General features: G+C 42.4%; 3 protein-coding genes and 2 non-coding genes across 8 annotated transcripts in view; 3 read left to right on the forward strand and 2 right to left on the reverse strand.

Annotated features, from left to right (window-relative positions):
* Window positions 1-1,080: 1,080 nt before the first annotated feature.
* angptl6 (angiopoietin like 6) lies at window positions 1,081-9,369 on the forward strand. Of its 4 annotated transcripts, XM_004918821.4 has the most exons (8): window positions 1,081-1,311; window positions 1,410-1,541; window positions 2,898-3,092; window positions 4,811-5,435; window positions 5,555-5,747; window positions 7,216-7,409; window positions 7,905-8,175; window positions 8,836-9,369. In XM_004918821.4, the coding sequence occupies exons 4-8, from the start codon at window positions 4,854-4,856 to the stop codon at window positions 9,021-9,023; spliced, it is 1,428 nt and encodes a 475-aa protein (XP_004918878.1). In that variant the 5' UTR covers window positions 1,081-1,311; window positions 1,410-1,541; window positions 2,898-3,092; window positions 4,811-4,853; the 3' UTR covers window positions 9,024-9,369. The 4 variants fall into 4 exon arrangements, with proteins under 4 accessions (XP_004918878.1, XP_004918879.1, XP_002934385.1 ...); XM_004918822.4 differs by lacking the exon at window positions 2,898-3,092; XM_002934339.5 differs by lacking the exon at window positions 1,410-1,541.
* An 82-nt stretch (window positions 9,370-9,451) lies between these two features.
* On the reverse strand, window positions 9,452-23,545 carry shfl (shiftless antiviral inhibitor of ribosomal frameshifting). The gene is given in 9 exon segments (NM_001097193.1): window positions 9,452-10,729; window positions 11,057-11,205; window positions 12,644-12,747; window positions 14,597-14,752; window positions 16,181-16,207; window positions 16,287-16,328; window positions 16,486-16,535; window positions 18,301-18,436; window positions 23,403-23,545. Coding segments are annotated over 9 exon segments (915 nt in total). The 5' UTR covers window positions 23,433-23,545; the 3' UTR covers window positions 9,452-10,508.
* Window positions 23,546-31,918: 8,373 nt separating this feature from the next.
* Window positions 31,919-31,991, forward strand: trnar-ccu. Its single transcript has one exon. It is a non-coding gene; the product is annotated as a tRNA-Arg (tRNA).
* Window positions 31,992-67,726: 35,735 nt separating this feature from the next.
* Window positions 67,727-67,799, forward strand: trnar-ccu. The gene has a single exon. It is a non-coding gene; the product is annotated as a tRNA-Arg (tRNA).
* A 3,939-nt stretch (window positions 67,800-71,738) lies between these two features.
* The window catches only part of rdh8 (retinol dehydrogenase 8), an 11,327-nt gene continuing 10,976 nt past the window's right edge, over window positions 71,739-72,089 (reverse strand). The window contains exon 6 of the mRNA XM_031899379.1: window positions 71,739-72,089. This exon is cut by the window's right edge and continues 449 nt beyond it. The gene's annotated coding sequence lies outside the window, so the exon portion shown is untranslated.

Raw genomic sequence — 72,089 nt, forward strand, 5'->3', positions numbered from 1 at the left:
GCATAGGGCAGACAGAGTATGGCACACACAGGCAGGGTAGGGCAGGCAGAGTATGGCACACACAGGCAGCATAGGGCAGGCAGAGTATGGCACACACAGGCACCATGAGGCAGGCAGAGTATGGCACACACAAGCAGCATAGGGCAGGCAGAGTATGGCACACACAGGCAGCATAGGGCAGGGAGAGTATTGCACACACAGGCAGCATAGGGCAGGCAGAGTATTGCACACACAGGCAGCATAGGGCAGGCAGAATTTGACACACACAGGTAGCATAGGGGAGGCAGAGTATGACACACAGGCAGCATAGGGCAGGCAGAGCATGGCACACACAGGCAGCATAGGGCAGGCAGCGTATGGCACACACAGGCAGCATAGGGCAGGCAGAGTATGGCACACACAGGCAGCATAGGGCAGGCAGTACACACAGTGACATAATGCTGGGTCTGAAGTGTGAACAATGCAGAGGGCCAGTAACTCTTAGTACTTATACCATTTAAATCTTACATAAAGGTAAGCAGTCACACCAACCAGAAAGGAGGGGGAAAGCCCTGATCTAGTTGGTTTGACACATCCGCTGCTGGATAGTATATAAGGAATGCACACACAATGCAGCTAATTGTATCACAATATGATCCACTAACAAAACAAACTGAAACAAAACATATTCGCAATATTGTATTCACTACCACTGCACACCCAGATAAAAAAGAGACACATTTTATGTGTTGTCAGGGTCAGACTGGGGTTTGAGAGGCCCACCAAGGCTGCTACCCCAGGGGACCCCCAAATCATTTTGTTCTTCAGATCTCCAGTTTCGTATTTCTAATTGCTATGGTCCCATTTGCCCAAGCAATCTGGCAGGCTGCCTTGAACATGAATAGGAGCTGAACTGAATAGAAAGACAAGCAAGACTAAATAATATTAGCACTGAAGAACCAGACTCAGTAAATATCCGGTTTCACTATAATGCTGATATAACCCTGACCCTGGCAACCACATAAAAAAATAAAATAGGAATAGAAAAAGTGACCAACTGCAAACTTCCACAAACATTCACTTCTCCGGTTAGCTTAACCCCAGTAACAAGACATGCAGTTCTGTGGGGACAGTGCGCTGGCGTGAGTGTGACACCCATACAAATTGGCACATTCCTGCATATTGGGGGGGTGTCAGGCTTAGAGATTACAGTTCATTATACAGCAGCCGCCAATCCTAAATAAACAGTCTCTCCCTCCCTCTCCGGCTCAGTCCCATCCCAGGGAGCATCCATGGAATAGATTCCTGCCTTTGCCTCTACACAGCGACCAGGTAAGGGATTTTCCTTTAACAGGAAAAAAACCTTTTAGAACTTTCTCTCTCTAAACTGAAAGATCTAAATTCAGTGTTTTCTTCTTTCCTATATCCAGCTCAGTTACCCAGTGCATATATAAAGTGAAATTATTCAACGAAGTAACATATTTACAGACTGTGCCTGGCCAAACTGTAAACCCAACTTGGATTCTGGAAATTGTAGTTCTACCAGAACTGGAGGGTCACAGGTTGGTTATCACTGAAGAATATTACATTTAAAACAATACCAAGTTGTGTCAGTTGAAGTTATAGCAATTATATTTTGATGCTGAGAGGTCCTTTTGATGTTGGGGGGGCTTTCTTCACCTCACCTATAACACCCCTATTGCCCTGCAGTAATGGATATACGTGATTCCAGGACTGCAGTGTCTGCTTTGGGTGACTGATGTATGGTTTCAGTTTTTATGTATCCAGGATTTGGGGTCCCCGGATTTTGCTGCAGGGACCAGTAGTCGTTGCAGTTCCTGATACCATCCATCCTCTACCTCTAAAGTACAGTTCATAAGGGATTTTGAGTTGTAAAGCAAATGGAGCTGAGGGGTCTAATAAAAACAACAAGAGTATGACAAAATGTATACACTATACACATAATTAGACACATGTACATCCTATTCTAACGCTAAGGGGATATGTACTCTTTGGGTTGGAGAAGAAAATGGCTACTGAGCAGTTAGGGGTTAATTTCTCAATTCACCCCTGTGCCTGCAGAGGTTCTTAACCTTGTGGTGTAAACAACTCCGACCCCTCTGGACCTGTGAGCAGGATGCAGCTCCTTTACCCGGGCCTGGCGACTGTCACGTTATCTTGTATCTGTCAGCCATGATGCCTTTCTGCACTTGCATTCCTTACTAATTTGCCCTGTAATGTGAGGGGTGCTGAGAATGTTGTTTGCAGAAGATCTAAAATAGCAGTTTGTATGTTGAGCCCTAGCAGTGATGTTGGAGTAGTACAGGTCCACATGTGCCTAGGGGCAGGGGTAGAGCTATACGAAAGGACTCTCCAAGCAGTTGGCTCTTGTATATGGTGCTCTTTGATGCCTTATTGTTAATAATAGGAGCAGGGGGCAAGAAGGTCCCAGTATGCACCCAGAATAACATTGATATTAGGTTTCCTCCTGTGGGTCCAAGCTCATGCCTGACATAAATAAGGTGGATTAACAGCTACATTAGCAAAACAGAAGTAACAATAACCCTAATTAATCTAGCCTCTCAATAGATTGGCTTTCACCCAGGCCATGGCCTTCAGCAGCCAAATAAATATAAGTTAGAGTTGGGGAGTCATAACTGGTAATTAACCTTGTTGGGTCTCATAAAGAAAACAAGCACAGTGTAAAAACATACCTCAGACATGATTGTTTTCAAATCCAGGAATTTAATAACGCACCCCTGGCCCTGTAGCACATATTTTCCACTGGTAGCATATACACAGATATTATAGCAGTTCCAAAAAGCAATGTAATATTTCTAACCACAAGCACCAGCCCTGACATTCTTGGATCCGACATATTTCCACTCTCCACAGCAAAATTCTCTTTCTGCTTTTAGATGTTCCTTGCTCTTCTGGGAAATAGTTGTAGGGGTTGAGACTGAAACTGTAGCAAGAACCTAAATGCAGCTACCGATTGGCTGTACTAAAATAAGCAAGAAAATACCCCAAACAGTGTAAAACCATTGTGGAACTTCTTGCTGGGAACAAGAGCAACAAGTTATAAGAAGAAGGAGAAGGAAGACCCTACCTAGGTACGTGCATATATCAAAAAGTCTTCACTGAGATAAGGATATAGGATTATTGTAGAGCAAACATTAAAAAAAATAGTGGGCTGAGCAGCCTGCTAAATACAGTTGATAGAGTCCAGCTGCCATGTTTAATCCATGGATCTACAGATACTGTCCCTCAGTTCAACTTTTTTCAGGTTCCCCGAAGGAAGCATCATCAGGTTTCTTGGCCCCACGCTCTCTCAAAACAATCCATTTTTGACTCAAGCTGAAAAACTATATGAAACATAAACACTGTTTACCATTATGTCCTACAAAGTGTATTAATCTACATCCTATCTGTTGGAATGAAGCCAATTCAAGTAATGAGCAGGGTTGCGGGAAGAATGTGTGCGAATGCACAGTGTCTTAGAGAGTCATAGATGAAAACAATAGTCACATGATGGTGGCGGTCTACCCAAGTGTTTACTTAGAACCCAAATATTTCAACGTAATGGTACTCCCAGGATTACCAGCATTATAGATTGTAAGCTCTTTTGGGCAGGGCCCTCTTCACCTCTTGTATCGGTTATTGATTGCTTTATATGTTACTCTGTATATCCAATGTATGTAACCCACTTATTGTACAGCGCTGCGGAATATGTTGGCGCTTTATAAATAAATGTTAATGTTAATGTTATAGTGAAAGGGTCTATTATACGTAATGACTTTATCATCAGTAGTGTGAGACCACATTACTATTACTTATATGGTATACACTAGTCCTTCATTTGTTGTATGATAAATTAAAATACCAATAGTATTTAGGTTTCCAGACAGTAGGACTGAGTGTATAGAAGAAGGTAGGGAAGGACTCTTATAGAGAGAGCACAAGTGAATGAGTTGTCATGTAAGTAGGGCCTGACCAAATATAGGTTTGCAAGGGGGATCATGAACCTTAAAACTACACTAATGTGTGGATTTGTATTAATGTTTGCACCAAATTCTTATATAAACCAATTTTACCCAAACCCAGCCTTCTGGACTCCAGATGTTTATTTCTCTTTTTAACTTCTACCATTTTCTACCTTCCTTCTATGAAACCCTATATATTAGTACTAAAAGCTGACTTGAGGTGATGGTGGAGCATTCCAAAGCACTCTGCTTATAATGAATCTTGGAGGCAAAGTCACCACCCCTCCTGTCATTTTGATTATTTGATGTAGATGGATTTCTGAGCTGATAGTCACCTACTGGCTGATCATTAATCAGGATACACTGTATAAGTTTGCTACTGGATAAGGATACTAAATCAAATGTTCCTCATATAAATAAATATATGGATATTAGATATAGATATACGGTAGGACAGTGAGTAGCATGTCTGCCTTGGATCCCTGGGGTCCTGAGTTTGATTCTGGCTTCTGTAATATCTGCACGTAGTTTGTATATTCTAATTGTGTCTGTTTGGATTTCCTTAAGGTACTCAGGTTTCTTCCCACACTCCAAAAACATACAGAAGGGTTAATTTACTCCTGATAAAACTGACCATAATATGTATGAACATAATAATATCTGTATGAATATGATGGGAACTGTAGATTGTAAGCTGGGCAGGGACTGGTGTGAATAAATATCTCTAAAACACTACAGAAATGTGTTGGAGCTATATACTGTAAATACCAGAAATATTGTACAGGTATGTATTGAAGAATTATCATGATCACATTCTTCTCATAATCCTCTGTTGTATTCATTTACAGTTGTCACATAAGATCTCCCTAGATTGTGTGCCCATCATAAAGAATGAACTTGTTTTGGCTCCTTATGCTGATGGTGGCACCTTTGCTTGGCCATTTTCAGCAAACCACCGATAATTCAGAAAGCAGTGAAGTACCCCAGTCTAGATGCACTTACACCTTTGTGGTACCGCAGCAGAAAATGAGTGGTGCTGTCTGCATCAGTACAGGAAGGGTTCCCATTTCACTGGGTGTAAACAAAAGCGAGGTGCAGGTATTAAGGGAAGAGCTTAGTCGCCAGCAGACTGAGATTGAAGAACTTAAAAAGCTAGCTGAAGTAGACCATGATGTGGTCATGGAAATGGAACAACTCCGCAAAGAAAACAGGAACATGGGTTCCAGGCTCAGCAACCTTCAAACTCAGCTCTTCCATGAGATTCTGCAGAAAAAAAATGAGTCAACAGAAGTCTCCAAGGGGGAGGAGAGAGAATTGAATACTACTTCTGAAGTGCTAAAGTTGGCAACCAAGTACAAAGAACTCCAGGAAAAATACAACTTCCTGTCATCCTTAATTAACAATCAGAGTGCAACCATAGCTCGTTTAGAAGAACTCTGCCAACAGAATAATCTTCAACAGCAAGCTGGCCAGGTGAGAGTACGTTAAGCCAGAACTTCTTAAAACATTATGTTCAATGAGTTTTCTCAAGTAAATCATACAACCTAACTTGACCTCTTGACTGTTATAATGACTTTTTTTTATTCTTAAAGAATCCTGCACAGTCAGTATTGACAAGTGGTTCCCCCAGTGGCTCAGACGCCAGACAGAAACATAGTGCTGGAATACAGGCAGATCAAATGGAAATCACTTTGGACAAGAAGAAAGTTTCTCCAGTCGCACAAGGCCCTGCTCAGACAACCAGTTTACCTTCTGTGGTAATAACAGAGGCCGCTGAGTCATTAGGTGCTTACACATAACCAAGTAATCTGTGGGTTATGGGGAATGTTGGGTGAAAGCAAGGCTGAAACTAGTTACAGGTATATGTTAGAGCTGAAAAGGGCACAATATATAAAAGTGAGGTTTCAGTATCAAATTCAAATGTTTTATATACATATTATAAAAAGGTTACACTGTATGTCCTGAAGTATGCGGACAATAAACTACCAACATGAAGTTGTTCCTGTATCTGCAGCTAAAACACCTTTACCTTCTACTATTCCACTAGATCAGGGGTCTCCACTACTACTTTCTACTAATCCACTAGATCAGTGGTCTCCACAACTACTTTCTACTATTTCACTACATCAGTGGTCTCCTCTACTACTTTCTACTATTCCACTAGATCAGTGGTCTCCACTACTACTTTCTACTAATCCACTAGATCAGTGGTCTCCTCTACTACTTTCTACTATTCCACTACATCAGTGGTCTCCAATACTACTTTCTACTATTCCACTAGATCAGTGGTCTCCAATACTACTTTCTACTATTCCACTAGATCAGTGGTCTCCACAACTACTTTCTACTATTTCACTTCATCAGTGCTCTCCACAACTACTTTCTACTATTCCACTAGATCAGTGGTCTCCAATACTACTTTCTACTATTCCACTAGATCAGTGCTCTCCACAACTACTTTCTACTATTCCACTAAATCAGTGTTCCCCAACCAGTGACTCTGGAGCAACATGTTGCTCACCAACCCCTTGAATGTTGCTCCCAGGGGCCCCAAAGTAGGTGCTTATTTTTGAATTCCTGGCTTGGAGGCAAGTTTGATTGCATAAAAACCAGTTGTACTGCCAAACAGAGCCTCCTGTAGGCTGCTAGTCCCCATAGGGGCTACCAAATAACCAACCACAGCCCTTATTTGTTACCACCAGGTACATTTTTAATGCTTGTGTTGCTCCCTGACTTTTAACATTTGAATGTGGCTTACAGAGGAAAAAAAAAGTTGGGGATCCCTGCACTAGATGATTTGCTTTATATGTAAGATCTGGCACTGATGTTGAGCCATCAGCCCCAGCTTCCAATTCATCCCACAGGTGTTTGGTTGGGTCCAGGTCAAGGCTTTCTGCAGGCCAATCAAATTCTTCCTCTCCAATCTCTGCAAACTAGTTGTGTAAGGACATTTTTTTTTTTTTTTTTTACACAGAGGCAGGAAAGGGACTTCCCAAAATGTTTGGAAGCACAGAATTGTCCATAAAGTCATTGTATAATGTAGTGGCATGATGGGTGTGGCTTAAATAGCCAATTCCAGTAATTACAAGTGGTGCCCATACATTTTTGCCCTATAGTATATGATGAATGTTCATTATCAAGAGCTAACTACAATACTTCATTCACTACTTTAATGGAGCAGAAGAGTTAAATATGTGAAAGTGAGAAGATCAAAGTAGTACATGTAATGTAGATGTGGCATCTTATTGGACAGGACCGTGGACCGACTGCCAGGATGCCCTGCGTGGAAATCAAAAGTCCAGCGGTATTTACTTGCTGAGGCCACATGGAGGGAACCAAGTGATGCAAGCATGGTGTGAGCAGGATCTCTCTGGTGGAGGGTGGACTGTCATCCAAAGGCGTCAAGATGGAACTACAAACTTTTTTACTAATTGGAATAGCTACAAGGTGAGTCCACCTTTTCTGGGTTACTAACTGTTAGGAAATTAACAGCACACCAAACCACCTCAGCCTTTCAAAAATAGGCAATTTGATATATATCAATAAATATTAATTCATGATTTAGACTACTGTAGGTTACTTATTTAGTTTTCTATTCGCCTGATTGGCCTAAAGAGATATGTAGGCAAAACATGTCAGTTTTGTGGTGAGCTAGAAAACCAATCATATATTACAAAAAAAAAAAACTGCCTATGAGGAATTCATTGTTTTCCTCCATTTAGATGAGTACGGTCTATCTACAATATTTATATAGAAGAACTGGTATAATCCATTGAATAGCTGTGGGTAAGTGTCTTATAGAGTAGTTTAAATGGCACCAAGGTTTAACATTGGCATTTCACAGCCCCCTTTGCACCTCGGTCACTCCATTGTACTAGTAGGAGAATTTGTCATAAAATTTTTGTCCCAGATTTCTTACCTTGTGCATCTCCCTCTTTGCAGCATGGATTTGGAAACCTTAATGGTGAATACTGGTTGGGTCTGGAAAATATTTACTGGTTGGCCAGCCAGGGAAGCTTCAAGCTCCTCATCATCATGGAAGACTGGCAGGGCCGTCATGCAAAAGCTGAATATGACTACTTTCGTCTGGAATCGGAGAGCGATTTCTATAGGTTGCGCCTTGGACATTACCGTGGCAACGCCGGGGACTCCCTCTCTTGGCACAGTGACAAACAGTTTAGCACCAATGACAAGGACAGGGACTCATACACAGGTGAGGTACAAGGCCACAGTTAGGGTTGGCAACTTTTTTGGAAGAAAAATACTTGCCCTCTAGTCTTCACCAAGGGTCATTTTTACCAATGAGGCAGATTCAATGCTGGCCAAGTGGCAACCCTATTCGTTATACAATGCATAGGCTGTGACCTTTGAAAGATAGGTGGTTATTCCTGCCAGTCATCCCCACTCTCAACTAGTAATATACTTCTACTAGGAGTTCTCTGATTTGTTGCAATGGGTTACCAGACCCGGAGCTAAGGATGTGTCGGTTATCTCATTTTTTGTTTATTTCTAACTTAGTAGAGATAAAAGGCATTCTAATCTCAAGTGTACTTGACTAGGGCCACCATCGGGGGGTGTCCAGTCAGGAGCCTATGGCAGAGCCATTGCAGAATATGGGCGAATCAGTTGTCCAGTTTCCTTTTTTTTTTTTTGCTAATTGGCCTGTTTTTATAGGGAACCCTATCTGTGTCAGGCATGTTATGTTGAACTATAACTTTCAGCATCTGAGGGATTCTGTAAATTGTAGTCCAACAAGTCCCTTTTTTTAATACCAACCTTGCCAATAAGTTTCCATGGGAATAAGTTATATTGATGACATTTCCCTGCAGTTATGATGCCCGCTAGAATTTCACTTCATCTTTTCTTTCTTAAGGTAACTGTGCCCATTTCCATAAGGGCGGCTGGTGGTACAACATGTGTGCCCACTCCAACCTCAATGGGATATGGTACCGGGGAGGCCATTACCGGAGCCGCTACCAAGATGGAGTGTATTGGGCTGAATTTCGCGGTGGTGCCTACTCTCTTAAGAAGGTGTCCATGATGATCAAACCAAATGTATAATGACTAGACTCACCCTGCACAGACATCAAGTAACCCTATGGCATGAAATAAGGCCTCAAAAAAGCGGATCTCTATTACCCCCAATGATATGGGATCACTTGACATCTCTGCTCTCTCACACACACACATACCCCCTTTAACATCTGTTTTCAATGGCTATTGATCTGATGCAAAAACCAGTGCAGGCTGCAGCAGTGTTAATTGGGCAAGTGCGATGTAGATACAGTATATGTGTGAGGTTTTAATAAGAGGGTGGGGGTAACCCTAGCACTGATCCATTGCTCAGGATCATCTTATAATGGTCATTGCCATGTATGTATAATAAAGAGTTTATATACACTGTAAATCCCATGTATCATCATTTTCCATATATGAATCTTTTATCTCTTTTCATGGTTTCAGATAAAGGTCAATCGAGTTTTCGAGTCTTATTTTTTTTTTTTTTTATTCTGAAAAATCTTTGCATTTCAGAAAAACACGTTAAGATAGCAAGAACAATTTTTTTTTTCAAATATATACATCTTCAAAAAAGAGAAACTGAAATGGAAAGTGACCCTTATAGGGGGCTTAAGTGCCAATGCTTTTTTTGCAGCAAAAGATGCAGACGCAAATCTGCTAAAAGCAATAAGTGCTACATTCATGTCTAACTCTGGCTTCTGCTACAGGCACCTAAATCAAGTGTCATTTTGAGAAGTAGGAGGAGTTTGACCAGAAGTGTAATAAGGAGGGGTTATATGGAACAATAGGAGGAGTTACATGGAGCAATAGGAAGAGTGATAGGGAGGAGTTATATGGAACAATAGGAGGAGTTAATTGGAGCAATAGGAGGAGTTATAGGGAGGGGTTATATGGAGCAATAGGAGGAGGTATAGGGAGGGGTTATATGGAGCAATAGGAGGAGTTATAGGGAGGAGTTATATGGAGCAATATGAGGAGTTATAGGGAAGGGTTATATGGAGCAATAGGAGGAGTTATAGGGAGGGGTTATAGATAGGAAATATCTGCAGCAACAAGGTCTATAGGGAAGGCTTACATGGAGAGCCAAGAGGACTTTGTGGAGCAGGATAAGGCTTTAAAGTAAAAGATTATATTGATAAATATATGGAGCAAATGAAGCTTTAAGACGAGTATGAAGTCCTGCTGGTGAAGGATATATGAAGTGTGAGTTGTATGGACCAGTTCTGGTTACTTGTGAAAAAGATTAAGGCACTATGGGAACGTAGTCCCTACACTTCTGCTGGCTAAGCCAATGTGACTCAGCTTTCGTCTGCACTAGGTACACTGATAAACTGAAATTACAGGAACTGAAATAGAAATGAGTATGTTCTAATCTGCAGCCAGGAGAGAGATAAGTATTAAACAGAAGCAAGCCAGTGGCCTACAGGTTATATGGAGAGGCTCTGACAGTGTTGGGCTTTGGTCTCGGTCTGGCCAAGCCACTCTCCACTTACGCTCGGCCAGCGGGTACCTAATAAACACGTGTCCTTAGCCATCACTGTCATCACTTCCCTCATCCTCTTCCTCCTCCTTGATATCGTCCAGTATGATGTCATCAATATCGTTTTCGGTCAGACTCCCTTGGCTCAGGCAGGTTGCTATGGTGGAGCCTGTACTGATGTGGGGCTCACTGGGGTGCAGCACTTTGGGGAGCTGGTTCATGATTCGGCTTTTTGGATGGGCGCACTGCAGGCCAGCAACGAAGGGTACTGCAAGGAGGGCATTAAAGAGATCAGAGTTGGCTATGGCTGTAAAGATTCACCAAATGAGTGGCCGATATGGCCATAAGCTAAAGTGGGCTGATCCAGTCATTCATTCCCAAGCCAATGGGATCCCAAATGGTCCTTTGGGGTAAAACTGCATCAACAGCCTGATGTGGTGAACCGTTGGCGGGCTTATGAGTTGGACCTATAAACACTGGCCATATTGGCATCTACTGTCAGACTGTGTATGGCCAGCTTAGAAGGACGTGCTTGGTAAATAGAGCCCACCCCTTGCAATATCTCTCCTTCCTCCCCCTGTGGAATCCTACTCACCTCTTCGGTTGTAACAATTTTCGGCTAAACAGCTGTGAGTATTGCGGGTTCGAGGGCCTTGGTTCCGGCGAGGTGGGAGGATACAGCTGGGCAGCACAGGGTTTCTACACACATAACACGGACTGCTGACTTCTATCTGCCCGAAACCCCTAGGGAAAAGACAGACAGAAATTAGAGAAGTAGCATAAGTCTGTATGGGAGGCACACCAACGTATCATAATGTCATCTATAGTATATATTCTATAATATATTCTTGTGCTGAGCCACAGAACATGCAAGGAAAACATAAGTGATTGACTCATGAAACTGATCAGGGAGGGAGCAGCCATCTTTGTACATAAGATTGGAAGCTCTTTCGAGCAGGACCCTTTTGGTCCTATTTATTATTCTGCAACCCTAGTTTGTTAATAACCCCTGTTTGTTAAAGGGGTGGTTCACCTTCACATCAGCTTTTAGTATGTTATAGAATTGCCTATTCTTAGCTACTTTTCAATTGGTCTTCCTGTTTTAGTTGTTATTGTTTTGTAATTATTTGCCTTCCTTTGCAGATTATTATTATTGATTATTATTATTTTGTATTAAGTATCTATCTATTTAGACCCTCCTCGGTTCACATTCCAATTTCTCTTTAAAACCACTGCCTGGTTGCTAGGTTAAATTGGACCCCAGCAATCAGATAGCTGCTGAAATGCCTTAGTATAAGTTGATCCCATCTAAGATATAATTACCCCTTATTGGGGCAGAACAGCCCTATTGGGTTTATTTCATGGTTAAATGATTCCCTTTTCTCTGTAATAATAAAACAGTACCTGTACTTGATCCCAACTAAGATATAATTACCCCTTATTGGGGGCAGAACAGCCCTATTGGGTTTATTTAATGGTTAAATGATTCCCTTTTTTCTGTAATAATAAAACAGTACCTGTACTTGATCCCAACTAAGATATAATTACCCCTTATTGGGGGCAGAACAGCCCTATTGGGTTTATTTAATGGTTAAATGATTCCCTTTTTTCTGTAATAATAAAACAGTACCTGTACTTGATCCCAACTAAGATATAATTACCCCTTATTGGGGGCAGAACAGCCCTATTGGGTTTATTTAATGGTTAAATGATTCCCTTTTTTCTGTAATAATAAAACAGTACCTGTACTTGATCCCAACTAAGATATAATTACCCCTTATTGGGGGCAGAACAGCCCTATTGGGTTTATTTAATGGTTAAATGATTCCCTTTTCTCTGTAATAATAAAACAGTACCTGTACTTGATCCCAACTAAGATATAATTACCCCTTATTGGGGGCAGAACAATCTTATTAGGTTTCATTAATGTTTAAATGATTTTTTAGGAGACTTAAGGTATGAAGATCCAAATTACGGAAAGACCCCTTATCAGGAATGCCCTTGGTCCCAAGCATTCAGGATAATGGGTCCAGTTGGGTCCAGTCCCTGTACCAGAAAGTGCCCTGTGTGCTGTTTCCCTAAAGAAGGATGAGGCTACAGAGATAAAAGCAAAGGGAGAGATGAAAGGGAAGAGGAGTGTAGGGCCCACGTAGGGTGCAATTAGGGAAAGGGGCCACTTTACCTAAACATGCGCCTGCAGACGGGGCAGTGGTACTCTGCGATCCCCCACATCTTGTTTTCGGGTACCGGGTCGAACTTCTTTCGACATCTATGACACCGGGACACCTAGAATGGGACTGAGGCTTAGTTTAACATGCAAATACAATTCTATAAAGCTTGACTACCACTCTGCTGAATGAATTGTTCCCTTACTAAAAAATAAACTTCCATTGATTTCCATATGATACCTCAAGGCCCGGACAGGCAATCTGTGGGTTCTGGCCAATGCCAGAGGGGCTGCTGTAAGGTGCCATAGACACTCACTATTTATTGGGCCTATGGGGGGGCTGTTTGGGCCTCTGTGTACTGAAAATCAGGCCCGGACTGGCAATCTGTGGGTTCAGGCAAACGCCAGAGGGTCTGCTGTAAGGTGCCATAGACACTCACTATTTATTGGGCCTATGGGGGGCTGTTTGGGCCTCTGTGTACTGAAAATCAGGCCCGGACTGGCAACCTGTGGGTTCAGGCAAATGCCAGAGGGGCTGCTGTAAGGTGCCATAGACAGTCACTATTTATTGGGCAGGTAGGGGGTGTTTGGGCCTCTGTACTGAAAATCAGGCCCGGACTGGCAATCTGTGGGTTCAGGCAAATGCCAGAGGGGCTGCTGTAAGATGCCATAGACACTCACTATTTATTGGGCCTATGGGGGGCTGTTTGGGCCTCTGTGTACTGAAAATCAGGCCCGGACTGGCAACCTGTGGGTTCAGGCAAATGCCAGAGGGGCTGCTGTAAGGTGCCATAGACACTCACTATTTATTGGGCCTATGGGGGGCTGTTTGGGCCTCTGTGTACTGAAAATCAGGCCCGGACTGGCAACCTGTGGGTTCAGGCAAATGCCAGAGGGGCTGCTGTAAGGTGCCATAGACAGTCACTATTTATTGGGCAGGTAGGGGGTGTTTGGGCCTCTGTACTGAAAATCAGGCCCGGACTGGCAATCTGTGGGTTCAGGCAAATGCCAGAGGGGCTGCTGTAAGGTGCCATAGACAGTCACTATTTATTGGGCAGGTAGGGGGTGTTTGGGCCTCTGTACTGAAAATCAGGCCCGGACTGGCAATCTGTGGGTTCTGGCAAATGCCAGAGGGGCCGCTTGGCTAAGGAGACTAGGCAGACTAGACAGTCTGTATTTAGCTGGGGGTCTGCTCCCTGCCTAGCTTTGTGTTAACAAAATTAAGCTCAAAGATCTGAATACAGAGAAGCTGGCAGCTCTGCATTCACAAGGGATGGGCTGGGGGGCCACATAGGCAGTAAGGACAGCAGAACTGCACTTATGCACCTGATCTGCAGCCTTTATACATAACCCTCACATCTCTTGTGTCTCCACACATTCCTGGCTGATCTGGTCCCTCCGCCCATTCCCACTGCTGTTTCCATGGCATTCCATCCTTGAAATCGTCCATAGGGAACACTCCATAGGGAACACTCTCTCAACCTCTTCAGAACTAAACTCCCTCTCGGGGCACTGGCATAATATCTGATTCAGTCCTGGCACTTAAGAGGCTAGATCTTTGTTTTAAAATTCTCGAGCGCCAGCCATGGCAGACATAGGGCTCCATTTAACCCAGAAATGGAAAATCTACAGCACTGGCATGTTAGTACTTCTATGTCAGCTCCATTGATCCTATGACCTACGGCACTTAGGGGTTGAAGGTTTTACTACCAACATCACAGTAGTGTCGCACAGATACCCTGATTGCCCCACCCCAGTGGGGAGTCACAGTTACCCATAGTTCACCAACTACCCGTCTTTAAATGAAAAGAGCGCAGTACATTTCTGTCACTCCCCACGGGGGGCGGGTACAGGTTGGTTCGGCCACAGTGTGGCATAAGCCTAGGGCATCACATCAGCATTAGTCTCCCCTATGCCGGATGCTGTCTGTGCGCATGTGATGGTGAAGCAGGTACAGCCAACACGCACCTCTTTTCTCTGTGGGACTCTCCTCCACCATACGAAATCGCACTCTTTGCAAGCGAACTGTCTGTCTCGGGAGGGGATGCGGTTCTCTGCTGCATCATTAAACATCTTCAGGTTCTTCTCAGTCAGAGGGAGGGTGTTCATCCTCTTGGCTAAATCCTAAGGAAGATCAAGAACATTTGGGGAGCAATAATGTCCCGTAGCTCCCTCCTGTCTGTGTCACTGTATCACCCTGCAGTGGGAGGGGCAGATTCCATGTCCCATAGCCCCCTCCTGTCTGTGTCACTGTATCACCCTGCAGTGGGAGGGACAGACTCCATGTCCCATAGCCCCCTCCTGTCTGTGTCACTGTATCACCCTGCAGTGGGAGGGACAGACTCCGTGTCCCATAGCCCCCTCCTGTCTGTGTCACTGTATCACCCTGCAGTGGGAGGGGCAGACTCCGTGTCCCATAGCTCCCTCCTGTCTGTGTCACTGTATCACCCTGCAGTGGGAGGGGCAGATTCCATGTCCCATAGCCCCCTCCTGTCTGTGTCACTGTATCACCCTGCAGTGGGAGGGACAGACTCCATGTCCCATAGCCCCCTCCTGTCTGTGTCACTGTATCACCCTGCAGTGGGAGGGACAGACTCCATGTCCCATAGCCCCCTCCTGTCTGTGTCACTGTATCACCCTGCAGTGGGAGGGACAGACTCCGTGTCCCATAGCCCCCTCCTGTCTGTGTCACTGTATCACCCTGCAGTGGGAGGGGCAGACTCCGTGTCCCATAGCCCCCTCCTGTCTGTGTCACTGTATCACACTGCAGTGGGAGGGACAGACTCCGTGTCCCATAGCCCCCTCCTGTCTGTGTCACTGTATCACCCTGCAGTGGGAGGGGCAGACTCCGTGTCCCATAGCTCCCTCCTGTCTGTGTCACTGTATCACCCTGCAGTGGGAGGGACAGACTCCGTGTCCCATAGCCCCCTCCTGTCTGTGTCACTGTATCACCCTGCAGTGGGAGGGGCAGACTCCGTGTCCCATAGCTCCCTCCTGTCTGTGTCACTGTATCACCCTGCAGTGGGAGGGACAGACTCCGTGTCCCATAGCCCCCTCCTGTCTGTGTCACTGTATCACCCTGCAGTGGAAGGGACAGACTCCGTGTTCCATAGCCCCCTCCTGTCTGTGTCACTGTATCACCCTGCAGTGGGAGGGACAGACTCCATGTCCCATAGCTCCCTCCTGTCTGTGTCACTGTATCACCCTGCAGTGGGAGGGACAGACTCCATGTCCCATAGCCCCCTCCTGTCTGTGTCACTGTATCACCCTGCAGTGGGAGGGACAGACTCCATGTCCCATAGCCCCCTCCTGTCTGTGTCACTGTATCACCCTGCAGTGGGAGGGACAGACTCCGTGTCCCATAGCCCCCTCCTGTCTGTGTCACTGTATCACCCTGCAGTGGGAGGGACAGACTCTGTGTCCCATAGCTCCCTCCTGTCTGTGTCACTGTATCACCCTGCAGTGGGAGGGATTGTTGGAGCTATGGCATTATAATGTAGGTAGCCATGAGACGATAGGGGGAAGTCGTATAAGAAATAAAGAAATCCTCACCTTAATATCTTTGTCTTTGGGCATTTCCTAGGGAAAGAGAGAACAAGATTATGATGAGCCTGATGGAATTGGTACCTTTTGTGTAGCAAAATCTCTTTCATTTTACCTTTGCTTTTTGGTCATCACTCTTAATTTTGTTAATGACATTCTGGTTGGAGAAAAAGAGCACATGATTAATGGGAAGAGCAAAGTCCATGGCACCACCCAGGACCAACTGCTGCCCCTGCATATCTACCCTCCCCGCTACCCACTATCAGTACCCCTATGCCCCACTCCCTGCACGCAGACAACATAAGATTCCTTACTCTTGCAACAGGGTCATTTCTTAAATCATTTCTCACGTCAAGATCAGTATCTGAAACATAAAAACAATCTCAGTTCTGCGCGAGCAACAGTAGCTTGCAGCTGGGTTAAAAGCAAACAATTAGTTATAACAAGTACTTAGTAGTGAGCCCCCTGATACACGTGCGTAGGCAGAGGGGGAGCTCGGGACCATGGAGGTAGCGCTATCCTTTTAGGTTTTTTATTTTTTGGAATTTGCATATATCTATAATTCACATTATAGATATATAATAATAATGTAGGCTTCTTGCCTACTACTTACTAGCGTGTACCTGGGGTAGAAACATTTTCAGTCTGGGCGCACAAGGTGACAGCAGGCAGCTTCGAGGAGACTGAGACTGCATTAAGGGCAGCTGTTTCTAGAAGAAGCAGCATGTATAAGCAGTCTGTATCTAGGAAATTAAGAAAACTGTATGGAGAAGAAGCAGCCTGTACAGGTATGGGACCCGTTATCCAGAATGCTCGGGACCTGGGGATTTTTGGATCTCCTACCATAAGTCTGCTAATAAAATTATTTAAACAGTAATTAAACCCAATAGGATTGTTTTGGCTCCAATAAGGGGTAATTATATCTTAGTTGGGATCAAGTACAGGTGCTGTTTTATTATTACAGAGAAAATGGAATCATTTAACCATTAAATAAACCCAATAGGGCTGTTCTGCCCCAATAAGGGGTAATTATATCTTAGTTGGGATCAAGTACAGGTACTGTTTTATTATTACAGAGAAAATGGAATCATTTAACCATGAAATAAACCCAATAGGGCTGTTCTGCCCCCAATAAGGGGTAATTATATCTTAGTTGGGATCAAGTACAGGTACTGTTTTATTATTACAGAGAAAAGGGAATCATTTAACCATTAAATAAACCCAATAGGGCTGTTCTGCCCCCAATAAGGGGTAATTATATCTTAGTTGGGATCAAGTACAGGTACTGTTTTATTATTACAGAGAAAAGGGAATCATTTAACCATTAAATAAACCCAATAGGGCTGTTCTGCCCCCAATAAGGGGTAATTATATCTTAGTTGGGATCAAGTACAGGTACTGTTTTATTATTACAGAGAAAGGGAAATCATTTAACCATTAAATAAACCCAATAGGGCTGTTCTGCCCCAATAAGGGGTAATTATATCTTAGTTGGGATCAAGTACAGGTACTGTTTTATTATTAGAAAGAGGAGAAGCAGCCTGTACCTAAGAAATTAAGAAGCCTGTGTGGAAGAGAAGCAGCTTGTATCTAGGAAATTAAGAAGCCTGTGTGGAAGAGAAGCAGCCTGTATCTAGGAAATTAAGAAGCCTGTGTGGAAGAGAAGCAAAAAAAAAACTTGATTTTTAGAACCAGTCACTTTCAGACGCTGGTGGCCACACCATGAAAATGGCAGCACGTGGGCATCCAATGAGTGTACTCATACACTGCCCCTGCTGGTGTGCAACAAAAGGGCACCTGTGGGCACAAGGCATGTCTCAAACACTGTATTTACTACCTGCTTGAGGCATGCGTTGCATACAGGGCTCCCTTGCATTGCACCAGATTTGCCGACGAGAGCACAACCGCGCATTTTGCACAGGCGCCAAGTGAATAGTGCCCCATGAAGTAAAATTTTACCCCCCACACTTAGCATGCCAGCACTTGTGCCCATCAGAGGTTCCGTTTCACTAACTGCGCTAGACTGATCCGCAGCTAACTGTTGCATGGTTGCTATGCGTTGCCATACAGGGTAAAGATGTCCTCAATGCGCTTGTTCATTGGCACAGATGGAGCAGCTCCGTTCTTACCATTATCCATACACAATATGATGTACTTGCACACTTGGTCATGATTATTGGTGAATCTCCTCATTAACGCGACGGCTGTCTCCAGCGTGACTTTCCCGTGAAATTTCTCCCGAAACCGCCGGATGCTTTTCTCCAGCTGCAAACAGGGAAAGGAATATGAGCAAGTGACAGTGACAGTAGGACTACAGGCCCCAGTGCAGAAACTGAACCTGCCCCCCCCATAGTCTGCCCCCATCCCCGAAGATGTCCCTGCTAGGTTCCCTAGGTAGTTACACCACTGGCGAGTGAAAGAGACGCAAGTCACAAGGGACTGGACCGGTTCCCTTTGCTTTACTCACTTTCCACTAATAATAGTAGATTATTCTCCGTGGCAATATTTTTTTTTCCACCAAGGCCTTGCATACAGTGATCACATGAAGCAATCACGCAAGTCCTGCCCATTTATAAACACTGCTATCAAACCAGTAAGGCTACACGTGTCAGCAAACATTACTCCTATGTCAATGTTATTATCCTCTCGGCAGAACCAGAACAACCGGCATTCAATGCCTTACCTATAAAGGGATATCAAAGCAATCCCCCCCCCCCCAATCACTGTTTCTTAGCTGGGTTTTGTAACTTAATTACAACAATACCAATAATACAGTTGAGCTTTGGGTGGATATAAGGAAGACTGTGGTCAGACAGAGAACAATGGATTTTATTGCAAGGCTGAACCAATGCTCCTCTGCAGAAAACAAACAAGGGAAATAATAAAAGCAATGGTGGCTGTCTGGATTATAGTGCAGGGGGATACTTGGGAAATGGATCAAGCATTGTGGTTCTTGTCTGAGAAAAAAGTCCCCTGGGCTGGAAGAGTTTTAATGGTTTAAAGTGGACATATTGTGTAAAAATCAACATTGTGCCAATGAATTGTACTCATCTAAATACAGAAGGAATATGCTTTAAAAAGTAGTGTTTTGGGCTGATTTTTTTTTCTCCAAAAACCCTACTAGCCCCCCCCCCATCTGTTTCCTTTGGCAGGCTGTGCAGGGGGGCGGCGGCACTCAGCACTCTAGGATAGGAACCAATCAGCAGCTAGGCTGTCCTGATAAGGAACTGAAGCCTGTCTTTGCTTGTGTGACTGCAGGGCTGTGATTGGCTATCGGCACCCCTAGTGGTTTTTTCCTTTAGTCCTTCTTTAAAGAGATGGTTCACCTTAAAGTTAACTTTCAGTATGTTATAGAATGTCCTATACATAGCAGCTCTGCAGTTGGTCTTCATTATTTACTTTTTATAGATTTCGCATTATTTGCCTTTCTTTTCTACATCTTTCAAATGGGGGTCACTGACCCCCAGAAGCTAAAGAAACTATTGCTCTGTGAGGCTCCATTTTTACTGTTATTGTTACTTTTCATTCCCTATCTTTCTATCCAGTCCCTCACATATTCATATCCCATTCTCTCATTCAAACCGCTGCCTGGTTGCTATTGTAAACAAGGCCCTAGCAACCAGTTAGCTGATGAAATCCTATACTGAAGAGCTACAGAGCATAAAAGCTAAATAACTGAAAGACCAAAGGAAAACAAATGACACACTATACTAAAAGTTAAAGGTGAACTACCCCTTTAATGATTTGTCCTGATAGGGAACTGAAGCCTGTCTTTGCTTGTGTGACTGCAGGGCTGTGATTGGCTATCGGCAACCCTAGTGGTTTTTCCCTTTAGTCCTTCTTTAAAGAGATGGTTCACCTTTAAGTTAACTTTCAGTATGTTATAGAATGTCCTATACATAGCAGCTCTGCAGTTGGTCTTTATTATTTACTTTTTATAGATTTCGCATTATTTGCCTTTCTTTTCTACATCTTTCAAATGGGGGTCACTGACCCCCAGAAGCTAAAGAAACTATTGCTCTGTGAGGCTCCATTTTTATTGTTACTTTTTTATTCCTTATCTTTCTATCCAATCCCTCTCCTATTCATATCCCATTCTCTCATTCAAACCGCTGCCTTGTTGCTATTGTAAACAAGGCCCTAGCAACCAGATGGCTGATGAAATCCCATACTGAAGAGCTACAGAGAATAAAAGCTAAATAACTGAAAGACCAAAGAAAGATAAATGACACAGTCAAACTAAAAGTTAATTTAAAGGTGAACTACCCCTTTAATGTTTTGTTCTGCTTAGGACTCCTAAGGTGTGCGGCTTCACACTCACAGGCCACAAGCATTCTGGGTAACTAATTCCATACCTGTAGCTGACAGAACAAAGTGTTACATATATATATATATATTTACTTGGGTTAAGTGCAAGGGTAATTTTAATCATCACCCTTTGTGCCCTTTGTATCCCAGAGATCAATACTACACAAACAGAGTTCTGCGCTGTCAGGCAGTTTGCACTGGCCGTGACCACAATGTTTATTTGCTTTCAACTGGATTTGCTCCAGTGCCAAAAACATGACAGGCTGTTTGCATGTCACCCAGGGCACGGCAGTCACAAAAGAAAACCACAGCTCAGTATGTGGAGCTCTGAGTGTTTCCTTACACAAACAGCTCCCATGCTGGATCATATAGGGGAGGCCTGTACAGCCGGTTTGGAGAAACAGCACCCATGAACCTCGGTAGCACTTTCCCTATGGTGGTGGTTCCCATACTGGGCAGCTGGAGGGGCAGTTATAGCCAAGGCACAAGGAGCATTTGCTCCCTTCCCCACATCCAATGGGTTGGGGGGCAACATGTTGCCCACGAGCCACTGGTTGGGGATCACTGCCCTACAGTAACCAATGCTGGGCAGTACAATACCCTGATTGTAACCAACCCCTACAGTAACCAATGCTGGGCAGTACAATACCCTGATAATAACCAACCCCTACAGTAACCAATGCTGTGCAGTACAATACCCTGATAATAACCAACCCCTACAGTAACCAATGCTGGGCAGTACAATACCCTGATAATAACCAACCCCTACAGTAACCAATGCTGGGCAGTACAATACCCTGATAATAACCAACCCCTACAGTAACCAATGCTGGGCAGTACAATACCCTGATAATAACCAACCCCTACAGTAACCAATGCTGGGCAGTACAATACCCTGATGATAACCAACCCCCTACTGTAACCATTGCTGGGCAGTACAATACCCTGATTGTAACCAACCCCTACAGTAACCAATGCTGGGCAGTACAATACCCTGATAATAACCAACCCCTACAGTAACCAATGCTGGGCAGTACAATACCCTGATTGTAACCAACCCCTACAGTAACCAATGCTGGGCAGTACAATACCCTGATAATAACCAACCCCCTACTGTAACCAATGCTGGGCAGTACAATACCCTGATTGACAATCAGGGTATTGTACTGCCCAGCATTGGTTACTGTAGGGGTTGGTTACAATCAGTGATTGTAACCAACCCCTACAGTAACCAATGCTGGGCAGTACAATACCCTGATAATAACCAACCCCTACAGTAACCAATGCTGGGCAGTACAATACCCTCATTGTAACCAACCCCTACAGTAACCAATGCTGGGCAGTACTATACCCTGATAATAACCAACCCCTACAGTAACCAATGCTGGGCAGTACTATACCCTGATAATAACCAACCCCTACAGTAACCAATGCTGGGCAGTACAATACCCTGATAATAACCAACCCCTACAGTAACCAATGCTGGGCAGTACAATACCCTGATAATAACCAACCCCTACAGTAACCAATGCTGGGCAGTACAATACCCTGATAATAACCAACCCCTACAGTAACCAATGCTGGGCAGTACAATACCCTGATAATAACGGGCAGTACAATACCCTGATTGTAACAAACCCATACAGTAACCAATGCTGGGCAGTACAATACCCTGATAATAACCCACCCCTACAGTAACCAATGCTGGGCAGTACAATACCCTGATAATAACCAACCCCTACAGTAACCAATGCTGGGCAGTACAATACCCTGATAATAACCAACCCCTACAGTAACCAATGCTGGGCAGTACAATACCCTGATAATAACCAACCCCTACAGTAACCAATGCTGGGCAGTACAATACCCTGATAATAACCAACCCCTACAGTAACCAATGCTGGGCAGTACAATACCCTGATAATAACCAACCCCTACAGTAACCAATGCTGGGCAGTACAATACCCTGATAATAACCAACCCCTACAGTAACCAATGCTGGGCAGTACAATACCCTGATAATAACCAACCCCTACAGTAACCAATGCTGGGCAGTACTATACCCTGATAATAACCAACCCCTACAGTAACCAATGCTGGGCAGTACTATACCCTGATAATAACCAACCCCTACAGTAACCAATGCTGGGCAGTACAATACCCTGATAATAACCAACCCCTACAGTAACCAATGCTGGGCAGAACAATACCCTGATAATAACCAACCCCTACAGTAACCAATGCTGGGCAGAACAATACCCTGATAATAACCAACCCCTACAGTAACCAATGCTGGGCAGTACAATACCCTGATAATAACCAACCCCTACAGTAACCAATGCTGGGCAGTACAATACCCTGATAATAACCAACCCCTACAGTAACCAATGCTGGGCAGTACAATACCCTGATAATAACCAACCCCTACAGTAACCAATGCTGGGCAGTACAATACCCTGATAATAACCAACCCCCTACAGTAACCAATGCTGGGCAGAACAATACCCTGATAATAACCAACCCCTACAGTAACCAATGCTGGGATATTACCCACCCCCAGCTTATTATATTTGCCTGATTACAATCTTACAGTTCTTGCATCTGATTGTCAGCTCTACAGCCCAGGGATTGGGTAAGTGCTGTACAGTGAATATATCAGCACTATACAAATAAACATGAGTAAGAAGCCAGGATTCTGGGCTGCCAGCCTGTGTAGCTTAAGCCTCAGTATAATATATATATATATATAACTATGTCTGACACATACGATCTGACACCTGTAACATATCAGCTCTGGGTGTTGTGAAACCACAACTCTCACCGCCGCGCAAGTCGTGCTTCCCGGGGGCAGGCGGGGAGTTATAGTTCCGTGTGTTCCCCTGCAGCACAGACAGACCCCCAGCCCAGCACATGTATCACTCGCCTCCAGCTCCTCCTGCACATTCCCATCCATGCCGGCGGCTCGGTTCGGCACGTAGGAGCCCAGCTTGTAAGAGTCCAACTGGATCGCCTCCCCAGCACCGGCTCCCAAGGGCCACGGCTACTCTTTTTTTATCCTCTACTTTTGTTCCGGGTCCGCCTGCGGGAGGAGGGACAGAGGAGGGGAGTACGGTAGGGTGCGCGGCTAATGCAGTATTTACGGTAAGGAGAATTCGCTATCGGATTCAGAGAGACGCAGCGTGTAATTGTAGATCGCTTGTAATGGGTGCCGGATAGGGGAGCCTGGGGGGCTCCGGGTTATTACTAATACATGTAAATGGGAACTGTTAGCAGAATGATAGCAACACTGAAACCTGTAACCCTGTAATATAATAACGTACATAACTCATGTATATATATATATAAGTTTATTTATAAAGCGCTAGGAGGGTGCGCAGCGCAGTACAGTCTTACATTATACACACAGGGAGGGCAAGTGTTATAATAAGTACAATAAATAAGTATAAGTACACAGAGATTGCGTGCAATGTGGTATAAGATACATTAGGAAGGAGGTCTCTGGCCCATAGAGCTTACAATCTAATCTATATTACCAATATATCTCTAGACAGGTTATTCATTTGCCCAAACGTAGGTGGTGTGGGGGGGGTGAGTTTTTTGTTTGGGGGGGCTAAAGATGGCCGCACATATACAGTAATGTTACTGACTAGTGATGAGCGAATCCGTTTCGCTTCACCGGCAAATTCGCAAAACGTTAGCAAAATTCGCAAAACGTCTTTGTCGAGTGATTTTTTTGTTGTCCGCGTCTTTTTTTTGTCGGGCGCGCCCATTTTTTCGCAACCGGGCCCTTTTTTTAAGCATCTGCGCCTTTCTTTTGACACGACCGCGCCTATCTTGTCGCAACCATGCCCTTTTTTTAAGCATTCGCGCCTTTCTTTTGACACAACCGTGCCTATCTTGCCGCAACCACACCCCATTTTAAAGCGACCACGCCCTTTTTTGTCAGCCACTCCTATTTTGACACAACCACAAAAAAATTTTTGCCGCAGCGAATTTTCTCTGAAGTTTCGCAAAACAATTCGCCAATGGCGAAATACGTAAATTGGCTGTGAATTGATGCCTGGCGAAAAAAGTCGCTCATCACTATTACTGACATACGCAGAGCAGTCAGCGCACCGGCGAATATGTCCCCAATATGTCACGCACGCCCCCAGAAGTGACGCCACGCGCACGTGAAGAAAAGCCGCCGAAGCAGAAAAATTCTACCCGCGTGAAATTCACTGCAGGACATTGATGAGAGATGTGAGATTTTGGAAAAATGGGGGAGAGCCTTCCAAATCAGATAATTTCCAAAGAGATAGGGGGGTGGGGGGGGGTGGCAGCTCTGCTAATAAAGGGTGTAACAGAGTATAATTATAATTAATGTAATTAACTGGGTCTTTTACGTGCAACCGTATCTTACTAAACGCAGTGCTGGCTGGGGAAGTGAAAGAAGCCATTTTGAAACGCCTGTCATTGTTGGCAGTTACTTGCTTTGACTGAGACGCTTCTTCAGGAAATCTCTCTTTTTCTCTCTCTCTCTCACACTTCCGGAATCCTGTTACATGTCAGATCTGTACCTTTCATTTAAGCTCTGATTGGCTAAGGGTGAAGACACACGGAGCTACTAGTATCAGCTACTTGTCACGGCTACTAAAACAGACACTGATCATTTACTGATAACTGTCTCTACGTGTGTTTAGGGCTCTGGCACACGGGGGAGATTAGTCGCCCGCGATAAAACTCCCTGTTCGCGGGCGACTAATCTCCCCGAGTTGCCTACCCCTGCCATCCCACCGGCGAACATGTAAGTCGCCGGCGGGATGGCAGACGCGGCGGGGCGATTTCCGGAAATCGGCGAAAAAGACTCGCGAGTCTTTTTCGGCGATTTGCGCGAAATCGCGCCGCCGCGTCTGCCATCCCGCCGGCGACTTACATGTTTCTCTCTGGATGTCTACATGTTACAAGTTTAGAAAAGTGGGTGGGGCCAAGAACAGCCAATCAGATTTCACCTAAAGACTCCATATGTTTAAATTTAAACTGCTGCCGTTCATTAAATATTAATACTGAGGTCCCCAAACTTTGCAGAGTTAGGCACCAGGTAACTGCGGTTCAGAGTTAGAAAAATTGGGTGGAGCCACTAAGAGCCAATGAGATTTTAACTATTGATTTTCAATGGGAAAATTCAACCTGCTGCCTTACAGTATTAACACCAGGGTCACTAGGGGACTGCATTTTTAGGGTTTAAAAAGTGGGTGGAGCCACCAACAGCCAATCAGACTTGACCTATTGATTTTTTTTTGTTTGTTTAAATTTAAAATTCTGCCTTTCTCACACTATTTATGTCAGGGTTCCCAAACGTTACACAATCAGTCACTGGCTGACTACATATTCTAGGTTAGGGTTAAATGTTAAATGCTGTCATTCTCACACTATTTATACCAGGGTGCCCACTGTCTGTCACTGGGTGACTTCGACTCAAGGTTAGAAAAAGTGGGCGGAACCATTTGTACAATGGTTTTTACTAAATAACTGTGGCCCAAGGTTAGAGAAAGTGGGTGGAGCCAACAAAAGATCAGATTTCAACCCAACATGAAGTTTGTTCTCAAACTTCCCTTCCTAGTTGGTCTTTATTATTTATTTTGGATCATTTATTAATCATTTATTAATTATTTGCCTTCTTCTTCGGACTCTTTCCAGCTTTCAAATGGGGGTCACTGACCCCGGCAGAAAAAAATCTATTGTTCTGTGAGGCTACATATTGTTACTTTTTATTCTTTTTTTTCTGTTAATGTCCTCTCCTGTTCGAATATCAGTCTCAAATTACTCCCTGGTTGCTAAGATAATTTGGATCCCAGCAACCAGATAGCTGCTGAAAATCCAAACTGGAGAGATAAATAAATATAAAAGAAATAATGAAATATTATTTATAATATATTAAGATTATATAATATTATATAATTGATATAATTAAAAAAAAACTATAAATAATAAATTGCAAATTGTATTAGAATATTACTCTCTACATCATACTAAAAGTTAGCTCAGTAAAAGATTGGTCACTGTAATAGGGTTCTAGAGAGGGGAGAGAAATGTATCTCTAACCCAGGGATCAAATGTAAAAAGACTTGGGGAGCAACACAAGCACCATAAAAGTTCATGGAGGAGCCAAATAAGGGCTGTGATTGGCTATTAGGTAGCCTCTATGCACCCTATCAGCTTACAGGGGCTTTATTTGGTAGGAAATCTTGTTTTTATTCAACCAAAACTTGCCCCCAAGTCAGGAATTCAAAAATAACTCCCTGGTTTGGGGGCACTGAGAGCAACAGCCAAGGGGCTGGGGAGCAACATGTTGCCTCTGAGCCACTGGTTTAACCTCTAGTCTATAACCTAATTGCTTTTTTCCATTTTTTGAGCTCTTAGACAAGTTTAGGCTAAGCCTCCCCAAGCCTTAATGAAAATCTACCTATGTGCCCAAAGTCTATAAGGCTTGAGAGATGCTGGGAGTTGAAGTCCAGCAAAAGGTGAGTACAGCACGGTGGACCCCTCCACTATCTTATCAGGGCTCCACAGAGGTGAGCCGAGCCACCCGGGCACCCTAGGCAACCCAGCCAGCCACCTTGCCCTCCCCTATGTGAGCTAACCAGTGTGGCCATAGGGCTTATTTACCAGGGGTAAAAGTGCTAGAGGGCTAAGGGTGTTGGGTGCACAGAGGAATTGTGCGAATAGCAGTGTTTGGTACCGGCTCTTCTCTGTACCTTGTGCCCAGGCCCAGACTGGGATTCAAAATAGGCCCTGGCATTTCAAGTACACAGGCCCAAACAGCCCCCCAGCAGCCCAATAAATAGTGACTGTCTATGGCATCTTACAGCAGCCCCTCTGGCATTTGCCAGAAACCACAGATTGCCAGTCCGGGCCTGATTTTCAGTACACAGAGGCCCAAACAGCCCCCCCAGCAGCCCAATAAATAGTGAGTGTCTATGGCACCTTACAGCAGCCCCTCTGGCATTTGCCTGAACCCACAGATTGCCAGTCTGGGCCTGATTTTCAGTACACAGAGGCCCAAACAGCCCCCCCATAGGCCCAATAAATAGTGAGTGTCTATGGCACCTTACAGCAGCCCCTCTGGCATTTGCCAGAAACCACAGATTGCCAGTCCGGGCCTGATTTTCAGTACACAGAGGCCCAAACAGCCCCCCCAGCAGCCCAATAAATATTGAGTGTCTATGGCACCTTACAGCAGCCCCTCTGGCATTTGCCTGAACCCACAGATTGCCAGTCTGGGCCTGATTTTCAGTACACAGAGGCCCAAACAGCCCCCCCAGCAGCCCAATAAATATTGAGTGTCTATGGCACCTTACAGCAGCCCCTCTGGCATTTGCCTGAACCCACAGATTGCCAGTCCGGGCCTGATTTTCAGTACACAGAGGCCCAAACAGCCCCCCCAGCAGCCCAATAAATAGTGAGTGTCTATGGCACCTTACAGCAGCCCCTCTGGCATTTGCCTGAACCCACAGATTGCCAGTCTAGGCCTGATTTTCAGTACACAGAGGCCCAAACAGCCCCCCCCCATAGGCCCAATAAATAGTGAGTGTCTATGGCACCTTACAGCAGCCCCTCTGGCATTTGCCTGACCCACAGATTGCCAGTCTGGGCCTGATTTTCAGTACACAGAGGCCCAAACAGCCCCCCATAGGCCCAATAAATAGTGAGTGACTATGGCACCTTACAGCAGCCCCTCTGGCATTTGCCTGAACCCACAGATTGCCAGTCTGGGCCTGATTTTCAGTACACAGAGGCCCAAACAGCCCCCCCATAGGCCCAATAAATAGTGACTGTCTATGGCACCTTACAGCAGCCCCTCTGGCATTTGCCTGAACCCACAGATTGCCAGTCCGGGCCTGATTGTGCCTAATAAAATATCTAGCAAAGCCAGAAGAGAGCAACCATAGTGGATGCAAAGAGGCCTTCCAAGCTGGGGGTATTTCCTATGGCCCCTAATGGATTCAGCATTTCCCAATACAGAGAGCAGTATGAGGCCCAAGCCTTTAAGAAGCTGGTGGAATGGGGATTATTGTTATTAACAGCTCCAACATGATAACTCCATTAGCTCCTGATAAAGAGGGCCTTGCCCCAAAGACCCTCTACTATTTCTACTAGGATTCATTGAGTTTGACGTGGTAATCGATAGCCCCACCCCTGCGCTATAATAGTCCGGCCCTTGTGATGTCATTGTCCTACCCAGTGATGCAATGCCCCATCCACCTGCCCGGATTTAGTCACCGCAAAAGGTGGCAACCCACTATCCAAATATGGTGACTAGGGTTGCAACCTTTTGATAATTTTTTTAGGCTTTAGTGACACATGAGGGGGTGGGCTGGCACTGGGTGAATTTTGGATAGCTGAGGGAAGAGAAAGGGTAAGTTAGGGGCAAGCTAGGGGCATGACAAAAGGGTATTACAAGTTTATGGGTAAGTACATGTAGTGGCGCCTCTGGTGACCCCCATCCCACAGGCTCCCATTGCAAGGATTTTAATAAAGCCATGGACATGCTAAGAGAGGGTGACACCCATAGCAGCACTGCTTGTGAGATCCCAAGTCATAGAAATGCTGAAAATAAAGACTGAAATGCTGAAATGAACTGCATCCCGGGCCCCACAACTCATTGTCAGTGTTGGTGTTACTGCCCATATAACAATGGTTTCAATATCCCTGTGGGAAAGCCGATGGGGGCCGGGGGATTCCTGGCAGCGAGTGTTCTTTCCCTGGTAACTATAGCTAGAGATTCCCACGGGCACTGCCCGCAGACTGGTTTGGTGAGTAGTGAGCACAATAATACCCAGGCCTGGCAGCCTGCGGGGAACAAAAGCCTTAAATGCAGCTGCACTGAATTCATTTTGTCCTAGCAAGATTTGTTTTGGGATTAGAAAATAATCTATGTGTTCACAGATTTTTTTTTCCTTTTGGTACTGTGAAATGCATTTTGTGGCCACAAAAGAAATGTTTTCAACAAAAATATCAGTAGGGCTATTGTGCCCTTATAATTAGACATATATACTGTATGTTCCAAACAGGGCCCTTACAAAAGGCGGCGCCACCCAAAATGTATGGGAACTAGGGGTCACTAACTCTTCTGAATCCGGATCCTGCTGGGGCGGGTTGGAAGGTCACAGGGGTGAGACGGTGACATTACAAGGTGGGACAGGTAATATCAAGGGTGGGCCATGCCATCAAGGGGCGGGACTATGACGCTATGATTGCCAATTGCCTATCAAAGTGTCAATCTAGGAGACAACATGTGATAAGGCATAGATTCATTTGATTTATCAAGCATCAAAATCTGGGGTGATTTTGGGGGGTGCTTTTGCACTCACTCCGACTCTAAATCAGTCATCTACAGACTTTGCAACTTCCCAGAATCCTCAGCTACACCTGCACTGGCCTGGCTGGTAGATTATTGACTCTGGGGCTAAATAAGCAGATCATCTATATTTGGCCCAGACTGTAGTTGAACAAACTGTGTCAAGATGTGCTTGGGCACTAGTATTGGGGCGTCCTGTCACCCCTAACACATTGCTGTCCTAGGCCTGGGCCTTTTTGGCCTTTCCACAAACCCAGGGCTGTGTGTGCAACTGAGTAATTGTCCCCCAGTCTCACAAACTGGCGCTAATGGGGGACGGATGCTAGTGCTGCACTTACGTTAGACTGCAGTGTGGGACAGTGGCCATTAGATGGCAGTGTAGTCAAATGTAAAGTCATAAAATAAGTAAAAGTGGCAAGTCGTCACTGTCAGTTCCCCATAATGAGCAGAGTGTCAGGTGAAAGCAGTGATGTTACTGAATCTGAGCTCATCAGAATAACAAGCAGGACCTTGTGTCTCCCAATTCTTCTTTTGTTCAGTCTTCCAGAGAAATCATCCCATCTCTTAGACAGCTCTATAATATAGGTTTTTTAAAATATGTCTTATTCTCAACGTATATTGGGCCCTGAAATGATTTTGCTGTAGTTTTAGTTCCTAGATAATGCAGAAAATGCTTATATAGAAGGACCCTCCATAAAGCCCATATGGGGCTAATGAGAATTATGCAAAGTATCTGGAAAGGGGAATTCTACTTAAAAATTTCAGCAACTTTCAAACATAAGTTTATTACACATTTCCAGTGCTTTTTTAAAGTTATGTGTAAATGTTGTTGCTGTTAAAAGTATTGACTGTCATTCGCTGTCTGGCTGTTTCTATTCTTTCTGCAGCTGGTGACCAGTAGCACATTATTATCAAAGAACTCTGGCGGGCAAGGGGTTAATAACAGGAGACTGATATTAACGTTTGTGCTTTATAAGCAGCTTTTGCGATTTTCAGTGTGACTGTACTGACATCTAGTGGCCACTATAGGTTATTGCACTTTCCCATTGCAGATAGAATGATATGCTGGACATAGCCATGTATATCCTAGTAACGCCATATTAATAAAGTTATTGGATTGGGCCATCTAGATCAGGCCCAGCATGTTGGTGGCCAAACTTGGGTGAAGTGTGTGACCAGCCTTAGATCTAAAATTGAAATGCAATAACCTATAGCTACCACAAGATGTCAGTACAAGTACATAAAATCATAAAATTAGAAAATTTCCTATTGTCTATGAAGATTTTCATTCATCCAGGTCATGGTATATCTAGTATAAATAAATTTAAAGCAACTGGACTTGTTAAGTAATCATTGAAATTTCCTATTGTTAATCCCTTGCCAAAGAAATCATCCCATTTTTTGGCGTGGGTGGAACTCAACAGACAGAAGTCAATGCAGGGGGTCCTGGAGGTTTCGGGGAACAATGACTAAAAAGCACTTTCTTGGAAAATATTTTATTTCCAAAGTGTATGGCGGGGGAAGTGGGGGGGGGGGTAATAAAATTTTGTTGCTGTGAGACCCTTAGAATGCTGGGAAAAATGTAGCGATCTGTTCCAAAAGAATGAAACAGAAGTCTGAGACCCAGTTGTGTGATAGAGGCAAGGGTCTGGGTTCTTCCATTCCAGCGATTCTATAATAACTATAACCTGTCTGATAAAGCTTAATTAGTTTTTACCTTTCCTTCTCCTTTAAATAACCAAATGAAACATACCTTTCTAGTAGGTGTGTAGTGGGTTGGTTTAAAGGGAAACTACACCCAAAATTAGATAGCACACATGCTGCTATTCTGTGCACTTTAGCAATTTACATACATTTTCTACTTTTTTATCTGAAATATTTCCATTTTTAGATGGCTAATACCAGGCTTTTGGCTCAGGGGTTGTAAAAGAGCTCAGATGATAACTGACAACTCATTGATTGGGGGGGGGGGGGCTAAACCCTCTTTAAGGAGACTGAGGCAGTGACAGAAGGCAATTTTTTGCTTTCATTGGACTTTCATTTATATGGACCAATAGCTCTGGAACCAATAGTCTAAGTTACAAGCAAATGTTGTTCAAGCCCCAGTGGCCTAATGGATAAGGCACTGGCCTCCTAAGCCAGGGATTGTGGGTTCGAGTCCCATCTGGGGTGGTTTGGGGTATTTTGACTCAGTCAGCCTCTGGCCTAACAATCCTCAGCTACCCCTGCGCTGCATTACTGCCCTGCCTGGCCGATGACTAGCTTCAGGTTTGCCAAGCCTGTTGGTGGCCACAATGGCTTAAGATCTGTGTGAGTTAACATATAGGCCCAGCTTTAGATATAAAATGCAATAATCTATAATGGCCACAAGATGTCAGTAGAATCACTCTGAATATCAGAGGGGCTTGTTTATAAAATTCACACAGCGCAGAACTATTCACACAGTGAACACATTTGCCCTGCCCGTGTTTATATTTATATAGCGGGACAAGACTGGTGCATTTAATGCACAAACATAATGCAAATTTGTATTTGTGTTGTGAATGTTCTCAAGTTGAGAACATTTATGTGTCCGAGTTACTCCACAACTTTGGCAGTGGAAAAAATATTTGCTAAACTGATATTGAATATATATATTTATATATTCGCATGAAAATCGGTGCTATATTTGTGCACAATAAAGACGCAAACCACAATCTCATGTGCAAAATTTGTGCGAAATTGCACTGTGATTCACAAAAAAAAGAAAGACGGGCACCGTAGTGCAACAATTAAGCATTTAGGGAACACGCGCAAACAAGCAATTGCGAAAAAAATGTGCGCTGCGTGAACTTTATAAATGACCCCCACAAAGTTATTTATGACAGTATTCCTTTATCATGCCCTGTGTTGCTAGACAACATACATTGTTTTTACCCTAACTTGGAAATGGGTTGCTATTCCTACATTCAGGCCTGGATTTGTGGAGAGGCCACAAAGGCCCGGGCCTAGGGCGACAGAAGTTTAGGGGCGGCATGCCGCCCCGCCTCAAGAAAAATTTTAAATTTGGCTCCCATACGGAACAGTCGGGACCTCTCTCCACTGCTCCGTATGGGAGTTTAAAGGAGCGCATGCGCACTGGTGGGGTCGCTTTCGCGCATGCTCACGGGTGGGGAGGGGGCGACCGACAGGGGCGGCCTTGGGGCGCCCAAAACAGAAATCCGGCGCTGCCTACATTTCTACTGACACTGGGGGGTTCTGAGTTCAAGTTGGATCTGTTTGGACAACAAATCAGTCAGCAGCTTGGGACTCCTCCAGTTACATGGGAGTAGGAGAAACAATAGGTTAGCTGAAAGCAGTTCTAATGTGTAGCGCTGGCTGAAAGCTCAGACTCAGGCACACTTTACTGCTGCGCTGCAAGTTGGAGTGATATCCCCCCCCTCACCCCCAGCAGCCGATCAGCAGAACAATGGGAAGGGAGCAAGATAGCAGCTCCCAGTAGGTATCAGAATAGCACTCAATAGTAAGAAATCCAAGTCCGGCTTGGGACTCCTCCAGTTACATGGGAGTAGGAGAAACAATAGGTTAGCTGAAAGCCGTTCTAATGTGTAGCGCTGGCTCCTTCTGAAAGCTCAGACTCAGGCACACTTTACTGCTGCGCTGCAAGTTGGAGTGATATCCCCCCCCCCTCCCAGCAGCCGATCAGCAGAACAATGGGAAGGGAGCAAGATAGCAGCTCCCAGTAGGTATCAGAATAGCACTCAATAGTAAGAAATCCAAGTCCGGCTTGGGACTCCTCCAGTTACATGGGAGTAGGAGAAACAATAGGCTAGCTGAAAGCAGTTCTAATGTGTAGCGCTGGCTGAAAGCTCAGCCTCAGGCACACTTTACTGCTGCGCTGCAAGTTGGAGTGATATCCCCCCCCCCCCTCCCAGCAGCCGATCAGCAGAACAATGGGAAGGGAGCAAGATAGCAGCTCCCAGTAGGTATCAGAATAGCACTCAATAGTAAGAAATCCAAGTCCGGCTTGGGACTCCTCCAGTTACATGGGAGTAGGAGAAACAATAGGTTATCTGAAAGCAGTTCTAATGTGTAGTGCTGGCTGAAAGCTCAGACTCAGGCACAATGCACTGAGATGGCACCTACACACCAATATTACAGCTACAAATACATTTGTTGGTTCAAGAATAAAATGTTAAATGGCAGAGGGAATTATTTTCTCATTTAGAAAAAAAAAATACCCCATAAAAATCATGACAGTATCCCTTTCAGCATTAGATACAGACTGATATTATAGACACACAGTAGGCTAATATGTAAGTTTGTAATTAAGACAGGAATAGGGCACCTAATAATGATAATAACAGTGATAAAGAGCAATAAAATAATAGTAAAGGTAATACCCTATAATAGCCACTTGATGTCAGTATTACACCACATAAATGCCTTAACTGTTAATTCCATTTTATGAACCGTCAGGTTAAAGATACAGACACACAGTAGGCTGAAATGTAAGAAAGAAAATAGGACACATAATTATAGTAATAATAATAGGCCACTTTGTGTCAGTATTTTATAACATGAATGTCCTTACAGTGAATTCCACATTAAGTGAAGGTCAGGTTAAAGCATTACATACAGACTGATGTTATACACACAGTAGGCTAATGTGTAAGTCTGTAATTAAAACACATAATAATAATAATAATAATAATAAAAGTAATAAAAGGCAATAATATAATTAGGTAAGGCAATACCTTATAACAACCACTGTGTGTAAGTATAACACCATATGATTATCCATACTCTCAATTCCACATTATAAACTGATACACAGTTGGCTATTGTCAGTGTGTAATTAAGATAAGAATAGGGCACATAATGATAACAATAATAATAATAATAATAGGGCATCAAATATAAAGGAAATACACATAATGGGAAGGAAAATACAGTAAGAAATAATAAAGATAATGCCCTAGAGTAGCCACTGGGTGTCAGTATTACACCACATAAATATCCTCACACTGAATTCCACATTATGAACCAAGCATCAGGTTAAAACATTAGATACAGATATTGTAGACACACAGTAGGTTAATGTGTCAGGCTGTATTTAAACCATGATTGGGGCATTAACACCGTTAGTAATAATATTTAGAATAATAATAGTAATAAAATGCAATACAAATAATTATAAATGTAATTCCCAGTATCATGACTTGTTTTCAGTATTACACCACAGGAATGTTCTCTCTAAATTTTATACTATGAACCAAGTGTCAGGTTAAAGCATTAGATACAGACTGATATAGACACACAGTAGGCTAATATGTAAGTCTGAAATTAAGACATAAATTGGGCACACAATTAAATTAAAAATAATGACACATAATTATAGTGATTATTATAATATCAGTATAAAAGCCAGTAATATATTAATAAAGGTAATACCCTATAATAGCCACTGGGTGTCAGTATTACACCACATAAACATCCTCGCTGAATTTCGCATTATGAACCATGTGTCCGGTTCAAGCATTAAATACAAACGGCTGTTATAGGCACACAATAGGTTAATACATAAATCTTCATTTAACCCTTTAACTGCCAGCAAAACATCTAATGTTATTTGTACTCAGTGCTAGACTTTTTTCTTAACATTTTACACTCACTTCCTCTCACATTTTCAGGGAAGGACTAAATCTAAGTTTATTGTGTTACACTACTAGAATAAGATTTAGAGCTTAAATTACAGAAAAATTGCTATTTTTTCATGAAATATAGATCTCTACCTGAAAAATATTTTATGCACAAAAATCCATCTGATTTGAAAAGCCATATGCCTCTCAAATGTGCCAGTACTAGATTTATATAGTTTTATGTTATACATTTTCATAACATTAAAGCAGGAATCTGCATAGGTTTACCCCATATATTGCTAAAAACTGCACATTCTGCCAAATCCAAAATGGGTAAGTGTTGCTATATCAATAGTTAATGGCACTATATAGGATAAAAATTTGAAAAAGCCTTTATTCCATCATGACTACATCTTGGATAGTACAAGCAACATTTCAGGCCACAACTGGCCATTTTTCAATAAAAGGGTTGGTTCCCCTTTACGTTAACTTTAAGGGGGAGATTTACTAATCCACGAACGGTCCGAAGACGTCCGAATGCGTTTTTTTCGTAATGATCGGTATTTTTGCGTCGCCGTCGCGACTTTTTGGTATGTTCCGCTACTTTTTTGTCGCCGTTGCGACTTTTTCGTATATTTTCTGCGACTTTTTTGTCGCCGCCACAAAAAAATCGGATTGGTTTTCCCCAGTTTACAAGCGCTCATTATGAAAAAATTACGACGGCACCAAAATAGTCGTGCAAAATACGCTAAAGTCGCGACAGCGACAAAAAAGTTGCGACGAATACGAAAAATCGCGACAAAAAAGTCGCAAAATTTTTGTTTCCAATACGATTTTTTTTCTTTCAGGATTCGGATTCGTGGATTAGTAAATCTCCCCCTTAGTATGTTAATGGCCAATTCTAAGCAACCATCATTGTTTATTTGTTATCCTTTTTTAATTGTTTGCCGTCTTTTTATAACTCTTGCAGCTTTCAAATGGGGGTCACTGACCTCGGCATCTGTATCTATTGTTATTGTTACTTTCCATAACTTATTTTTCTATTCAGGTCATCGTCTATTTATATATCTGTCTCTCATTTAAACCACTTCCTGGTTGCTAAGGTAATTTGGACCCTAGTTGCTGAACAAAAACAGTAATACCCAAAAACTACAAATAATAAAAAATGAAGACCAATTGCAAACTGCATATAATCACCAAATAAGAAACAAAGGTATTACACAGTGTGGTTTGTGAATACGCTATTCACAACGGCAATACATTTTTTCAGCCAAAAATCACATAGTTATACAAAAAAGACCAAAGTCACTCAAGTTCAATCCCTCCAAGGGAATTTTTTATGTTGATATGTTAGGAAATGTGGGGGTACATAATGGGGCAAATGCAAGCATTGTGACAATTTTCAGAAATTTCATAAAAACCGTTCTGTTTAGCATAGCTTTGTAGTTTGGTAGTTTGCAGCAGAAAGATGTTTTTACCCACTTTTGTCAGAATGTGTTTTTTCTGAAAATTTATTGTTTTCTAAGGTCTCCGTACTGTTTGGGGGTCTTATGGCACATAATACACATGCCAGGAGCTTATATTGCAGCATATGCACTTTGTATGCACTAACTTACTTTTGGGGTCTCTAAATGCCAGATACAGTGCTGATTCTATGCACAATGGGCATCAAACTGTTCAGTGGGCCCTTGGCTTTCATATTTAGGGTGTGTTTTCTTGGTACCTAATGTTATGTGGGAGATATGATGCTTGAAATTGGAAGCTTTGAGGCAATTTTCTAGAAATTTTTATAGAAACTGCTAAATTCAGGAAAGCATTGCCGTTTGGAGCTTAGAAGTAGAAAGACATAGTTACCCATTTTCGATTTTGAAGAATGTGTACTTTTCAAAAATGTATGGTTTCCTGGGGTAAACCTAATGTTCCAGGATTTTTGGCTTTGGAATGTAAAATATGCCGTATTCTGCTGTAATGCTTTGAAAATTTGGTAATTTAATGCTGGGAGTTTTTGATCTATAGAAGGCAGAAATCTCAATAAAACGATACATATCAGGTATTGGCACGTTCGGGAGACATGAGGCTTTCCAAATTTGTGTCCATAAAATAAAATATGTTTCTGGTATAATTTATATTCCTATATCATGAAAAATATATATATATATTTTTGTATTTAGAGCTGTAAATCTTGTTCCAGAAGTGGAAATACATAAAAACTTAGCCAGATTTAGAAACCTCAGATTCACCTAAAAAAAACGATATATAGTTTTCCTGCCTAAACTAACCCCCCCCCCTCCCCCCAGTAAATGCCCCTAAAATGAGAGAGCACAGAATGTTTACAAAATGTCTAGCACTGGGGGGAATCAAAATGTGAAGTTCTGCCGGCACTTAAAGGGTTAAAAAGTGAATAAGCCACATAATAACAACAATACCAATATTAATAAAAAGTAATACAAATGTCAGTACTACATCACATAAATACAATTACTTTGAATTCCACATTAAGTATCAAAAGTCAAATTAAAGCATTAGGAACAGACTGATATTATAGGCATTGGGTAGGATCATTTGTCAGTAATTAAGACACAAAGAGGGGACATAATAATAATAATAATAATAATAATAATAATAATAATAATAATAATAATAATGCAGTACTTTATAGTAGCCACATGATGGCAGTATTACACCACATAATGCAGTACTTTATAGTAGCCACATGATGGCAGTATTACACCACATAAATCTCACTCTGAAATCCATATTATTAAAGGAACAGCGACACAAAAAATACAAGTGTTTTAAAGTAATTAAAATATAATGTAATGTTGCCCTGCACTGGTAAAACTGGTGTGTTTTTCAGAAACCCTACTATAGTTTATATAGACAGAGCTGCTGTGTAGCCATGGGGGCAGTCATTCAAATTAAAATAGGCTAAATTGCACTGGGTTGCAAAGCCAAAAATAGATAAACTCTGTAAAACACCATTGTATTGTACAGAGCTTAATTTCTGTGTTTTTTTTTCTCCTTCTTTCAAGCTTCAATGGTGGCCCCTGTGGCTACACAGCAGCTTATTTATATGAACTATAGTAGGGTTTCTGAAACAAACACCCCACTTTTACCAGTGCAGCAAAGCAAAGCTGGATCTCAGCTGTAATCCTCTGAAATGGTTCCCCAAAGAGTAACTATCCCTTTTGTTTAAATGAGATCACACATCAGATCTACTGACCCGCTCTTGTGGAAGGCAGCAAGGGCTTTATTAAGGGATCTTTATTGTGTCGGCTAATCAAGGGTTAATTGTAATGAAATATCGCCACTTGTTTACCAAATTTAAGGTTATAGCATTTTATAAAGACTGATATTATTAGACTTATATATAAATTTGTAATTAAGATATGAATAGGGCACATAATAATAATAATAGCAGTAGTAATAATAAGAAAGGCAATCATATAATTACAATGGCAAAACCCTGTAATAGCCACTTGATATCCATATTACTCACTCTGAGTTCCACAGTATCATTAAATTGTATAATGGCTGATGTTATAGATACACAGTAGCGTAATATGCTGGTATGTAGTTAAAACATGAATAGGGCAGCAAATAATAATGAGGGAAATAAAAGTAATGAAAAGAAATAAAATCATTAAAAAGGTAATACCCCATAAAAGCCACTGGGTGTCAGTAGTGCAACACATAAATATCCTCACTCTGAATTCCTCATTATAACCCAAGATATCTGGTTAAAGATTAGATACAGACTGATGTTATAGACACACAGTAGGCTAATGTGTAATTCTATAATTAAGATAAAAATAGGGTGCATAATAATAATAATAATAACAGTAAGAAAAAGTAATAATGCCCCATAATTAGGCACTTTATGGTAGTATTACACCGTATAAATATCCACCCTCTGAATTCTGCAATATGGGCCAAGTGCCAAATTAAAACATAAGATACAAACTGATATTATAGACACACAGTGGGCAATAATGTATCTAAAACATGAATCAACAACAACAATAAAAATAAATAGAAATGATAATAAAGTCAATGCCCAACTTGACATCAATATTACACCATAAACATCCTCACTCTGAATTACACTTATTATTATTAAGACTATAATTATATACCTTATTATTGTCTTAATTACAAAACTTCATATCAGCCTACTGTGTGTCAGTAACATCAGTATGTATTTATTGGTTAAACCTGACACTTGGTTCATAATGTGGAATTCAGTCAGGCTATAAATGTGGTATAATACTGACACCCAGTGGCTACTATAGCATATTGCATTTAAATTATAATAACCTGACAGTTAGTTCTTATTTGAAGTCAGAGCGAGGACATTTATGTGGTATAATACTGACACCCAGTGGCTACTTTAGTGTATTGCATTTAGTTCTCATTTGAAGCCAAAGTGAAGACATGTATGTGGTATAATACTGACACTCAGTGGCTACTCTAGCGTATTGCAAGTAAATTATAATAACCTGACATTTAGTTCTCATTTGAAGTCAGAGTGAGGACAAATATGTGGTATAATTCTGACACCCAGTGGCTACTCTCGCGTATTGCATTTAGTTCTCATTTGAAGTCAGAGTGAGGACATATATGTGGTATAATTCTGACACCCAGTGGCTACTCTAGCGTATTGCAAGTAAATTATAATAACCTGACATTTAGTTCTTATTTTAGGTCAGAGCGAGGACATTTATGTGGTATAATACTGACACCCAGTGGCTACTTTAGCGTATTGCATTTAGTTCTCATTTGAAGCCAAAGTGAAGACATGTATGTGGTATAATACTGACACCCAGTGGCTACTCTAGCGTATTGCAAGTAAATTATAATAACCTGACATTTAGTTCTCATTTGAAGTCAGAGTGAGGACATATATGTGGTATAATTCTGACACCCAGTGGCTACTCTAGCGTATTGCATTTAGTTCTCATTTGAAGTCAAAGTGAGGACATATATGTGGTATAATTCTGACACCCAGTGGCTACTCTAGCGTATTGCATTTAGTTCTCATTTGAAGTCAAAGTGAAGACATGTATGTGGTATTATACTGACACCCAGTGGCTACTCTAGCATGTTGCATTTAGTTCTCATTTGAAGTCAGAGTGAGGACATGTATGTGGTATAATACTGACACCCAGTGGCTACTCTAGCGTGTTGCATTTAGTTCTCATTTGAAGTCAGAGTGAGGACATGTATGTGGTATAATACTGACACCCAGTGGCTACTCTAGCGTATTGCATTTAGTTCTCATTTGAAGTCAAAGTGAAGACATGTATATGGTATAATACTGACACCCAGTGGCTACTCTAGCGTCAAGTAAATGTCAAGTAATTTATAATAACCTGACATTTAGTTCTCATTTGAAGTCAGAGTGAGGACAAATATGTGGTATAATTCTGACACCCAGTGGCTACTCTCGCGTATTGCATTTAGTTCTCATTTGAAGTCAGAGTGAGGACATATATGTGGTATAATTCTGACACCCAGTGGCTATTCTAGCGTATTGCATTTAGTTCTCATTTGAAGTCAGAGTGAGGACATATATGTGGTATAATTCTGACACCCAGTGGCTACTCTAGCGTATTGCAAGTAAATTATAATAACCTGACATTTAGTTCTTATTTTAAGTCAGAGCGAGGACATTTATGTGGTATAATACTGACACCCAGTGGCTACTATAGCGTATTGCATTTAATTTATAATAACCTGACATTTAGTTCTTATTTGAAGTCAGTGGCTATAAATGTGGTATAATACTGACACCCAGTGGCTACTATAGCATATTGCATTTAAATTATAATAACCTGACAGTTCTTATTTGAAGTCAGAGCGAGGACATTTATGTGGCATAATACTGACACCCAGTGGCTACTCTAGCGTATTGCATTTAGTTCTCATTTGAAGTCAAAGTGAGGACATGTATGTGGTATAATACTGACACCCAGTGGCTACTCTAGCGTGTTGCATTTAGTTCTCATTTGAAGTCAGAGTGAGGACATGTATGTGGTATAATACTGACACCCAGTGGCTACTCTAGCGTGTTGCATTTAGTTCTCATTTGAAGTCAGAGTGAGGACATGTATGTGGTATAATACTGACACCCAGTGGCTACTCTAGCGTGTTGCATTTAGTTCTCATTTGAAGTCAGAGTGAGGACATGTATGTGGTATAATACTGACACCCAGTGGCTACTCTAGCGTATTGCATTTAGTTCTCATTTGAAGTCAAAGTGTAGACATGTATGTGGTATAATACTGACACCCAGTGGCTACTCTAGCGTATTGCAAGTAATTTATAATAACCTGACATTTAGTTCTCATTTGAAGTCAAAGTGAGGACATGTATGTGGTATAATACTGACACCCAGTGGCTACTCTAGCGTATTGCAAGTAATTTATAATAACCTCACATTTAGTTCTTATTTGAAGTCAGTGAGGACATGTATGTGGTATAATACTGACACCCAGTGGCTACTATTGTGTATTGCAAGTAAATTATAATAACCTGACATTTAGTTCTCATTTGAAGTCAGAGTGAAGACATGTATGTGGTATAATACTGACACCCAGTGGCTACTCTAGTGTATTGCATTTAGTTTTCATTTGAAGTCAAAGTGAAGACATGTATGTGGTATAATACTGACACCCAGTGGCTACTCTAGCGTATTGCATTAAGTTCTCATTTGAAGTCAAAGTGAAGACATGTATGTGGTATAATACTGACACCCAGTGGCTACTCTAGTGTATTGCATTAAGTTCTCATTTGAAGTCAAAGTGAAGACATGTATGTGGTATAATACTGACACCCAGTGGCTACTCTAGCGTATTGCAAGTAAATTATAATAACCTGACAGTTAGTTCTCATTTGAAGTCAAAGTGAGGACATTTTTTTTTTGTCTATGTAAAGTTGGGAGGAACACGGGTTAAAAAAATTTCATTACAGTAATGATGCTTCATTGTTATTTGTATATGACAATAAAACTTGAAACTTGAAATATATGTGGTATAATACTGACACCCCGTGGCTATTCTAGCGTATTGCATGTAAATTATAATAACCTGACATTTAGTTCTCATTTGAAGTCAGAGTGAGGACATGTATGTGGTGTAACAAAGAAACTTAAACAGGTCAGTAGCCTCTCCCCCCCCACAGACACACTTAATGGATTTGATGCCAGTTAACCCCAGAATTGCTACTTTTTACATGTTACCCAAAATACATAAGGAAGGGAACCCAGGATGACCCATCATCTCTGGTATTGGAACATTAACCGAGGGCATATCTGGCTGGGTAGAAAACATTCTGAAGCCAATTGTCAAGAGAACACCCAGTTTCATACAGGACACCACTGACCTTTTAAACAAACTGGCTACCATAGGTCCACTTCCAGAGGGCACCATCCTAGCTACCATGGATGTGGAGTCTCTTTATACCAACATCCCACATGAAGATGGTATTGCAGCCTTCCAATATTTCCTTGAAAAATCTCATATGTTCACAATGCCAACTCTACAACTAATCAGACTTATACCAACACACAACTACTTTGTGATGCCATATACCTCCAACTGATGGGAAGTGCTATGGGAAGCAAAATGGCACCTCAGTATGCAAACTTGTGTATGGCCCAGTTAGAAGAGAATTTCCTGGCTTCCTGCAACACCAGTCCAATGACCTTTTTACGGTATATAGATGACATGCTTATAATATGGACAGCATCAGAAAAGGAACTATTGAAATTCCACCAAAGATTCAACCAATTTCATCCCACGATTAACCTTACCCTTAACCATTCCTCTTCACACATCAATCTCCCGGATACCACTATCTACACCAAAAATGTAATCATACAAACATCCCTATACCAAAAACCAACAGGCCGTCCAGCATATCTTAGGTGGGACAGTTTCCATCCACATAGCACTAAAAAATCTATTGTTTTTAGCCAGGCTCTTAGGTACAACTGGATTTGCTCAAACCCTGATGAAAGAAATAAACATCTCCATTCCTTATGGAAAACTTTTGTTAATCAGGGCTACCATCCACAGGTTATTGATGATCAGATCCACAGAGCAACTCAAATACCCAGAGACACATTCTTGGATTACAAACAAAAAATAGAAACCAACAGGGTACCAATTATAGTCACCTACAACCCACAGCTGAACATTATAAGAAAAATAGCCAGGGACCTGCAGCCCATGCTCCATACAGATACCAGACTAAAGGAGATATTCCCTGAACTACCCCTTCTGTCCCATAGACAACCTCCCAGTCTGAGGAAAATGATTGTTAGAAGTCTCTTCCCCAAACAACTAAAGCAGCGACATTTCCCTGCAACAGAAAAAGATGTGAGACTTGCAAATACATCCTGTGCAAAGATCAAATTGCAATACCGAACACACACAAAGTCTACACCATTCGGGACTAGTGATGAGCGAATCTGTTCCGTTTCGTTTCGCTGAAAAATTCGCAAATCTTTCAAAAGATCCGCGAAACGGTAAAAATGTCGTGCGGCAAAACAAATTGTCACCCGTGACTATTCTTTTGTCGCCCGCGGCTATTATTTTGTTGCACAGCTATTGTTTTGTCACCCGCGGCTATTATTTCATCGCGCGGCTATTATTTCGCCGTACGGCTATTCTTTTGACGCCTGCGACTATTCTTTTTTTACGCCCATGCATGGGCGTCCGCAGAAAATTTTCCAAGGGGGGGCAAGTAAGCTAGCATCATCCTGCAACAGACAAATATATATATATACATATACATGATGTAAACTCTCACTGGGTGCCAGACTGGAGCGGCTTTCAGGAGGTCGTGATGTCACAGTCACGTGACCAGAATGTGGGTGGGGACAGTTTGAAGTCACTTAGAGGCGTGTCCAGCGCCTGTACCTGCTAGGGAAAAGCCCGCCTCCTCACAGTGCCACATGAGAAACGGGGAGAGGAGTTGAAGGTTGTAGTAATAGGGGGCATGGACGGTGCAGATGTGTACAGATAGAGGGGCTGCGAGTGGAGCTGCGCTTACGGAACTGGGGTGGGTGTGAGGGTCGTACCGAGCGGCTACAGGAGCTACAGAAAGGGCTTCAGGGAGCGGCCGGTGTGACGCGTCCAGTTGTGCGGCCGGAGGCGGGGCACCCTTTCATTTGTTTGGGATTTGGGGGGGAGGCATGGGAGTGTGTATGTGTAGGAATGCTTGGGGTGGGCAGGCTCTCTCTTAGCGGGGCAACTGGATAGGAGCAGCGATAGTGCTGCACATGTACATGTAGACAGAGGGCAACTGGAGTAGAACAGTATATAGTGTTGCACATATGTAATATAACTAATAATATCCCGGGATCGCCTCTAAAATTACAGTCCTGTGTTTGGACTCACTGGCCAGTTCCAACCTGTATGGAAACAACATCGGTGCGGGAAACATTCACAGGAGACAGTGGTTTATTTTATGAGGGTTGAGCAGCTGCACTCAAAGCCAACATAACCCTGTGCCATGTAAGCGCCTATGGACCCTCCTCAGACAGCTGCCGCTGGACTGTCTGCCGGCCGTAGGTGGCGCTGCTATCAGGTGGCGCTGCCTCTGACGTCACGAGTGGGAAGTGCCGGGGAGATGCTGCAGCCGGCTGAGGTTTTTTTTGCTACTTTTCCAGGGGGGGGCAAGTGCCCCCTCTTGCCCCCTTCTGTGGACGCCCATGCACCCATGACTATTCTTTTTTGACGCCAGCGACAATTTTTGGACGTGCGGTGAATTTTTCCACTGCAAATTTTTTCGGCCGTTTCGCGAAACACGGAAATTCACAGCTAATCAATGCCTGGCGAAACATTTCGCCCATCCCTATTCGGGACTGCTATTCATGTGCTTCCTCCAATGGGGTGTACATGATCATATGCACTAAGTGCCCTACAGGAGGAATGTACATTGGAGAAACAGGGCAAAAACTACACACAAGGATGAACCATCACAGACATAAGATCAAGCCCAAAGCGTGTGATACACTGGTGAGACAACACTTCTGCAATCAGGACCACAGGCTTCAGGACATGAAGGTGTTAATTATAAAAGGGACTTTGGAACTGAATGTGAAAGGAAGATCTATGAATACAAATGTACAGAGTATTTCAACACATTAAGACAGGGCCTTAATTTGGGGTCAGGTTTCATGTCCCACTATCTGACCTGACTAAAACCAGACCCCTGGACTATTTACAACCCACCCTAATAAACATTAATTATTTTTCTTATCTTCACAAGTTATCTCTATCTATCTGTAACTTCCTAATTTATTGCTTGTAAACACTTCTCTCTGATCTAACAGTATAAATGTTGTGCCATTTCAGTTCTCATTTGTATTTTGCCTGATGAAGGGGCCTTAGAGCTCTGAAAGCTTGCAATGAATTTTTATTCTTAGCCAATATAGGTATCATTTCTACAATACTCTTGTATTTTTTTTTATTATTTTTGACACTGGCTAACACGGTGCTACCGATTTTGTTTTAGTGATTACTTGAACTCAGCACGAGGACATTTATGTGGTGTAATACTGACACCCAGTGGTTACATTAGGGTATTGCTTTTATTATTAATTGTACTATCTTTTCATCTTCTTCTTATGTATGTATGTATAACTTTATTTATAAAGCGCCACAAGGGTACGCAGCGCTGTACAATATTACAGAATACAAAATTACACACAGGGAGGACAAGTGATATAATAAATAAATACAATAAATATATATATATATATATATAAGTGCCATGTGGTATGAGACACAGTAGGAAGGAGGTCCCTGCCCCGTAGAGCTTACAATCTAAGTGGTTGGGTAACATACAGGCACAAAGCGGAAGGTAAGAGTGCATCAGGTATGGGCATTTGCCCTTAAGCGCAGGACTAGGCGAGATAATGTCTTAGTGCTCCAGAAGGTAACAGCTGAGTTTTTTCTTAAAGAGAGTGGGTGAGTTTTCCCTACGGAGGGATTCAGGGATAGAGTTCCAGAGGTAAGGAGCAGCGAGATAGAAAGGGTTAAGACGAGAGAGCGCAGTGGGTGTGGATAGTGTAAAAAGACGGAGGCTCTGAAAGGAGCGGAGGAGACGACCAGGAACATGTAGGGAGACCAGTGAAGAAATGTAGTGAGGAGCAGAGGAGTGAAGGGCTTTGAATGTCAGCAGAAGGATTTTGTAAGCTATCCACTGCTTAACAGACAACCATGCTAGTGAGCTTAATTGAGGCTGAGCAGGATCCCTCTTAGGAGAGAGCAGGAGGATCCTGGCAGCAGAGTTTAAGATTGATTGCAAGGGAGAGAGGTGGGAGTCTGGGAGGCTGGTTAGTAGGAGATTGCAGTAATCTAAGCGGGAAAGGATAAGGGCATGGATTAGTGTTTTAGCTGTTACTTGTGAAAGAAAGGGGCGTATCTTGGCAATATTGTGGAGGAAAAAGCGGCAGGTTTTGGCAGTGTTATTAATATGGTTAGCGAAGGAGAGTGACTGGTCAAAGATAACCCCAAGGCAGCGTGCAGAATTTACAGGGTTGATGGTCATGCCATCAATAGTAATGGTGAAAGGAGGAGGAGGGCCAGGTTTGGGACGGGAAGACCATGAGCTCTGTTTTAGCTAGGTTAAGTTTGAGCTGGCGTCGGTTCATCCAGGAGGAGATAGCCAGGAGGCAGTTACCAATCTGGGTTTGAACATCAGCAGTTGGGGGATGGCAGACGCGGGATGGCAGACGCGGCGGGGCGATTTCGCGCAAATCGCCGAAAAAGACTCGCGAGGCTTTTTCGGCGATTTCCCGAAATCGCCCCGCCGCGTCTGCCATCCCGCCGGCGACTTACATGTTCGCCGGTGGGATGGCAGAGGGAAGGCAACTCGGGGAGATTAGTCGCCCGCGAGCAGGGAGTTTTGCCGCGGGCGACTAATCTCCCCGTGTACCAGAGCCCTAATACTGATATCATGGGGAAGATAAGCAGCACAGGCAATACCCTTGGCAGTCTTTCTAGCTGTAGCCAATCAGCATGCTCCGCTACATTTCAATGGGAAAACTTCCCCTTTTATACTCACTCTCTATTATCCAGCTGCATCTCCCCACTTAAGCCCATTTGTCTGACAAGCGGCTATTATAGGGTATTGCCTTTATTATTACATTCTTACCAGTGGGATGACATTGCGGGGAGATTAGTCGCCCGCAGTAATGAAGATTTGTCACGGGGCTACTAATCTCCCTGTGTGCCACTGCCCTTAACGTGAGACTCACTTAAAGGAACAGTAACACCAAGAAAGTGTTTTAATGTAATTCAAGTATAATGTAATGTTGCCCTACACTGATAAAAGTTGTGTGTTTGCCTCAGAAACCTTACTATATATTATATAAATTAGCTGCTGTGTAGCCCCGGGGGCAGCCATTCCTGCACTGGTACAGCTGGGGTGTTTGCTACAGAAACCCTACTATAGTTTATATAAATACCCCACTGTGTAGCCCCGGGGGCAGCCATTCCTGCACTGGTACAGCTGGGGTGTTTGCTACAGAAACCCTACTATAGTTTATATAAATACCCCGCTGTGTAGCCCCGGGGGCAGCCATTCCTGCACTGGTACAGTTGGGGTGTTTGCCTCAGAAACCCTACTATAGTTTATATAAATACCCCGCTGTGTAGCCCCGGGGGCAGCCGTTCCTGCACTGGTACAGCTGGGGTGTTTTGTTTGCTACAGAAACCCTACTATAGTTTATATAAATACCCCGCTGTGTAGCCCCGGGGGCAGCCATTCCTGCACTGGTACAGCTGGGGTGTTTGCTACAGAAACCCTACTATAGTTTATATAAATACCCCGCTGTGTAGCCCCGGGGCAGCCATTCCTGCACCGGTACAGTTGGGGTGTTTGCCTCAGAAACCCTACTATAGATTATATAAATTAGCTGCTGTGTAGCCCCGGGGGCAGCCATTCAAGCTGGATAAAAGGAGAAAAGGCACAGGTTACATAGCAGATAATAGATAATCCCAGTAGAACAAAATTGTGTTTTACAGAGCTTATCTATTATCTACTTTGTAACCATTTGGAAATCAAATGTGGTGTAATACTGACACCAAGGGGCAAGTAATTAAAATATAATGTACTGTTTCCCTGCACTGGTAAAGCTGAGTGTTTGCTTCAGACTGTGATTGTTTATATAAATAAGGTACTATGAAGCCACGGGGGCGGCCATTGAAGCTATAAAAAAAGGTTTTACAGGTTTCTCAGGTTTAATAGCAGATAACAGTTACTCTCTGTAGAATACAAGAGGCTTTATATACACGTGTGTATCTGGCGTTCCCTTGGGCACCCTGCGGTGTCTGGCAAACAGCCCTGCGCCCCTTGGTGATAATAAACAGCACATCCAGCTCCTCATTGTACAGGAAACTTTAAGTTTAATAGGGCTGTATGATCATAATAATAGATGTTTTTCTTGTAACTAACAATTTTGCCTATAATTTGCCTTCTATAAAAATAACTGAATATTGTGCTTCTGATAGAAATCATTATATATGAAAGGTTATAAAAGCACCGGCCGTTACTGTATTGTTTGGAAGCCTCTCGTATCACATGCTGTTGCTCAGGTCGGGGAGCTATAGAGACGGCTTCCATTAGACTTGTATTTTCACTATAAATAATTCAGCATTTCTGAGAGAACCTTGTCTCTGAGTCTAGTATTACGAGAAGGCATGTTGGGTTAGAAAAAATACCAACAAAGACTGTGATTGTTTATGGAAATAAGGTACTATGAAGCCACGGGGGCAGCCATTGAAGCTGTAAAAAAGACACAGGTTTAATAGCAGATAACAGTTACTCTCTGTAGAATACAATGGTATTTTACAGAGCTTATCTCTTAATTGCTTTGTAACCCCCATGCTATTTAAGCTGTTTACATTTGAATGGCTGCCCCTGTAGCTACACAACAGCTTCATTTGTGCAAACTAAAGTAGTGTTTCTGAACCAACTACCCCAGTTCTATCACAGAAGGGCAACATTACATTATTCTTTAATTACATTAAAACACCTTTTTGGTGTTACTGTTCCTTTAAGTGAGTGTTAGATTAGAGCATTAGATACAGACTGATGTTACAGACACACAGTAGGCTAATATGTAAGTCTGTAATTAAGATAATAAGAAGGCACATAATTACAGTAATAATAAAGGCAATACCCTATAATTGCCGCTTGTCAGACAAATGGGCTTAAGTGGGGAAGGTGCAACTGGATAATAGAGAGTGAGTATAAAAGGGGACGTTTTCCCATTGAAATGTAGCGGAGCATGCTGATTGGCTAGTTGGCTCCTGCTAGGGGTGTGGCACAGTGAGACAGAGGCTTTATATACACGTGTGTATCTGGGGTTCCCTCAGGCACCTGTGAGCCCGGCAGGGAGAGTCATTCCCACTCACGGTTATTTCTATTGGAATCAGATTAAAATAAATGCTATATATATATATATAGTCACAGCGGGAGGGGATATTGTGTTTATATCAAGGGCTCTCGGCTTGTAGTTAAGGCAGAGCTGATTTACTGCACTTATTGGCAGCCTTTGTAGCTGTAACCGACAGTCACCATTACATTTGTAATTAAAAGAACAAATACCTCATATTAACTGAAAATAAGGGACAATAAATGACACCAGGACTCAGAACCAGATGGAGAATTGCTGCGGGGTTTATTAACAAAAAAATAATTGATACTGCGCCACACGCCTAGCAGGAGCCAACTAGCCAATCAGCATGCTCCGCTACATTTCAATGGGAAAACGTCCCCTTTTATACACACTCTCTATTATCCCATTTGTCTGACAAAAAGATGTTGATAATTAAAGAGACTTTCACCCCAAGACGGACCTGTCTGAGGTGGGACACTGCCCCTTTATTTGATCTATAGCCCCAATTTGTGTCCCCAATATAGATAGGCCTAAGGCAGGGTGAAGTAAGAGGAATGGCAGAAGGCAGTAATGGGTTAATACATATTCTAAGATCATAGCTGGAAGATTTGAGACTGTCTGGCAAACAGCCCTGTGCCCCTTGGTGATAATAAACAGCACATCCAGCTCCTCATTGTACAGGAAACTTTAAGTTTAATAGGGCTGTATGATCATAATAATAGATGTTTTTCTTGTAACTAACAATTTTGCCTATAATTTGCTTTATATGGAAATAACTGAATATTGTGCTTCTGATAGAAATTGTTATATATGAAAGGTTATAAAAGCACCGGCCGTTACTGTATTGTTTGGAAGCCTCTCATATCACATGCTGTTGCTCAGGTCGGGGAGCTATAGAGACGGCTTCCATTAGACTTGTAGTTTCACTATAAATAACTCAGCATTTCTGAGAGAACCTTGTCTCTGAGTCTAGTATTACGACAAGGCATGTTGGGTTAGAAAAAATACCAACAAAGTCTGTGATTGTTTATGGAAATAAAGTACTATGAAGCTGCGGGGGCAGCCATTGAAGCTGTAAAAAAAGACACAGGTTTAATAGCAGGTTACAGTTACTCTCTGTAGAATACAATGATATTTTACAGAGCTTATCTCTTATTTGCTTTGTAATGCCATGCCATTTAAGCTATTTAAATTTAAATGGCTGCCCCCGTGGCTACAAACAGCTTTGTTTATATAAACTAAAGTAGGGTTTCTGAACCAACCACCCCAGTTTTATCAGAGATTTGCTGCAGGGTTTATTAACAAAAAAATAATTGATACTGTGCCACACACCTATACAGGAGCCAACTAGCCAATCAGCATGCTCCGCTACATTTCAATGGAAAAATGTCCCCTTTTATACTCACTCTCTATTATCCAGCTGCAACCTCCCCACTTAAGCCCATTTGTCTGACAAGCGGCTATTAAAAGCACAGGTTAAATAGTAAATGAGAGATTAGCTCTTTAGAATAAAATTGTGTTATAGAGGCCTATCTGTTACCTGCTATGTAACCCTTTGCTATTTAATGCTATTTCAGTTTGAATGGCTGCCACCCTAGCTATACAGCAGCTTTGTGTATTTTAAAAACTCTGATACATTGTTTTTGGTGTAACTGTGACTTTAATCATGTGGAATTCAGAGTGAGGATATTTATAGTGGGGCGTAATACTGAAGCTGCAAGGGGGCAGCCATTGAAGCTGTAAAAAAGACACAGGTTTATTAGCAGAAAACAGTTACTCTGTGAAGAATACAATGGTATTTTACAGAGCTTATCTCTTATTTGCTTTGTAATGCCATGCCATTTAAGCTATTAAGACTGAAATGGGTGCCCCCGGGGCTACAAACTGCTTTGTTTATATAAACTATAGTAGGGTTAAATAGTAAATGACAGATAAGCTCTGTAGAATTAAATTGTGTTTTAGAGAGCCTATCTATTATCTGCTATGTAACCCTTTGCTATTTAATGCTATTTCAGTTTGAATGGCTGCCCCCCTGGCTACACAGCAGCTTTGTGTATTTTAATAACTCTGATACACTGTTTTTGGTGTAACTGTGACTTTATTAATGTGGAATTCAGAGTGAGGATATTTATAGTGGGGCGTAATACTGACACCCAGTGGCTACTGTACAGTATTGCATTTAAATTTTTTATTGCCTTTTATTATATTTCTTATTCTTTTTAATATTAGTATTATTATTATTTTTTAATTACAGACCCACAAATAAGCCTAGTGTGTGTCCTTATCTTAAGATACACTATGGCAGTTACTTAAAAAAAGGGGAACTCATTTAAAAAATGAGTGTTTGCTTCAGAAAGATGTTGATAATTAAAGAGACTTTCACCCCAAGACGGACCTGTCTGAGGTGGGACACCGCCCCTTTATTTGATCTATAGCCCCAATTTGTGTCCCCAATATAGATAGGCCTAAGGCAGGGTGAAGTAAGAGGAATGGCAGAAGGCAGTAATGGGTTAATACATATTATAAGATCATAGCTGGAAGATTTGAGACAGTCTGGCAAACAGCCCTGCGCCCCTTGGTGATAATAAACAGCACATCCAGCTCCTCTTTGTACAGGAAACTTTAAGTTTAATAGGGCTGTATGCTCATAATAATAGGTGTTTTTCTTGTAACTAACAATTTTGCCTATAATTTGATTTATATGGAAATAACTGAATATTGTGCTTCTGATAGAAATATATGAAAGGTTATAAAAGCACCGACAGTTACTGAGAGAACCTTGTCTCTGAGTTTAGTTTTACAACAAGGCATGTTGGGTTAGAAAAAATACCAACAATGACTGTGATGTAAATAAGGTACTATGAAGCTATGGGGGCAGCCATTGAAACTGTAAAAAAAAAACACAGGTTTAATAGCAGGTTACAGTTACTCTCTGTAGAATACAATGGTATTTTACAGAGCTTATCTCTTATTTGCTTTGTAACCCCCATGCTATTTAAGCTATTTAAATTTAAATGGCTGCCCCCGTAGCTACACAACAGCTTTGCTTATATAAACTATAGTAGGGTTTCTGAACCAACCACCCCAGTTTTATCAGAGAAGGACAACATTACATTATACTTTAATTACATTAAAACACTTTTTTGGTGTTGCTGTTCCTTTAAGTGAGTGTTAGATTAAAGCATTAGATACAGACTGATGCCAAAGACACACAGTAGGCTAATATGTAAGTCTGTAATTAAGATAATAAGAAGGCACATAATTACAGTAATAATAATAATAAAGGCAATACCCTATAATAGCCGCTTGTCAGACAAATGGGCTTAAGTGGGGAAGTTGCAGCTGGATAATAGAGAGTGTGTATAAAAGGGGACGTTTTCCCATTGAAATGTAGCGGAGCATGCTGATTGGCTAGTTGGCTCCTGCTAGGGGTGTGGCACAGTGAGACAGAGGCTTTATATACACGTGTGTATCTGGGGTTCCCTCAGGCACCTGTGAGCCCGGCAGGGAGAGTCATTCCCACTCACGGTTATTTCTATTGTAATCAGCTTAAAATAAATGCTATATATATATATATAGTCACAGCGGGAGGAGATATTGTGTTTCTATCAAGGGCTCTCGGCTTGTAGTTAAGGCAGAGCTGATTTACTGCACTTATTGGCAGCCTTTGTAGCTGTAACCGACAGTCACCATTACATTTGTAATGAAAAGAACAAATACCTCACATTAACTGAAAATAAGGGACAATAAATGACACCAGGACTCAGAACCGGATGGAGAATTGCTGCAGGGTTTATTAACAAAAACATAATTGATACTGCGCAACACACCTATACAGGAGCCAACTAGCCAATCAGCATGCTCCGCTACATTTCAATGGGAAAACGTCCCCTTTTATACACACTCTCTATTATCCAGCTGCAACCTCCCCACTTAAGCCCATTTGTCTGACAAGCGGCTATTAAAAGCACAGGTTAAATAGTAAATGACAGATAAGCTCTGTAGAATAAAATTGTGTTTTAGAGAGCCTATCTATTATCTGCTATGTAACCCTTTGCTATTTAATGCTATTTCAGTTTGAATGGCTGCCCCCCTGGCTACACAGCAGCTTTGTGTATTTTAATAACTCTGATACATTGATTTTGGTGTAACTGTGACTTTAATAATGTGGAATTCAGAGTGAGGATATTTATAGTGGGGCGTAATACTGACACCCAGTGGCAAGTGTACAGTATTGCATTTATATTTTTTATTGCCTTTTATTATATTTCTTCTTCTTCTTTTTAATTAGTATTATAATGATGTTTTAATTACAGAGCCACAAATAAACCTACTGTGTGTCCTTTTCTAAACATACAATATGGCACTTACTTAAAAAAGGGCAACATTAAAAAATTAAAAGGTTTCAAAGTAATTAAAATATAATGTACTGTTTCCCTGCACTGGTAAAAGCTCAGTGTTTTCTTCAGAAAGACTGTGATTGTTTATATAAACAAGGTACTATGAAGCCATGGGGGCAGCCATTGAAGCTGTAAAAAAAACCACAGGTTTAATAGCAGATAACAGTTACTCTCTGTAGAATACAATGGTATTTTACAGAGCTAATCTCTTATTTGCTTTGTAATCCCCATACCATTTAAGCTATTCAAATTTGAATGGCTGCCCCCGTAGCTACACAACAGCATCATTTATATAAACTATAGTAGGGTTTCTGAACCAACCACCCCAGTCTTATCAGAGAAGGGCAACATTACATTATACTTTAATTACATTAAAACACTTTCTTGATGTTACTGTTCCTTTAAGTGAGTGTCACATGAAAGCATTAGATACAGACTGATGCCAAAGACACACAGTAGGCTAATATGTAAGTCTGTAATTAAGATAATAAGAGGGCACATAATTACAGGCTCTCGGCTTGTAGTTAAGGCAGAGCTGATTTACTGCACTTATTGGCAGCCTTTGTAGCTGTAACCGACAGTCACCATTACATTTGTAATTAAAAGAACAAATACCTCACATTAACTGAAAATAAGGGACAATAAATGACACCAGGACTCAGAACCAGATGGAGAATTGCTGCAGGGTTTAATAACAAAAAAATAATTGAAACTGTGCCACACCCCTAGCAGGAGCCAACTAGCCAATCAGCATGCTCCGCTACATTTCAATGGGAAAACTTCCCCTTTTATACACACTCACTATTATCCAGCTGCAACTTCCCCACTTAAGCCCATTTGTCTGACAAGCGGCTATTATAGGGTATTGCCTTTATTATTATATTATTGTCTTTTGCTTTGTATCTACTGCTTTTTTTTGCCATTTGGTTCATAATGTGGAATTCAGTGAGGATATTTATGTGGTGTAATACTGACACCCAGTGGCTATTGTAGGGCATTGCCTTAATATTATGTTATTTTGTATAATATACTGTTGCCCTGCACTGGTTAAAGTTGTGTGGTTGCGTCAGAGAGAATACTATAGTTTATATAAATACCCTGCTGTGTAGCCCCGGGGGCAGCCATTCCTGCACTGGTACAGCTGGGGTGTTTGCTACAGAAACCCTACTATAGTTTATATAAATACCCCGCTGTGTAGCCCCGGGGGCAGCCATTCCTGCACTGGTACAGCTGGGGTGTTTGCTACAGAAACCCTACTATAGTTTATATAAATACCCTGCTGTGTAGCCCCGGGGGCAGCCATTCCTGCACTGGTACAGCTGGGGTGTTTGCTACAGAAACCCTACTATAGTTTATATAAATACCCCGCTGTGTAGCCCCGGGGGCAGCCAATCCTGCACTGGTACAACTGGGGTGTTTGCTACAGAAACCCTACTATAGTTTATATAAATACCCTGCTGTGTAGCCCCGGGGGCAGCCATTCCTGCACTGGTACAGCTGGGGTGTTTGCTACAGAAACCCTACTATAGTTTATATAAATACCCCGCTGTGTAGCCCCGGGGGCAGCCATTCCTGCACTGGTACAGCTGGGGTGTTTGCTACAGAAACCCTACTATAGTTTATATAAATACCCCGCTGTGTAGCCCCGGGGGCAGCCATTCCTGCACTGGTACAGCTGGGGTGTTTGCTACAGAAACCCTACTATAGTTTATATAAATACCCCGCTGTGTAGCCCCCGGGGGCAGCCATTCCTGCACTGGTACAGCTGGGGTGTTTGCTACAGAAACCCTACTATAGTTTATATAAATACCCCGCTGTGTAGCCCCGGGGGCAGCCATTCAAGCTGGAAAAATGAGAAAAGACACAGGTTACATATCAGATAATAGATAAGCTCAGTAGAATACAATTATGTTTTACAGAGCTTATCTGTTATCTACTCTGTAACCCTTTGCCATTTAACATTGTTTCACTTTGAATGGCTGCCCCCAGGGTTACACAGGAGCTGTGTTTATATAAATACAGTAGTGTTTCTGAACAAAATGCCCCAGTTTTAACATTAAGGGCAACTACATTATTTTTTAATTACTTTGATACAATGTAATTTGATGTAACCATCTTTTTACCAATGGGGAATTCAAACTGAGGTTTTGTGTGGTGTAATACTGACACCCAGTGGCAACTATAGGGCATTGCCTTTATAATATGGTACTGGGTTTAATTATCATCACTTTTGTTATTATTGGTTTATTCCTGTCTTAATTACAAACTTACATATTAGCCTTCTGTGTGTCTATTATATCAGTCTGTATCTAATGCTTTAATTTAGTTCATATGAAGGAATTCAGAGTGAGGACATTTATGTGGTGTAATAGTGACACCCAGTGGCTATAATATGTATTGCCTTCATTTTATTATAATTTTATTACTTTTAATTAGTTTTTATTATTATCACTACTATAATTATGTGCCCTACTGATGTATTAATTACAGCCTTACATATCAGCCTACTGTGTGTGTATAACATCAGTCTGTATCTAATGCTTCAAACTGAAACTTGGTTCATATTGTGGAGCTCAGAGTGAGGATATTTATAGTGGGGCGTAATACTGACACCCAGTGGCTACTGTACAGTATTGCATTAATTTTTTTCATTTCCTTTTATTATATTTCTTCTTCTTTTTAATATTAGTATTATAATTATGTTTTAATTACAGAGCCACAAATAAACCTACTGTGTGTCCTTATCTAAAGATACAATATGGCACTTACTTAAAAAAGGGTAACATTAAAAAATGAAAAGGTTTCAAAGTAATTAAAATATAATGTACTGTTTCCCTGCACTGGTATAAGCTGAGTGTTTGCTTCAGAAAGTCTGTGATTTTTTATATAAACAAGGTGCTATGAAGCCATGGGGGCAGCCACTTAAGCTTTAAAAAAGGAACAGGTTTAATAGCAGATAACAATCAAGCTCTGTAGAATACAATGGTATTTTACGGAGCGTATATCTTATTTGCTTTGTAACCCCATGTCATTTAAGCTATTTAATGGCTGCCCCCGTGGCTACAAAACAGCTCTGTTTATATAAACTATAGTAGGGTTTTTGAATCAACCACCCCAATTTTGTCAGAGAAGGGCAACATTACATTATACTTTAATTACATTAAAATTAAAACACTTTCTTGGTGTTACTGTTTGTCAGACAAAAGGGCTTAAGTGGGGAAGGTGCAGCTGGATAATAGAGAGTGAGTATAAAAGGGGAAGTTTTCCCATTGAAATGTAGCGGAGCATGCTGATTGGCTAGTTGGCTCCTGCTAGGGGTGTGGCACAGTGAGACAGAGGCTTTATATACACGTGTGTATCTGGGGTTCCCTCAGGCACCTGTGAGCCCGGCAGGGAGAGTCATTCCCACTCACGGTTATTTCTATTGGAATCAGATTAAAATAAATGCTATATATATATATATAGTCACAGCGGGAGGAGATATTGTGTTTATATCAAGGGCTCTCGGCTTGTAGTTAAGGCAGAGCTGATTTACTGCACTTATTGGCAGCCTTTGTAGCTGTAACCGACAGTCACCATTACATTTGTAATGAAAAGAACAAATACCTCACATTAACATCTTGATGAACAACATGATTGATATTACACACACTGGTTACTGTGCACTTATTGGCAGCTGGAACTGAATGAGCCGGGCTTGGCAGGTTATTTCCAATATCAAAAGGTATTTTTGTAATATCAATTATTTTTTTGGTAATAAACCCTGCAGCAATTCTCCATCCGGTTCTGAGTCCTGGTGTCATTTATTGTCCCTTATTTTCAGTTAATGTGAGGTATTTGTTCTTTTAATTACAAATGTAATGGTGACTATAAAGGCTGCCAAGGGTATGACCTGTGCTGCTTGCCGTCCCCATGTTATCAGTATTACTCCATATAAATGTCTTCCCTCTGAATTCCACATCATGAACCAAATGTCAGGTTAAAGCATTAGATACAGACTGAGTTATAGACACACAGTAGGCTAATATGTAAGTCTGTAATTATAATAGTTATAATAATTATAGTAACCACAACAACAACAACAATAATAATAATAAAAACCAGTACAAATGATAATAAAGACAAATTCCTATAGCTGCCACCTGGGGTCAGTATTACGTCACACAAAAGTCCTTACTTTGAATTCCACATGATTAAAGAAACCTTTACACCAAAAACAGTGTATCAAAGTAATAAAAATACATTTCACTTTTGCCCTGTAATGGTTAAACTGGAGTCTTATTCAGAAACAGTACTATATTTATATACACAAAGCTGCTGTGTAGCCGCGGGGGGCAGCCATTCAAACTGAAATAGGGTTAAATAGCAAAGGGTTACATAGCAGGTAACAAATAGGCTCTCTAAAGCACAATTTTATTCTACAGAGCTTATCTGTTATCTACTAGGAACCTGTGTCATTATAATTTAAATGCAGTATCCTTTACTAGCCACTGGGTGTCAGTATTACACCACATAATTGTCCTCACTCTGAATTCCACATTATAAACCAAATGTCCCATTAAAGCATTAGATACAGACTGATGTTACAGTAGGCGAATATGTAGGTCTTTGTTGGAAACATGAATGAGACACAATAACAACAAGAACAATAATAATTATTGTGCTAAAAGGTAATACAAACTATAATAAAGGCAATTCTCTATAGTAATCAATAGATGGCAGTATTATCCCACTTTACTCTGAATTCCATGTTATTAAAGGAACAGTAACACCAAAAATGAAAGTGTATCAAAGTAATTACAATTTAATGTACTGTTAACCCTCACTGGGTTGGTTGCTTCACAAACCCTTTTATAGTTTATATAAACAGAGCTACTGTGTAGCCATGGTGGCAGCCATTCAAACAAAGCAGATAATGGAACACAATTTTATGCTATAGATCTGTTAGCTGCTATGGAACCTGTGCCTTTTCTCCTTTTTTCCTATCTTAATGGCTGCCCCCATGGCTACACAGCAGCTTGTTTATATAAAGTATAGTTGTCTTTCTGAAGCAAACACCCCAGTTGTACTGTTGCCCTGCACTGGTAAATTATATTTTAATTACAATAAAACACTTTTATTTTTTGGTGTTACTGTTCCTTTAAGTAAGCATCAAATTAAAGGGTTAGATACAGACTGATGCCAAAGATGCACAGTTGGCTAAAATGTAAGTCTGTAATTAAGATAAGAAGGGCACATAATTATAATGTAATAATTAGTGTAATAATATTAATTATACTAATAATTATAATAATAATAAAGGAAATGTCCTGTCAAGTATCCTGGATATCTCCACATTGGCAATCGGACCAGTTCCTGGATCAACTTTGTACTAAGAGTTATTTCCATTAACCCCGAGTTCCCACATTTGCTAAAAAGTCATCCAAGGCTTTCCTGAAATTGGGCAGTAATATAATAATTAATGCAATAACAAAAAAAGCCCACTGGGTGTCAGTATTACACCACATAAATAACCCTTCTTTGGATTCCATATTCTATAAATCAAGCGTCCAATTCTAAGTATTAGATACAGACTGATGTTTTAGACCCACAAGAGGTTAATATATCAGTGCGTAATTAAAGCAAGAATAGGGTATATAATAGTATAATAACAATAGCTTATAATTGCCACTTTATATGCCTATTACACCACGTAAATGTCCTTATTCTAAAGTCTATATTATGAACCAAACATCAGGATACAATAATATAGATGCAATGCCCTATAATAGCCACTGGGTGTCAGTATTACACCACATAAATATCATCATTCTGAAATTCACATTATGAACCAAGTGTCAGGTTAAGGCAGTAGGGGGCACACAGGGGGAAAATGTCTGAAGACACTAATAGGGCATGTAATTATAGTAATAATTATACAACTGTAATAAAAGTTAATTAAATCATTATTTAGGCAATTCCCTATAATAGCCACTTAATGTCAGTTATTACACCACATAAATATCCCTACTCTGAATTCCACATGTTGAATCAAGTATCAAATTAAAGCATTAATTACAGACTGATATCACAATAGGCTAATATGTCAGTGTGTAATTAAGATATGAATAGGGCAGTGTTAGAAATAAAAGGCAATAATCTAATAATAAATGTAATACCCTATAATAGCCAGTGGGTGTCAGTATTACACCACAGAAATATCCTCACTGAATTTCACATTATGAATTAAGTGTCAAGGTGAAATCATTAGATACAGACTGATATTAAGGACACACAGTAGGCTAATCTGTAAATATGTCATTTAGACATCAATAGGGCACATAAAAATAATAAGAAGAAGAATGAGGAGAAGAAGAAGGAGAAGAAAAGAAGAAAAATAAAAAGAAGAGGAAGAAATGGCAATACCCTAACATGGCCACTGGGTGTCAGTATTACACCACAGAAATAACCCTACTCTTTATTTCACATTATGAACCAAGTGTCAGCTTAAAGCATTCAATACAGACTGATGTTATAGACACACAGTAGGTTAATGTGTAAGGCTGTAATTAAGATATCAATAAGGCACATGAAAATAAAAAGAAAAGAGAGCACAAATAATAATAGAGGAAATACCCTAATATAGCCACAGAGTGCTACTACTGAGCCGCATACATGTCCTCACTCTGAGTTCCACATAAGAACCAAACATCAGGTTATTATAATTTAAATGTGGTAGTGACCATTGGGTGTCACTGTTACAGCATAAAAATAGCCTGACCCTGAATTTCACTTTTAGTAGCAAGTGGCCACTGGGTGTCAGTATTACTCCACATAAATGTCCTCACTCTGAGTTCCACATAAGAACCAAATGCCAACTTATTATATTTAAATGTAGTATGCTATTGTAACCACTGGGTGTCAGTATTACACCACATAAATGTCCTCACTCTGAGTTCCACATAAGAACCAAATGCCAGCTTATTATATTTAAATGTAGTATGCTATTGTAACCACTGGGTGTCAGTATTACACCACATAAATGTCCTCACTCTGAATTCCACATTACAAACTAAATAGTTGGGCAATTTAATATAAATGCAGTATGCTATAGCAACCATCGGGTGTCAGTATTATACTACATAAATATCCTTCCACATTACAAACCAAATGTCCATAGCCACTGGGTGTCAGTATTACACCACATAAATGTCTTCACTCTGAATTCTACATAAGAACCAAATGTCAGTTTCTTATAATGTAACTGCAGGATGCTATAGGAACCACTGGGAGTCAGTATTACACCACGTAAAAGTCCTCACTCTGAAGTCCACATAAGAACCAAATGTCAGTTTATTGTAAATTAACTGCGGTATGTTATAGCAACCACTGGGTGTCAGTGTTACAGCACATAAATCCTCACTCTGAACTCCACATAAGAACCAAATGTTAGGTTATCATAAATCAACTGCAGTATGCAATAGCAACCACTGGGTGTCAGTAGTACACCACATAAAAGTGCTTACTTTGAATTCCACATAAGAACCAAATGTCAGATTATTGGAAATTAGCAGCAGTATGCTATAGTAGGCACTGGGTGTCAGTATTACACCACATAAATGTCCTTACTAATTCCACTATAGAACCAAATGTCAGGTTATCATAAATTAACTGCAGTATGCTATTGAAACCACTGGGTGTCAGTATTACACCACATAAATGTCCTTACTCTAAATTCCAGTAGTATGCTATAGCAACCACTAGGTGTCAGTATTATACCACACAAATATCCTCAGTGTGAATTCCACATTACAAACTAAATGGTAGCGCAAGTATGCCATAGTAGCCACTAGGTGTATTACTGCAATACTGCACAGAAACCACTGGGTGTCATGCTCATTACACCACATAAAAGTCCTCACTATGAATTCCACATAAGAGTCAAATGTCAGGTGATTGTAAATTAACTGCATTATGCTATAGCAACCACTGGGTGTCAGTATTACGCCACATAAATGTTCTTAGTTTGAATTCCACATAAGAACCAAATGTTAGGTTATCGTAAATTAACTGCAGTATGCTATAGCAACCACTGGGTGTCAGTAGTAAACCACATAAAAGAGCTCACTCTGAAATAAACATAAGAACCAGACGTCAGGTTATCGTAAATTAACTGCAATATGCTATAGCAACCACTTGGCGTCAGTATTACAACACATAAAACAGCTCACTCTGAATTCCACATAGGAACCAAATGTCAGGTTATTGTAAATTAACTGCAGTATGCTATAGCAGCCACTGGGTGTCAGTATTACACAACAAAAATATCCTCAGTGTGAATTCCACATTACAAACCAAATGGTAGGGCAATTTAATATAAATGCATTATGCTATAGTAACCACTAGGTGTATTACTGCAATACTGCAGAGTAGCCACTGGGTGTCAGTATTATACCACATAAATATCCTCAGTGTGAATTCCAGATTACGAACCAAATGGTAGGGCAATTTAATATAAATGCAGTATGCTATAGTAACCACTAGGTGTATTACTGCAATACTGCAGAGAAGCCACTGGGTGTCAGTATTATACCACATAAATATCCTCAGTGTGAATTCCAGATTACGAACCAAATGGTAGGGCAATTTAATATAAATGCAGTATGCTATAGTAACCACTAGGTGTATTACTGCAATACTGCAGAGTAGCCACTGGGTGTCAGTATTATACCACATAAATATGCTCAGTGTGAATTTCAGATTACAAACTGCATAAGTTCAATGGTCATTGCTTGATTTCTGCCTTTCATTGGTTGCTGTCAGTGCCAGGCCAAGTCGGCTGAGCACCCTAGGCAACCAGGCCAGCTTGGCCCGCCCCCCACCCCGTGTGTACATGTGTGCATGCACAAGAGGGTGCATGATGGGCGCACACAGGGTGTCAGGGTTGCTGGGGCCGCTGGCGGGAGGTACTGCAGTGGGGAGAAAGGGTCTGGAACTAGTGGTAGGTTAAAGAAGAGGTGCCTGCCTGGCGCCCCCCCCCAGCGTTGTGCCCTAGGTAGGTGCCTCTTCTGCCTACCCCTAGTTCCAGCCCTGGCTACTGTGTTGTGTGCATTACTGTTTAACACATAGGTAAATAGATTCAAAATACAACTCTTTCTGCATACATAATCCCATGACAAGCCAGCAACCCCCCCACAACCGCTGCTCAAAAGTGACTGACTGACCTGCACCCCACATGCCAAAAATGACAGTTCTTTTCTCACAAACCCTCCATTACACAGCCATCCCCCAGAAAAAAGACAGACTTCTCCCCACAAGTGACATACAGACACTCTCACATAGCAGCTCTCTGGCTCCTCCCCTCTCTGTGTCCGACCTCCTTCAAACAGGCACAAGCCCCTCCCCTTCCCCATGTGAAAATGACAGGCTGCTCTCTCCTCACAGGCCTCACCACATACACAGCAATACACATAGAAAAAAGTAATCAACTCTTCCCTCCACCTCCATCAAGTCAAATAAACCCATACAGATAAAATACTTTTACCATAAAACATGTTGGCACACCAGGTCCTGAAAAGCGACAGATCTTTCTCTCCTCACATGCTGGCCCACCCTATATGGCAAAGATTTTATTGTTTTTATGTGAGCTGTTACATTTCTGAATGTTTTACAACTTTAAGACTTCATTCCCCTAATGAAAGTCAACAAGTGACATCTTATTGGTGGTTGGTGGCTCCGCCCACTTTTAATAACCTTGAACTACATTTGACCTAAAACTGCAGTCCCCTAGTGACCAACTGTGAAGAGTTTGGGGACCCTGGGGTTAATTTTGTGAGAATGGCAGCAGGTTGGATTATTCCATTGAAAGTCAATAGGTACAATCTGATTGGCTGTTGGTGGCTCTGCCCACTTTTTTTTAGCCTTGAACCGCAGTTACCTGGTGCCTAACTCTGCAAAGTTTGGAGACCCTGATATTAATATTTGAAGAATGCCAGCATGAAAGTCTATAGGGGAAATCTGATTGGCTTTATTGACTTTTCTACTTTTCTAAACTTGAAACATAGTCACCCAGTGACAAACTGTGGAAAGTTTGGGGACCCTGATGTTAAACGTGTTAGAATGGCAGCAATCTGCCTGTTCGTAGCTTTGGGCATCCAATAAATATCACCTTTTCATTTGGGTTGACCCCATGACTGTGCGATTCAAGTTTGATGAGTGTGGCTTCATAGCTGTAAGTGTGGCAGAAGTTTAAATGCCCCCATTAAGGACAATTGGTGAAATTTGAATGACTGTTGTTGACTCCTCCCACTTTGGGGTCATCCAACAAATGTTCTGTTTCATTTGGGGTGACTCCATGAAGACGAAGAACAGTATGTGGTTTTTCAAACCAACATAAGAAGAAGAAAAGAACAGCACAAATAATAATAAAGACAATACCCTAATGTAGCCATTATGTGTCAGTATTACACCACACTTAGGTCCTCTATTGAAACTAAATATTTCTTAGTATCACTTACAGTGTTGCTGTCCAACTGGCGGCCTGCGGCCCCCCACCTGTCTGGCTGCTGTGACTTTTGTGCAAGTTTAAATTATATCAGTACTGAGATTACCACACAGATTTAGGCTGTAAGCACCCACATTGTTTACACCTCAGACTCGTATTTGTGGAAAGGCCAGAAAGGCCCAGGCTAAGGGTGGCATGCTGCCCAAGCTGCACTGAAATATTGCTCACATACGGACAGGTGAGAATGGGAACAGTGCCAGCATTGTGTCACTGTATGTACTGCCTGCTCTATGCTGCCTGTGTGTGCCATACTCTGCCTGCCCTATGCTGCCTGTGTGTGTCATACTCTGCCTGCCCTATGCTGCCTGTGTGTGTCATACTCTGCCTGCACTATGCTGCCTGTGTGTGCCATACTCTGCCTGCCCTATGCTGCCGTTGTGTGCCATACTCTGCCTGCCTTGTTCTGCCTGTGTGTGCCATACTCTGCCTGCCCTATGCTGCCTGTGTGTGCCATACTCTGCCTGCCCTATGCTACCGTTGTGTGCCATACCCTGCCTGCCCTATGCTGCCTGTGTGTGCCATACTCTGCCTGCCCTGTTCTGCCTGTGTATGCCATACTCTTCCTGCCCTATGTTGCCTGTCTGTGCCATACTCTGCCTAACCTATGCTGCCATTGTGTGCCATACTCTGCCTGCCCTACCCTGCCTGCCCTACCCTGCCTGTGTGTACCATACTCTGCCTGCCCTATGCTGCCTGTGTGTGTGTGTGCCATACTCTGCCTGCCCTATGCTGCCTGTGTGCCATACTCTGCCTGCCCTATGCTGTCTGTGTGTGCCATACTCTGCCTGCCTTATGCTGCCTGTGTGTGCCATACTCTGCCTGCCCTATGCTGCCTGTGTGTGCCATACTCTGCCTGCCCTATGCTGCCTGTGTGTGCCATACTCCTGTCCATATGACATAATATAATTCTTTCACATGTGAATGAAGGGGAAATCCCTACAGTGAGCACCAACCATTTGGGTTTTTGCTGCGCTACCACCATTATTGTGGGTATGGTCTCAAAAGCTCTTGTGATAACATGGGTGTGGTTTCAAGTGGGTGTGGTTTAAAAAGGGGGAGTGGTCAAACTGGCTTCCATTATTGGCTCGCCACCATGTAAGCCAGAAAAATTCTGCCCATCAGTACCACAGAAGCTGGACAGCACTGCCTTACAGTATGAAAACAGGGGGACATAGAGTGATGCAGCGGGAGGTACCAGCCCCTACACTGTTAGGGAATGAAACAAAGCCTCAAGTTTATGTTGTTATTTTTATAACTAAACAGATAACACTGAGTGAATGACAAAGCGTTAAAGAGACAGTATCTACATAAAGTAAAAGGATTTGTATCCATTCTTCCTTTTCTTTGAATTTAAAGAAAAAACACATTTCCCTATGTTTTGCCATTTTAAAGCACTCATTTTAAGGTTGGGATATTTCTGCTGATCTCCCTTTCTACTTTTAAACATGCAAACCCCTCCCTTTTCTAAGCAGCAACCTTTGAGCAGCTCATTATCAGAGGCCTCTCACTGGACTGGTAATTCATTTTATCAGTTCCTCCATTGCTCTGCAGGACAGGAGGTGCCAGGAAGTGCGAAAGTAAAACTCACTGTATATACTTGTTCAGTGCTGGAAACAACAAAACGCTAAGTCACTGGCCTTTTAAGTCATGGACTGTAGGTTCAAATCCCATCTGGGGTGATTTTGAGGTCCAAGTGCCTCCCTCCAGCATCAAATCACATACACCCCCCAGAATCCTTAGCTGCTGTCCTAAAGGTAAATCACACAATGCCTATTGCTTTGTGTATTTGATGCAAATAAATCACATGGGGTGATGGTTCTTACCCCCCCCCCCACTCCCCTCTCTCAGCTGCTGACCTCTCCCACCCAGAGCTGGACATGGAGCAGGGTCGGTGGGTGGCAGTGGAGAGAATAAACTTTATTTTCCCCCCAATTGCTCCCCTTTGCAGCTGCACCCTAGGCATCTTCCTACTCTGCTACCCCTAGTTCCAGCCTTGGCTCTACCAGCGAATCCCTCCTGGGATGCACCCAGCACCCCCCACCCCCTGCCAGTCTTGATCACCGCTATCCCCAGAGTTAGACATGCTGGGAAAAGCTCAACACCCTGTTCCAACAGGTTCCATTTACTGCAGTGATTGCCAGGCTTTTTGGGTTCAAGACCCCATAAAGGTCCAACCTTGAGTCCGAGTCCCTTTTTAAAGTTTAAACCATTTACTGGATATTTGTAAGTTTTAAAATCCCATTGGCGAGGACCATATTAGTGTTATGATATGAACTGATCCCGACTGGTCCCCCTATTATTATTATTATATTGAACTGATTGTATTCCTGGGGTCTCAATGATTGGATCACCCAGATTTTTCCCAAAGTGTTGGAGGCTGTGATAATACAGAACATGCAAGGGTTAACTGGCCCAGCCAAAAAGTATCCTGCAGAAACCCAAGATATCTACATACACTTATATAGCAGGAATGGAGCAAGGAAGCCACAAGGTGTCATATACCGGCTGATAAGAAGCCAGGACATTTGGTGGACACTTGCGGTTATGTAATAAAAGGCACTAAGTTTGCCCAGGAGCAGTAACCCATAGCAACCAATCAGCAGGTAGAATTTAAAAGCAATAATCTTATTGATTGATATGGGTTACTGCTCCTGGGCAAATTTAGTGCCTTTTATTATATATGGGGGTTACTTTATTCTGACCTTCGGCGCTTTGGGGGTTTGGGGGTTCCCAGGCTAACTCGGGGTGTGCAGTTGTGAGCGAGAGTGTATGTCACCCCCTTACAGCCAACCCACTGTCACATGTATCTGAGGTTGCACTTTGTGTGAAAGTAACCAAATCACATTGAAATTTGCTCTTTCCCTAAAGTATATGGCCAGTTTTATATTATATTTAAAATGGAATCTAATGCCAAGGGAAACAGAAAAGCCCCAGTGGCCTAATGGATAAGGCACTGGCCTCCTAAGCCAGGGATTGTGGGTTCGAGTCCCATCTGGGGTGATGTGGAGCTGCTTTTTCTACAAATAATCGAAATCTTCTACAAACCTGGCACCCTCCGAACCTGAATGGTTGCCACCTGGCCTGTGTTTTACTGTATAATATTAAATATTTACCCACAATGCACTTACCAATAAGATTGCTGGTAAATTTGTAATAAGTAGTTAATCCTCCCCTGGCCTCCATTGCACACCATTGTCCCTTCCCAGCTCCCACAGACACCCAAATGCCTCCCAAATCCATCACATCTCTGGCCACTAGATGTCAGCAAAGTCACAAAAAAAATCACAAAACTAGTGTAAAAACACACAGATCACAGTTTCATGTGATTTATTAGGCATCATCATTTTTGATGAAAACAGTTGGTAATTTCTACATCTCTGGCCTAATGGAAAAGGCACTGCCCCCCCCCCCCCCCCCCCCCCCGGAGCACTGCAGGCTGTGCACAATTCTCAGGAACATGAAGCAGCTGCTTTTGGGGATGAACGCTAGTATTAAACTTTACAGTAGGGTACAGTGGTGATAAGATGGCAGAGAAGTCACATAGACAAGCAGAAAATTAGTGAAAGCACCAAGTCTTCACTCTCAGTCCCCTACCTCTATGAGCACAGGCCTGGACTAGGAGTCAAAACATGCCCTGGCATTTCAAGTACATAAAGGCCCAAACAGCCACACAGCAGCCCCTCTGGCATTTGCCTGAACCCACAGATTGCCAGTCCGGGCCTGATTTTCAGTACACAGAGGCCCAAACAGCCCCCCCTATAGGCCCAATAAATAGTGAGTGTCTATGGCACCTTACAGCAGCCCCTCTGGCATTTGCCTGAACCCACAGATTGCCAGTCCGGGCCTGATTTTCAGTACACAGAGGCCCAAACAGCCCCCCATAGGCCCAATAAATAGTGAGTGTCTATGGCACCTTACAGCAGCCCCTCTGGCATTTGCCTGAACCCACAGATTGCCAGTCCGGGCCTGATTTTCAGTACACAGGGGCCCAAACACCCCCCCCCCCCATAGGCCCAATAAATAGTGAGTGTCTATGGCACATTACAGCAGTCCCTCTGGCATTTGCTAGAACCCACAGATTGCCAGTCTGGGCCTGATTTTCAGTACACAGAGGCCCAAACAGCCCCCCATAGGCCCAATAAATAGTGACTGTCTATGGCACATTACAGCAGCCCCTCAGGCATTTGCCAGAACCCACAGATTGCCAGTCCGGGCCTGATTTTCAGTACACAGAGGCCCAAACAGCCCTCCATAGGCCCAATAAATAGTGACTGTCTATGGCAGCCCCTCTGGCATTTACCTAAACCAGTCCGGGCCTGTTTCCCTCATGAAAACAGTTTAGAAGTAAAAATCCCCCTACAGTGGCCACAGGGTGACAGTATTTCATACCTCCAAACATTCGGAAAATGGAAAGAGGTACAAAAAGCAATGGAGTGCGTACCACCATACCTCCCAACATTCGAAAAATGAAAAGAGGGACAAAAAGATTTGTCGCGCGCAGCGCGGCAAATTTTTTTGACCACGCCCCCTTTTTTGGCCACGCCCCAATTACCACACCCTTTAAAAAAAAAATACTCCTTTTATATAGTTGAAATGGCGGGATCAGACGCAAATGTGCTATACCCTCATACTGTACTACCTAAGTTATACGTGAGTTATAACTATGTACCAGTTTTGCCCCCCCCATACACAGGTGCCCCCCCCACACATTAGCCCCGCCATACACAGGTGCCCCCCATACAGAGTAGCCCCCCCCATACACAGGTGCCCCCCCATACACAGGTGCCCCCCATACAGAGTATCCCCCCCATACAGAGTATCCCCCCCCATACACAGGTGCCCCCCCATACAGAGTATCCCCCCCATACACAGGTCCCCCCCCATACAGAGTATCCCCCCCATACACAGGTGCCCCCATACAGAGTATCCCCCCCATACACAGGTGCCCCCCATACAGAGTATCCCCCCCATACACAGGTGCCCCCCATACAGAGTATCCCCCCCATACACAGGTGCCCCCATACAGAGTAGCCCCCCCATACACAGGTGCCCCATACAGAGTAGCCCCCCCCATACACATGTGCCCCCCATACAGAGTAGCCCCCCCATACACAGGTGCCCCCATACAGAGTAGCCCCCCCATACACAGGTGCCCCCATACAGAGCCTCCATACATGCTGCTGGCTGCACGTTAGTCCTCTTCAGTGTCTCCTCTATATGCGGCTCCTTGTTCGGCGGAGCCAGGCCTTTTATAAGGTTGCGCCCGTGCGTGCGTGTGACGTCAATACGCACGGGCGCAACCTTATAAAAGGCCTGGCTCCGCCGAAGGAGCCGCATATAGAGGAGACGCTGAAGAGGACTAACGTGCAGCCAGTGCGTCCCGCTGTCGGGATAGTTCCGGGACAGCGGGACGCGCTGCCAAAACCGGGACTGTCCCGCAGAAAGCGGGACAGTTGGGCGGTATGTACCACTGTGTTTTTATCAGCTACATATGTCTTCACCCATTCAATTCATTCGGGTGCAGGCACACGTAGGAGGAGTTTTAAGCGTATGGAGCGTATTCTCAGCAAATGGTTTTCGGCTTGCCGAAAATGTGCGCTATACGTTGCGTGTGGCATTTGCCTAAGCTTTCTGGGCTCTCTGCCAAAAGCCCATTTATTTAATTAAGTCTGAGAAACAATGTATCTAAGAGCAGGTGAAGCTTGTTAAGATTTCTGGGCTCCCTGCCAAAAGCTACTTTTTAATTAAGTTTGAGAAACATTGTATCTTTTTTAGCATTCAGTGCAGGAGATCAAAGGGAAATGAGGAACTTTTCAGTAAGAATCGGGGACTGCAGGCTGGGCTGTTAAAGGGTCTGTCCCGGCATCTATTACTAGGCACCCCCATAACACTGCTCTGGGTACTACTAGATGCACAGTAAACTAGGTCTTACCAACAGCCCTGCAAAGAGTGTCCTGGAAAAGAAAAAATGGTGGTGTGGCACTTCCCACCTAAGTACCCCATCAGAACCATTATGTATTGCATCCCCAATAACATTCAGTTCACTACTGCACTGTGAGTTATCCCTCATACACTCTCCCCTTCTCTCCCTGAGCAACAGTAAAATCACAGAATGTAGCCGACAATTAAAAATCATAAAGCTGTATTTTATTACTTTATATCATTAAATGTGCAAACAAAAGCATAAGTAAATATATTCATTTATCTCTAGGCAATTCAGATACAACGAAGGTTATCTATATATTAAAACACTGAAAATATATTTTATATATATTTATATATATTTTAAAGAAAGTGTTAACCCTTAGAATGTATATTTAGTTTTTACACTGCTGCTAAGCAGAGCCCAATCACAAGACTTTCCTTATTACTTAATTTTAACAGCAGGTGGCGACATTGCTTCAAGTTCAGTTTATTAAAATTGCAAATATCTTGAAAACTAGAAACCACATAATTAATGTTTTGACTGTAAAGCATCTCATATTTTATGTTATTTTATGTTAATTTTACATTTTGAGGGTTTATATTTCCTATAAATAATAAAAAATAGGGGTAGTTTCACATGGTATATCATTTAAAGACTGTAGTCAAAAATGTGGCCCTATGCTTAATGAGCAGGGATCCCCAACCTTTTTTACTTGTGAGCAAGTGTTAGTGAGCCAAGCATTGAGGGGGCTAAATAAGGGCTGTCATTGGCTATTTGGTAGCAGGGTCGGACTGGGGGGTGCAGGGCCCACCGGGGCTCCCGCCCCAGGGGCCCTGCAGGTGCCCCAGCCGCGTCCCCTAACCCCCCCAAGGGCCCCCCTAACCCCCCCGAAGGGCCCCCGCCTGACGTCCTCCCCGAGCGCGTATAAATTGAACGCGTCGGGGAGTAACAGTCAGTAGCGGGGAGCGCCGGCAAAGGTCGGACTGGGCCGCTGGGGCCCACTAGGGCCGGGGCCCACCGGGATTTTTCCCGGTGTCCCGGCGGCCCAGTCCGACCCTGTTTGGTAGCCCATGTGGGCTGCTGGCCTGAAAGAAGCTCTGTTTGGAGTTTAACTGTGTCTCTGAGCTTCCAAAACTTGCCTCCAAGCCAGAAATGTAAAAATAAGCACCTACTTTGAGGCCACTGGGAGCAACATCAAAAGGGCGTGGTGAGTAACATGTTGCTGAAGAGCCACTGGCTGGGGATCAGTGCTAAATGAGCAAGAGGGGCAGAAGTTCTACACGATCATGCCTCCCAGAATGCACCTGGCACGACCTTCCAGTATTAAGCTCAGTGCCCTATGCTGCTTGAGTTGAGGTTGGTGC

Source organism: Xenopus tropicalis, chromosome 3 (genome assembly GCF_000004195.4).
Source record: "Xenopus tropicalis strain Nigerian chromosome 3, UCB_Xtro_10.0, whole genome shotgun sequence".
NCBI lineage: Eukaryota > Metazoa > Chordata > Amphibia > Anura > Pipidae > Xenopus > Xenopus tropicalis.

Coding starts and splice junctions, on each gene's coding strand:
- angptl6 (XM_004918821.4), top strand. CDS start 4,854: ATGAACTTGTTTTGGCTCCTTATGCTGATGGTGGCACCTTTGCTTGGC. Junction 5,436..5,554: donor TTCAACAGCAAGCTGGCCAG/GTGAGAGTACGT, acceptor TTATTCTTAAAG/AATCCTGCACAGTCAGTATT. Junction 5,748..7,215: donor AGAGGCCGCTGAGTCATTAG/GTGCTTACACAT, acceptor CTTATTGGACAG/GACCGTGGACCGACTGCCAG.